Source organism: Sebastes umbrosus, chromosome 4 (genome assembly GCF_015220745.1).
Source record: "Sebastes umbrosus isolate fSebUmb1 chromosome 4, fSebUmb1.pri, whole genome shotgun sequence".
Taxonomy (NCBI): domain Eukaryota; kingdom Metazoa; phylum Chordata; class Actinopteri; order Perciformes; family Sebastidae; genus Sebastes; species Sebastes umbrosus.
The window spans coordinates 33,906,921-33,978,344 of NC_051272.1; the positions used below are offsets into that span (position 1 = coordinate 33,906,921).

General features: G+C 40.3%; 2 protein-coding genes across 2 annotated transcripts; one reads left to right on the top strand and one right to left on the bottom strand.

Moving 5' to 3' along the window:
- The first annotated feature begins 10,894 nt into the window (after positions 1-10,894).
- LOC119486133 (paired box protein Pax-6-like) lies at positions 10,895-21,042 on the top strand. Its single transcript, XM_037766015.1, has 7 exons — positions 10,895-11,260; positions 15,076-15,228; positions 15,581-15,663; positions 15,843-15,993; positions 16,715-16,824; positions 18,441-18,582; positions 19,987-21,042. Exons 1-7 carry the CDS (start codon positions 11,149-11,151, stop codon positions 20,070-20,072), a joined length of 837 nt encoding a protein of 278 aa, XP_037621943.1. The 5' UTR covers positions 10,895-11,148; the 3' UTR covers positions 20,073-21,042.
- Positions 21,043-53,895: 32,853 nt separating this feature from the next.
- dnajc24 (DnaJ (Hsp40) homolog, subfamily C, member 24) lies at positions 53,896-63,638 on the bottom strand. The gene is made up of 5 exons (XM_037767131.1): positions 63,516-63,638; positions 59,313-59,416; positions 58,382-58,511; positions 56,785-56,853; positions 53,896-55,012 (listed from the first exon to the last, which is right to left on the bottom strand). The coding sequence occupies exons 2-5, from the start codon at positions 59,412-59,414 to the stop codon at positions 54,804-54,806; spliced, it is 510 nt and encodes a 169-aa protein (XP_037623059.1). The 5' UTR covers positions 59,415-59,416; positions 63,516-63,638; the 3' UTR covers positions 53,896-54,803.
- Between the last annotated feature and the right edge of the window lie 7,786 nt (positions 63,639-71,424).

The window sequence follows — 71,424 nt, forward strand, 5'->3', positions numbered from 1 at the left end:
CCGGTGTCAATCCCGCACTGCACTGCTTCTACTTACACCTTGTGTTAACAGACAACGTTGCTTGACACAACATTTTAGGCAGGTTTCTGTTCGGTCGGCAGTAGCATCGGGTTAAATGTCCGAGCGAGTGCTAGTATCACATCATCTCCACTTTAATCAATTCTAATTCCAAATAGTGAAAATGGAGCAGCTGGAGGTTGTTGAGGAGTAACTGAAGGTGAACACCAATATTCATTCGCTAAGATCATTAGTGAGCAAAGCACAGGTTACATTAGCAATTGATTGGAATGAAAGTGGGTTCAGTCGGTCTCCAGCGTGCTTCCATGAGTGCTGGCATTCTGCTCAGCGTCTAACTCGCTTTTGATACGTGTGAGGCTGCGCATGTGTGTGTGTGTGTGCAGTTTGCGTGTGTGAGCTTCTAGCTGACACGACCGTGGTCTAGTTGGTGTAACAAGAGCAGCAGAATGTGTTTTCCAAATATTGTGTAGACTTGAATTATAACCCAACCCAGTCACCAAGAAATTGTGATGGCATTGTACGTTTCTGCAAACCACGGATACGTGGAATGTGGACGTTTTTGCATTTGGCCAGAGCAAATGACATATATCTTTACTTTACACTTGTTATACAATGTTATTATGTTTGTTTCATAATGTTATATAAGAAAGTCTGCTAACGGCGCTTGTTATTTATTTACAGTGCTTACGTTGCCACATTATTATTTTAACACATCTTTTAGTCGTAGTTTTGTTGCCTAAACCTAACCGATCATTTCACAATGTTAATCACATGGCGTTGTGTGTTTCTGCAAGCGTGATACGAGGATGATATGAAACGTATTCATGAAACATGTTCTTTTGTACAGAAATATCGACATTGAGCGTATCCCGTTGGTTTGCGGAAAACGTACATTGCCAACATTTTTTTCTGGCGACTGGGTTGATTATATGTGTTGAGGGATTGCTGTAAAATAATTTACAATTGAATTTATGAACCATCACAGAAGCTTAGTGGTTTGAGACACGTGTCATGTGACACCATGTAACCACAACATCCCTGGTTTAAGTCCGGCGCCGTGGGGGACCTTTGTTTCATGTCATCTCTATCTTTCTATATTTCTGTTCTACCTCTGTATTGTATACAAACACATAAAGGCAAAAATGACCCCAATAATCTAAAAAAAACTTGATATGCAAACAGGTATGCCAAGCACCAGTCTTACCTCAAAACTGTCACTTGATAGTGCTTAATTTAACAAGGGTGTGCATGCTTGGGCAGGCTCCTGCAGTGCACGCTGCCATAATCTGCCCCAGCCCTGGGCCACAAGGGCTGTGGAGTCCATCTCTGCTGCACCAAAACTATTCTCAATAAATCATTTTGTCCCTCATACTTGAGCGTTCAGATTTCTCCTAATGGAGGTACTGTTCTCTGAAATGCAGTTTAAATGTAAAAGGCAAAAAATGGCTGCAGTAAGTTGTTTTCAATCTCACGAATGTGTAACACACCATAGAAAGAAACTAATAATGATATATCTATCATCTACACACTAGTATCATATTATATGCATAATAAAATTAAATTTGAGGAAAGACTAGGAATTACATAATAATATGATCAGGAGTTACAGAGAAGAGTATCATGTATCAAATAAAATGATGGAAGTTTAATGAAAGTCCAACAAAACCATTCATTTCTAAGCTAGCAGACTTTCACTGTGGACAGAGTCTTATATAAAACATGACTAATGGAACCAGCTCAGTTATCACATGACCTAACAATGGAACTTCAGTCACATGATAGCGGCTGTTCCCATATGGGGAGAGATGGTAACCCCTGTCTCTGTTCAAAGATGGTCTCTGGTGTCTGAGGGTCAGGATTTTATCCCCCAGGAAAATTTGAGCATCAATATTTCCTGCATTCTGGTGAATTTTCATGCACCAATTTCTGCCTTTTCTGCATCAATTTAAATGTGTAAATGCCTTTAATTATGTAAAGGAAACACAAAATGCAGGTGTCATGCAGGTGACAATTCGAAATATAATGGAATATAAGCATTCTGTATTGCTTTCAAATATTTATTCTCCTGTAGATTAATTTCTCTCATTTAATGTTATCTTTACGGAGTCACCGCACATGTAAGCATGATTTAATCTTCCCTTCTCTTTTGTGTCTTTTGTTTGAGGAAGTAATCTTGTGCATGTGGCACTTAGTCACCTCAATGATGAATTCATTCATTTTAATTCATTTATTTACCTTTAATAGCTCATTTGTGTTTTAGCAAGATTTTGGCTCATGTTCAAAACTTTCTGCACATTCAAAACATATCTGTGTTCTCTGAGATTTCGAGGATGAAGTCCTCAAACACTTTTTTTGGAAGTGTTGTCTGTACAGCTATATCCTCAAATGTATATATTAAATTTGTCTGAAAATATTCTCTACAGATCTGCAACTACTCATTTTCTGCTAACAGTGCATGCGTTCATTTGTTTTAATGCAATGTGCGATTCAGACGAGACATGTTATGACATGTATGATGTAAACCATAATAAATATAGGTTGTAAAATGTGGTGTGACAACAAGACTGTCCTCCCAGCAGCACTCGTTTCAGCAAGAGCCCCAAATGACAAAGCCTGCTCGTTAGCCTAGTTCAGTTGTTATGATGGAGCAAAGGGGAAGTCAAGTGATGTCATTATACAATGACAGATGCTGTATTCAAAACCGACTACATACTATTGACAAACGCAGTATGCAGTATACAGTATATAGTACATACTGCAGTAGTATGCAGTATACAACGGTTAAAGTGATGTATTTTGCAGTATGCTAGATCAGGCTTTAGCCTTTAAACCAGCTCTTAAAGCACTGGACAAAAAAAAGAACCCGTACCACTATTACAATATTAGCGAACAATACAACTTTGATTTAGTTGTTTATATAATGTTTGTTTACTTTATAAGATACTGCAGGCTTAAACTATTCTAACAGCTCATAGTGAAGTGAGACGAACAGCATCATCAACGAGAGGAGACGGGAAATATAAAAAATTGATCCACAACATTTACTCAAACTGGTTTTTCAGTTACGGAAACAAAACAGTGGAATGATATCCCTACAGATATTAGAGTAACATGTTGTCTCAGCAGGTATCTCTCTGCCCTCTCCTGTTCCCTCTCCGCTCTGCTGCTCTGTAGCCGGCCTGTGAGCATCACTGGCCGGCTGGCGAGCGAGCTACTCCCACGACTGTTGAGCTTTTCAACTGCAAAAAGGCAGATAAACACAGGTTCCTGTTAATTTATAATGGACATTTGTGTTGTGATATTTAAACACACTATCCGTCAACAAGGAAATAACAGCACCTCGTCTACGAGACCGGTCTCTTGAGAGAGCTCCAGCCTGACCGGCTGGAGAGGTGGCGACCCCGGCAGGCGCTAGCTAGCTGTCACAGCAGTTTGTGGAGCTTCTAAACTACAAAAACGGTGGAGCATATGTTCGATTCGCCATCTATCGTAAAACTGTAAACATTCAAAATCTACACAGTTGATTTCTTGTCTCAAAAATGTTCAGAAGTGAATTTAGTGATGAAATAGCTACGAAAAATGTAAAAAAAAAAAAAAAAAAACCAGCTGTTCTTAGCTGCTTTATTCTCAACAGTGATTTGTAGCAGTTTTTGAAGTCACAGGCAAAATGATGTCGATCAGAAATCAGACCACATTTGGTCATTCTGCAGCGCACGGGCGAACATTGTATTAATTTAATTTGGAGAAAATAACAGTACATACTTAAAGTGAAAGTTAATTGAAGTCAGGTTCAGTGTGAATGAGCTGATTTAAAGAGAAAGCTGCTGAGCTGCTCCCAGGGGCCCGCCTGCTCTGTGTGGTTGTGTGTACATGTGTGTGAGTGTGTGTGAGAGTGTCACAGAAGGGACCACAGCCAAATTGACTCCATATGTCTGTCTATTAATTGTGTGTCAGCAGAGGAAAGCCCGGGTTTGTTCTTCTGGGAAATGACACCGTGATTAACATTTCTACAGCGAAGCGATCGACCCCTGAACACAAAGTGAACATGATGTGAGGCAGCGTGAGGGAGAGTTACAGGGTGAAATCATCCACCATCACTAAGTCAACAGCAGCTTCTACTGTACAGGGGCCATGACTCTTCTTAGAATTTAATTAACCAGAAGAGAAGTTCAAAGCCATGACAGTGTGAGGTGTATTATAAGGTATAAACCCTCTGTGATCCAGGTTATCCATCTGTTTTTTTTTTTTTTTGCTCTTCTCCAAGGAAGGAGGAGGGTGTGGTTGGTAGTCAGAGAGACTGCAAACTAGAAAAGTGCACTCAGTAGAGCGCAGAACTCCATCAGGTGTGTCTCCCTTTCCCCTACAAAAGAGTTGAATCTCACCCAGTTGAGGAAATACCAAGCACCGCCCACCAGCCGAAGCACAGCCAATAGGAGCGTTCTCTCTGAAATGACCTGTGATTGGTCAAAGTCTCCCGTCACGGGCTAGATTTTCTAAAGCCTGAAAACAGAGCCATGAGGAGGAGCAGAAGTCTAGTTTTCTCTCAGAACACTTGAATTACAATATGCTGAAAGGTTATTATGGAATTTTTGCCCAATGATGCCGAAAAATTGTTGCCTACTGCAGCTTTAAGTTGTTGTTGATCACTACTGGCCGGTTAAGAGGAGTGAGGAGTCAGCAGTCAATGATGGTACAAAACTGTCAATAAAATATGTTTTTTTCAAAAAGCATGAATCACTGCAACCACGAGAGGTCCTTGAGCATACAGTCAGAAATGAGCACATTACTCACGCAGTACTACAACTAACATACTACTGATAGATCCAGTAGTATGCAAGATTAGCTGCGGACAGACAGACAGACATACGTCTGAATGCATGATCTCCCCACAGGCTTACGTCTGGCAGAGATAATAACTAATACATTATGTAACACATTAACACATTCATCAATTTGACAACACATACAGCCTATAACAAAATATTTTGTGTGTCAACACAGGTGAGAATTTTGTCACCCTTGTTTTTCAGTGTCGTTGCAAATAGCTGCGACAAAAATGATTTATATGACTGTTTCCTGCCACCACTGTGATTTACAAACAGCTGTCTCCCATCTTCAAATCCCATGCTCCATACTTCCACCTTTGCTCTTAACCAACCATTATAATTCACATGGTCTTTAGAGTTTGTCGGTCAGGCGAACATAAACAAAGGCCATATTTAGATATTTGAGCAAACACTTGATGCTGTCAATTTTCTTGTGCGGACCAGCCCATTCTCATTCCCTGGGCGTCAAATACCGAGGCTATGTCACGGCCATCTGCATTCTATACCGCTACACAAGGCACCCTTAGCGCTGGTTTGAAGCGCACCGTGCGTTCCATTAACTACAATGTAAACCCATCCGGGGCAACAGTAAATGCTCAGAGAAAGTGTGCAGGGAGTGTGGTGACATAGTTTAAAGAGCAAAAAGATGGGAGGAGGATGTGTACAACAAACACAAGGCTTTCATCCAGGAGACTGCTGTTCATGGTACAATCAGCTGTTCGTTCATGTCTCCTGGGTTCACAACGTTCAGTGTCATTTTCACTGTACAAACGTAGTAGTTTTTTAGCCCAACCATGTATTTTTTTCCTAAACCTAACTAAAGAGGTTTTGTTGCATAATCCTAAAGTGAGGCAAAAGGTACTGTGGTTTTGATGCCGAAATAAAGTGGCGTGACAAAGCTGCAGTATGTGACGAGTTGGGATGAGAAACACGCTCCTTCCCTACAGGTAAAAACTTGTAGTTGTACAGGACAACATCATTTCTGGAGGCAGTAAATCTAGTGAACACGCCCAGACACACAACTTAACAAAGACGGCCACTCATTAATGATGTTGGAAAATTAGATTTCTTGTTGTTGTTTTTTTCAGATATTGTTAGAGATATTGGCCATAGTTTTATGTCCATCAGTAAATTACTGTTATGTTGTAAGTTTTCTGTTATATCTATTTGCAGGGTTTAAATTTTATTTCTGCCTATGTGTTGTCAAAGTGGTGAAAATGTATTCTTCATTTGCTTCATTTTACATGTGTTTTCTTGAGTGGAACTCCCAGCCACCATAGTTTAAGCAACTCCAGTATGACGGTATCAGATGAGGACTGAACGAAGCGTCTAGTGAATCTTCTTCTTGATCTTTTGATTTACAGCAGCCCCACTTCACTGTGTGTGTGTGTGTGTGTGTGTGTGTGTGTGTGTGTGTGTGTGTGTGTGTGTGTGTGTGCGTGTGTGCGTGTGTGTGCGTGTGTGCGTGTGTGCGTGTGTGTGTGTGTGTATGTGTGTGTGTGTGTTGGCTGGCTGTATGATTTATTAATGTCCCGTTGAGAGGTTTATAAATCTGCAATATGCTTTCCCCCCACAGAGCCATTAACAGACAATAGACAATTGATTCAGTGTAAATCCCTACTTAACCTGCACAGTGTCACAGCACAGACTGTGGTCTGCATGCTGCTGAGAGAGACATGTCAGACCTGCAACATGTTGATCAGCAGACAGAGCATTTTAAGCTCCACACGAAAACCTACCGAAGTGCCAGTCTGCAGCTTGATCCTTGTCACTTTCAACAGTGTTTGTCTCCCTCCCTCCCTCTTAAAGCTGGCATTTGGCTGCAGTGCTGCTTAAATTGAACAGTTTGCTCCTCGCTGCCCGGCTGTCAAACGTTTAGATGACAGAATGCTCTGCGTCAATCACTTAAATCCACCCATCCGAGATTTGTCTAGCCTGGGAATATTCGGCCCTAAGTTGAGTCTCTCATGTTACATTTCCTTTTTTTCTCTAACGTGAAAGCAATAAAAAACAGCGCTGTTGGTGTGTGAATTTTTAGGTCTGCAATTCCCTGATAATTCCTTAAAAATACCATTTTATAGGTGGTAAGATAAACTGTTGCTAAATGTTTGTTACAGTAAAGTCCTATTTTTGATTCAGTCCATATCCATGAACTTAAATTTGCGGTTCAGATCGGGTCATGAATTAACATATCATCTGTGTTTTGATGTTATACTGTAGCCTATATATACGTATATATCATATAGCTTTATCTCAGTAAAAGATACTATGTATTTATGAAGCTGTAAATCTCAGTATTGTCAGAAACCTGAACAGATGCAAGAGCAATGATGAGCCCCTTTCCCCCTGGACAAAAAAAAACCCATAAATATCTGGCTTTTGTCTTTAGTGGGAAAAGTTACAATCGTCATTAATTTCTGGGACAAATGACTCTGTAGTAATCACAGGTATTTTTATCAGCTCCAACTCAAACAACATACATTTTTCGTATCTTTTCCAGTGTTTCCTTTGTCATCTTTAGCAACAAATTCCGACTGTCTCTGTCCCCAGCAGCGCTCGAACCTTTCCAAATTTGTCAGTACCGAGTTTGAAAGAGAGACCGAATAAGTAACAGTCAGAAAAAAAGAAGTAACCACCATAAAAATTCATTGGCCTCCATGCTGTTTTCTACTGTTTATTAACCCTGTTTTGCGGTGTTGTGTCAAATACTGTTTCCACGTCAATATGTGTTTCCCCCATACCTAAACCAACCGTTATCCCCAACCCTAACCACAGAAGGGGCCACTTATCATTTTAACAGGAGGGAAACACTATTCGACGGGGGAACAGATTCGACATAACACTGGTGTGTTTGTGACGTCAAAAGTGACATACCAGAAAAGAAAAAAAAACAACAGTATTGACACTGGGAAAGGAGTCTATCGCCAACATTTAACACACATATATGCGCTCTTTTTCGTGGAAAAGGGGTATATGAGGTCACGTATGACATCAGCATGGGTCAGTCCTTCAAAGGGGCTGGGCCAATGGCATCAAAGCACCATTTACCATTGTAATAAATTGTATGTAATAACATGCTGTTCACATCTTCAGAAAAAGGCAGAGAGATCTTCAATAAAATCACACAAGAAACTACACGTTTTTGGCTTAAGATACTTTCTTCTCTTCATCTCCTCTAACCTGTGTTCCTTGCTTCCCCCCCACTTCCCTTCCCTTGTATGTGCCTGATCAGTGTGGAAATTCAGTTCATTGTAGTTAGACTTCTCTTTTCATTACCACTCAGTTTTCTGCTCTAAAATGAATCATTTCTTGAATCACTATACTGTAGCTAAGTAAACAAATTGCTTAAACTTTTTTTTAACTTTCTGTGTGTGTGTGTGCGTGTGTGTGTGTGTGTGTAGGTCACAGTGGAGTAAACCAGCTCGGAGGTGTGTTTGTGAACGGGAGACCTTTACCTGATTCTACCAGACAGAAGATAGTGGAGCTGGCACACAGTGGAGCTCGACCCTGTGACATATCCAGAATACTACAGGTAAGATCATCATGTTTAGAGCTGCTACTCAGCAGTGGTACTAACAGTGGTAGTAGATAATGTACCTATACCTACAGGAATGGTGAGCTGGTTGCAGAACTACATTAATGTGGATCACAGGTCATGCAGAAATGTCACAATGGGTTAGAGGTTAGGGGTTCACCATCCAGGCACACTTCATATGTCACTGTACTTTAGAAAGACAAATGGCAGCATCGGTTATTTGCTGAAATGCCTACATGGTGGCCGTGTGAATTATGACAACAGTCATAACAAACAAGTAACAAAGAAGGAAGTCGTGTGACGTTACATGCCTTGTAGCAAGGTGGCCAGGTTGGATGATCGGTTGACAAAGCATCTGACTTTGACATTGGAGTTCAATGCTAGTTTGGTTCCTACAATCACCAATGGGTTCTTTTAAAAGTGTACTCCACTGATTTAGCGTTGGAATACTATAGGATTGTTGGACTCACAAAGGACAGTCTGGAAAAACTTTTTCAAAACCAGAGATATTGTCTTTTTTATTCTACACATTCCTCATCCTTGTCAAAACCTGGCACCTACATGAAACCAACAGTTTGGTTTGGGGATTCAGGCGTTAAGAATACCACTGCTTTTCTTGGCAAAGCCCGCCATACATATAGCATTCAAGCACTAGGATTGACAAGGCATCCGTGCTCGCCGGGGTGCTGGTAATCCTATTTGTTCAGGTCCAGTGCCCTGTCCAATGGGCTTTCCTGACCCTAACTACTACTACAACTACTACACCTCAAGGTCAATGCCTAACCTTAATCATCTCTGCCTCATCCAGCTACGCAGGGCGGGTCTTGCCAAGAAATGCAGTGGGATTCCTAATTGAGTGGAATTCAAGTGTGTTATGCAAGTAGCGGCTAATATAGCCTGGAGCCTAGTCTGCAGCAGAGATGAGCAGCGGACTATGGTAAACCAAGCCCCCAGGAAGTGCGCCGGTTGTCGATCCCAACTCTCGTAGTGGCCAAATGGCGTTACTGCAACCTCCGTGTCAGTCACGTGATGCGTTGGGCCCAAAAGTACTTTTTCCCATAGACTTACATTGGGAAAGAGACGTCTGTAACTCAGCAAATCATTTTGTTTTAGGTGAATCAACTTCCCAGTACGAACACTCTATTTGCCCTTATTTAAAAAAAATACTTTTTTAAAGTTGGTGTGTTAAATCGGTGGGGTTCCCCTTTAACCATTGCTGTGATCGTTCCTTAGATCATCTACCAAACAGAAAGTTTCTGGATGGCAACTTTTTTTTGCCCCAGTTCTAAATAATGTGTGTGATGTGTGCTGTTTTTGTGTCCAGGTGTCTAATGGCTGTGTGAGTAAGATCTTGGGCAGGTATTACGAGACAGGTTCAATCCGTCCTCGAGCCATAGGAGGGAGTAAACCCAGGGTGGCCACTCCAGAGGTGGTTGGAAAGATTGCTCAGTACAAGAGAGAGTGTCCGTCCATTTTCGCCTGGGAGATCAGAGACCGACTGCTGGCAGAGGGAGTCTGCACCAACGACAATATACCCAGTGTAAGACCCTTCTGTTCTTCAGCCAAGTCATGTCAGTTCGAGGTTTGTGCAAGGCAAGTTAGCCAGAAGTCTAGACTACTCTGTAAAACCTTGTTCATAATAGCTGATTTGTAATTGTATTTGTTGATGTACATCATTACACACAGGCACAGTTTGCATTGGTTCAGGGGGCTCACTGAACCCCCTATAGTGGCCGTAGCCAACATTTTTCTTCTTATTGCCAGGATAAGAAATCAACAAGATAAGAATATAGATTTGTGGTCTTTTTATTTATTTATAACAACATCGGACGCTCTCTGTCCACACTGAATCTGTTAAATACACACTTTCTGTTACACCATGAAAACAAACCACGTACCTATCAGCTATGCGCTCAAGATCAGACTGGAGACGTTAGTGAGGTAACTTCAGGGTTAACCCTGGGTTTTCCGTCCTACGAAGGTGGATCACTTTTTACCGGGGTAGATCGCCATGGTAACTTATGCTGAACAGCTAACCCGCTCCGGAGCAGGTTATGTTCCAGATAAGAGATCAACTTGTATTAAAAGCTCCGCCTACTGACCAATCAGAGCTCGGTGCGGGGATCGTGTGGTAATATTACACATGTGAAGAAGTTACAGTCATAATCCATAATCAATTTTATAACATTACATTCAGTTTCAAGTTTATTGGAATTCAGTTTGAAACTGTTACATTCAATTTCAAATTATGCCATTCAGATTCATTTTTTTCAATGCAAATGAAAATGCAAAATAAATGAACATCATGCTGTATTGAAGAAGACTTGAACCTAGCGATCGAGACCATAAACACATTTTTACCATGTTTACTGAAGTAATAAATCAAGTGAGAATTAGACTCATTTTCTCATAGACTTCTATACAATCTGACTTCTTTTTGCAACCAACACTTTTCAGAACTGGAGGTTGCCACCTGGTTAATAGTGTAATAATGAATTATATGTAAAAATGAAAAGGCTGAGACAGCAACATGACAGGCCTCATTAAATCTCTAGTATTTCCTTAAAACGTACATAAGGCAGGCTGACTTTGGGTCATTAATGCTTTGGTTTGTTTTTTTTTGACAATGTTTGGTTCCTTCGTTTCTGTTCACCAATGTCTTACAAATCCAACAGAATAGTTCTTATTGTGTAATCATGTTGTTGTGTTCATCACCAGGTTTCATCAATAAATCGAGTGCTCAGGAACCTGGCTAGCGATAAGCAGCAAATGGGCACAGTGGGAGCTGAAGGGATGTTTGACAAACTCAAGATGCTCAATGGACAAACCACCTGGGGAGGACGCTCAGGATGGTACGCTGGTACTACACTCCCTACCACTGGTAAGACACTAACTCCATTACTACTCCTAATTTACTACTAGTACTACTACACTCACTGCCACTTCTTTCTAAAATGGAATGCACTAGCACAGTGGATCTCAACCAGGGGTCCTTGAGGGAGTTCCAGGGGGTTCCCAGAAAAATCATGTATCAATTTAGGGGTCCTTGATGTTGTGATCAACTCAGGGTGACCCCAACGCAGAGACAGAGTCAGAATGTGAATGAATAAGAAGAGGTTTATTGTCAGGGTTTCAAGGGAATGAGGATGGATGTCTGGCAGTGAAGGCAGAGGGGAAGCAAGGGAGAAAAAGTTAGAGATGAGCCAAAAATATATAAGAGAGATAACTTGAATACATCAAGTGGCAAGTCGTGAGTTGACCGCTACGGCTGAAACAACAGGCTCGTTAGAGACGAACTGCGCCTCGCTTGGTAAGTAGACGAGATCAGGCGGCAGCAGCCGGTGACAAAAAGCTGCGGTCAAGTCAGACAGTTTCCAGCACTCTTCAAAGAATTTACAGGAAATTGCAGGAAAAGTTTCATCCTGTTAGATCCGATCTGTAGGCCACTTGTAGTTTGGAGACCACGTTCAGATTTATTCATATTTGTTTATAAATATATGTGGAAATGTGCGTGTATCTGGCATTTTCATTACATTCATATTTTTATGTCTCCCTTGTAAAGCTCCTTGTAATGAGCACTAGTATTGATTAGTGCTATATTAATAACCTTCATTATTATTATTATTATTATTATTATTATTATTATTATCAACCACACAAGATATGTTTGTTAACAGATGAAACCTTCATTGCACAACATGAGACAATATTACAATTACACAGAAAGTTGTGACTTTCTACAACACGTGGTGTCTGTTGTCAAAACTGAGAGCCAATCAGCTCTTTGATCAGGCACCAGCCAGGCGTTTTCCATCATGCCCTGGTTCTTGCAGTCGGTGGCGTTGCTAAAAGTTTCTAAAAACTGCGGCCGCTTCAATCTTGGGAGGTTATCGTTTCCCACTTGTGCATGACGTCAGAGCAAGTCGGCATCAAGTCGGACACAAATCTAACCAGCACGCATTATGCGCCGATCGCTGGTGATCGATTCTGCGCGGGCCTGGCTCATCTTGAACGAGCATAATGATCTGGCACAGGATGAGTGAAGAGTTGGGGTTGAAATACTGGAGGGGTGATGAACTGATTACTGGCGGGTGTGTGCAGGGCAGGGAGCTGGGGAGAGGTGATGAGCTGATCGAAGGCAGGTGTGCAGGTGAACAGGGATCCACCTAGACAACAGGACAGGAAGGACAACACACACACACACAAACACACACACACACACACACACGCACACACAAACACAGAGAGACCAACTGGGGACATGGCAGGAAAGGGAAGCACAGAGAAACACAAGGGAACCATAGTGAGGCACGGCTAATTTTTGCGATTTTGGTGACAGTAGTGCAAACAGGCGCAGACCCAGGCAAGAAAGGATACATTCTTAGTAGGAGGAATACAGAATCTGCAGTAGGAATCGGGCAGAGCATCACTGGAACTTGGATGCAATTATGTGAACTCAACTCCCCCCCGTTGAAAATCAGAGTTATGTACAAACTCATTTCAAGACCAACACAGGACAAATCTTTGTTTGTAGGCCATGGCATATTATGATATAGTTTCCCCCTTCCTATTCAGTCGCACCCATTGTATGCATTAGTGTCACTATTCCATGACTTTACATTGAAAAGACATCACAGACAAAAAAAAAAAACTCTTTATTCTCTTTATTAATGAGCAGTTAATTTTCAAAGTTGTGCGAGTAGTCAGAGTGGTCCCATTATGCCATGCATTCAATTATTTTCAAAATTCACATTATACGGGACAGAGGGCACATTGTATAGAGCTCACATGAGCGGCTTCCTTCAATGTGTATGTGGCTGAGGGCCCCATTTGCTGTATGGAGTAGGCTCATATGCTACTGCTCCTCCTCCAGCACCCTGGGATTACAACAGTGAAACAAAGTCATGCTATACTACCACGGCTGCTGCCTCCCCATCAGTCTACAGCATGTTTGTGCCTGTGTGTGTGTGTGTGTGTGTGTGTGTGTGTGTGTGTGTGTGTGTGTGCGTGCGTGTGCGTGTGCGTGTGTGTGTGTGTGTGCGTGTGAGAGAAGGGGCGTCTGCTCTCATTTGTGTCTCTTTCTGCCTGACTGACTGTGACACTGAGCAATGGCTTCATTCTGTTTTGCAGCCTCTGTCTGCTGGGGATAATGAATAATTAGGCTAGCACCACAAATAACATGAGTTCCACAGGGAGGTAGAGTCAAGCTCCCGTCTGCTCAGGGATCACATGTTGGAGATCTTCCCTCTGAAGTGCCCTGTACCTCCTTCGCTCATCTTTAACTCTCATGCATGGTTTCATTTCATTGATTTGTATGTGACACATTGTATTGTCTACTGTGATCAAGGCCTGGGTTTTTCAGTGAAGTACTGCAGCCATTGATTGAGTTGTTATTGCTAATATACCTGCTCAGCTCTTACAGAGACAGTGTCTCGCTATCTTAATAGCACTTGTATAATTCTTATATATTATACAAATTTAACTTTCATTAAATCAAACTTTGTTTCTTTTTATGCAGTTTACATACAGATGAGCACAAACAACAAAATGATAATGTATTTTGGTAAAAATATTATGTATTAAAGAGGAAAAATCGTACAGTGAAACAATAAAGTCTAAGTTTAGAATAGAATTAAGAAAGATAAAAAACAGTAACCTGGAGCGAAACAGTAAAATATGAGTAATATGAGTCATTTTTTAACACATAAATTGATGCGCCTGTAATCAAAGAGTTTTGACCTATTGAAAATACCATATAGGCATTTCTATGTTTCTAAACTGATCAATTTTTGGGTCAAATCCCACAGACCCAACTGAGAGCTAATGAGATCATGCTAATTTAAGCCTTTAAACCAGCGGTTCTCAAACATATTAGTCAAAGGTCCGCATCTGATTTTTTTACAAGGTCAGAGGTCCGAAAGTATTGGTGATAACAAAATGATATCATAATGTCTTGTATTCATAGCATGAGTAGAGATGGGTGGGATTTTATTGATACTAGCCTACTGCTCTAATCGATACTCCTTATTGGTCTGGTTCTTTATTGATACTCTTATTGGTTCTTTTTCGTTACTAAATAATTGCTTTTCAATATATTATTTAAAAAAAAAAAAAAAGAATTCAGAACAAGATTAGAATTTATTTATATTTTAAATGTAACTAAAAGTTGTTTCTAGAGCAGCAACAGCAATGTTTAAAACAGCAAAGTAACTAATTTATATAAATTCAATAATATCTCACTGGAAACAAATCTAAAATGTTAATAAAATCCCATGGCCCGGGTCTCAAATAATATTTTTTATGAATAAAAACTTGAATTTTATCTATGTTTTTTCTTAAAACTTGTATTTTCAATGAGCCAAACTTTGACAATTTGACATTTACCTATCATGCGCATTGTTTACCAACGACATTGTTTCGGAGCCATGGAAAGTGCTGTTTCTTGTGTGTAGAAGGTACATGTGTACTATACCGTACGATAAACAATAAAAAACCTATGCCAAATCAAATATGCGGATCATAAAAATCTGATTTCCATACCGGATCGGTCAGCTTTCATTTTAATTTACTTCATTTTGAATACATGTCTTTTACTTGCAATGGAACGTTTTGTCATGTAGCTTCTTTTTCTTCACTATATGATTTGAAAAGCTGTTTGAGCCGAAACTCAACTTTTTCCTTCCGTCCTTGGTGTAGAGTGTCCACAGGCAGAGGGAGGGGAGAACGCTATATCAGTTAGTTCCAACGGTGACGACTCAGAGGAGACTCAGATGAGGCTTCAGCTGAAGAGGAAACTGCAGAGAAACAGAACGTCTTTTACGCAGGACCAGATAGAAGCACTGGAGAAAGGTAACTGCTAGTTGTTCATCAGCAGCCTACATCATACAGCTACATACATATTAGGACATCATACACCCACATATATGCATTCATATGTATGGGCAAAAAGATAATGAGTAATAATATTTAAGTATAAGGATTAGGGATATAAAAAGATGCATGTTTCACCAACTGCATCGCTTATTCATTTTATTCTAAACTTGATTTTGGTACAGTTACTGAAAGGAACTTTTAACTGTCTCAATTTAACACTAATCAGCCTCTATATGACCTGAATGAATATCGACTGTCTACATGTACATCAATTAAAAATGGCACAACTAATGTTATCATGTAATGACACAATGTGTTTTGGCTCCAGAGTTTGAAAGGACTCACTATCCAGATGTGTTTGCCCGAGAACGCCTTGCCAACAAAATAGACCTTCCAGAGGCAAGAATACAGGTAGGCTCTACATCATTGTTTAAGTGTGTATGAGTGTGTGTTGTGTGATTCATTAAATAACATTAATGCCTCGGGTTTACATATGGACATGTCAGTATTGTTTGACTTGAAAAAATGTGAACTCGTCCTTTAACCTTATAACAACCTGTGTTTTTTGTTTTCTATTCTGGCATGTGCAGGTTTGGTTTTCCAACAGACGAGCGAAATGGAGAAGAGAGGAGAAGCTGAGAAATCAACGTCGTCAGGTGTCCAACTCCTCCAACCATATTCCCATCAGCAGCAGCTTCAACGCCAGTGTTTACCAGCCGATACCACAACCTACTACACCAGGTACTGGCGAGGGCATGCACTACAAGTATATAAACTACACATTTGACTGGAACTTATTAGAAGCATAATAACTAATGTTGTTTTAATTGTTCCTGATAAGAGTCTTTGGGTTACATTCATTCAGCAGATGCTTTTGTCAAAAGTCATTTTCCCCATGTACAATTCTGGGGTTTGGTATTTTGCTCAACTACAACTAGACATGTGGGCAGGAGGAGCCAGGTGTCAAACGACTAATTCCACAATTAATGGTTTACCTACTACTACTTGAGCTCAGGTGGGATCGCCACTGGCTGCAGAATCTAATCCCGATATCTCACTGCATTGAGATGGCCTTCAATGATGACAAGCCTTGTTTTGCCAGTGAGGGAGATGCCGCCCCACACCATGACACTGCCCCCACCAAAAGCTGTTACTCCATCGGTGCAACAATCAGCATAGCAGGAGAATACACTGTTTAGCATTGGCAGAATATTGGCGCTACCCACATAATCAGCTGTGCTGCTCATCCCACTAATACATGATCCTTACAAGTTCCACATTATTGTGAAGGTAAATAAACAGGCTTTCCAACGATGTAAAGTACAATGCCAATTAGCATTGTAACAACAGAGAAATAATCCACCAAACACAAATTTCCAAACTTTTTTTTCCAAGTTTATATTGCCTGGGATACAATACAAATATCTTTCTTTTCTCCATTTCTCCATCCTTGTCTCTCTAGTGTCCTTCTCATCAGGATCCATGTTGGGAAGGTCAGATCCAGTTCTGTCCAACAGCTACAGCCTACCAGCTATGCCCAGCTTCAGTATGGCTGCCAGCCTGCCTATGCAAGTAAGATTATTAAACAAAACAGCACAATACAAAACTAATCGAGCACTTGAACACCTGCCAGTATCTGGCTTCCGCTCAGGCTGGCTGACATGCATGTGAACATTTGTTGTGTTGACTACACTTGCTTAGAACATATGTATTTGTGGGAATGTTTGTCACGGGTGAACATGGCTCATCATGAACCCCCCAACTCAGTCAGTCAGGCAGTCCAGACATAGAGGCTCCGGCAAAAACAAAACATAGGAATGTCCAGCGAAGGAGTAGAGCCTGGCTCGACTTTTGTAATGTGATGTCATGTGGAAATGCAATGCATTGGTCAATCAAATACAAGCAAGCACACATGCCTGGTGTATTACTTTTTGATGTTGCACAAGGTATCTCTTAAAAATAAAGGTGCTAACTAGAACCATATAGGGTTCTTCATCTTGTCCTCATAGGAGAACCCTTTTGGTGGAACCTTAGGTAGAGGATTCTACCTAGAATCCAACACAGGGTTGTACCTTGAACCATCTGTCACAAGTTCCACCCAGTACCCCCTATGAGAGGTTCTACAGAGAACCCCTCTTTGGTGGAATTGTTCCACTCAGAACCCTTTCCATCGTCCAAAGGGTTTTATCTAGAATCCACCCAGGGTTCCTCAAAAGGCTCCGTAAAGGTGCTGATGTGGTGCAGTGCAACCCACAACAATCATGGTTCACAATCACAGTTTTTTGAGGGGGTGTGGGCTGAGAGGATCTTTTAACGACCATACTACAACAATCCTTGAAGAACTCTTTCTTCCGAAAAGTGTTCTTTTAGGTGAAAGTGGTTCTTAATTGAACCCTTAGTCTTACAAAGAACCCTTGAAAAACCCTTTCTTCAAAAAAAGGGTTCTTCAGAAGCAAATGGTTCTGGGTAGAATCTCAGCCCTTCAGGATGAAACTCTTTTAGAACCACTTATTTTTAAGAGTTACCTCAGATTTGCCGTGATGAATGATAAAACGATTGCGGACAACTTTTCAGAGTTGTAAACTCCTTTCTCATACCGTGTAGGTGTCTGATGAGCTATGAAACTCATTGATGTATGTGTACCTCAAACTAGACTCCCTGGATTGTATTTCATCTCATCACCTTTACCCATAGCCGCTGGTCCATACCAAAGCCGCCCCTTGCATGTCTTTAACACTGGGCTATTTTTGGTCTGAGCAACCAATTTATGGAGCCGGACAATCTACATGTAATCTCCTGTGTGTGAGTATTTTGGAAGGATTTGAGACCACCAACATGGCTGAAGACATATTATAGACTGAAAGCTGAAGGTCTTGTGGGAAAAAAAATGATTCACTTTTACCTTGGAGAGTTGGAGAGATATTGGAACATATTGAATATATAAAGGTTTGAAGCTCTTGTGCACTGGCTTCACACATCTGTGGTGGTTGTCAAATGATTAAATTGTGAAGAACAATTGAGTGATTAATTATTAAAGTTAATTGATTGTGACTTAAAAGAAAATGCTTTGATAGTTACGAGACTTTAACAACAATATTAATCTTGCATGACACCAACTCAGTGCTGAATGGCTCATCAGGGTGTTAAATTCTGCTGTTTTAATGGGTCATATTCATTTATGTTTCCAGGCATCCAGCCAGACCTCTTATTCCTGCATGCTGCCCACTAGCCCCACTGTAAATGGAAGAAGTTATGAGACATATACTCCTCCGCACATGCAGCCACACATCAACGGCCAGTCAATGGCGCCCTCTGCAACGTCGTCAACAGGTAGGAAGGATGCATGTTGATACCTAGTTAAATGAGACAGGGCAGAAATGAATACTGATGATGATCAATGATGTATCCAATCAACATCTTGGGTTTTAATATTTGTTTAAGAATGATGCTCCTTTATAGAATTCTTGGAATAATACAAATATTAAAACATATCCAACATGAAGCTATTAAGGCAACATTTGGGAGAAACACTGAGAACATTAAAGATTAATGAGTTAAATTTCTAAAACGCCTTAAGTCTAAACAACTGTCAGATCCATGGCAGATGATTCAATTTTTTAAAAGAATACATCCTCAAAAATGACTATTTGTTTATATAAATTACTCCCCCTGTGTTTCCTTTAAATTCCTGAAGAGAACTTTGTTTTTCTCGCATGCCTCCACAGTGAACAAAGAATCCAAAAACTGTGTAAAGTTTTGATGAGTTGAAGTAAATGGGGGCCGCGTTTAACAACAGCAAAACTATATCAAAACATCCCTTTACAAACTCTCACACAACTTGTGCAGTATAATCCAAGTCTCGTTTATCCAGCCGTATGCTCACTACTTCACAAACACATGCATCTTCGCTAAAATCTTATTTAAAGGGACAGTTTGTAGGATTTGGCGACATCTAGTGGTGTGGTTGCAGATGCAACTCAGTCCTCCCTTTCCAAAACTGCAAATCCGAGTGCAAAACTGTTGTAATGCCATTGGACTCGCTCAGAGGCCATCCTTGCCATAATAACATTACTTTAAGAGCAACGTAAGTCAGACGGCGGTTGACGGTACCACGGTTTTGCACTCGTTGACTCATGTTATTGCTACCGGATTATACTGCACAAGTTGTGTGAGAGTTTGTAAACAGAAGTTTTGCTGTTGTTGTCACGGCCCCCATTTACTTCAATTCAACAAGACTTTTCTCTGATTTTGGATTCTTCATTCACCGTGAAGGCATGCGAGAAAAACAGTATTCTTCACAAATTCAAGGTAAAACCGGGTGTGCAATTGATATACAAATTATCATTTTGTGGGTGATCATCAAATACAAATTACTGACAAAAAGAAGGCTTAGAGGTCAACCCACTTGAGCTGCACAACAACAATGGTATTGTGTTCTACACCATTACATCAAATAGTTTTATACACATTTCCCCGAGATTTGTTTGTCATATTTGGTATTTTTGGAAACTTTGGAATCTCCCCTAGTATTTAAAATAAGGTTATGTGGGTTTGGACAATGCTTAGATGTACCATATTGGTTTGTATAAATCGAAGGTCCAGCAGAGCTTAAAAGTACAAACCCCTCTTGCATCCTCAAGTACCTATACAGGCCTCCTCTTAGTTCTAGTCAAAACAAACCTTTGTGGTGTCATGTCTGTCACTCTAACGACTTCTTTGTTCTCCTTTTACCAGGTCTGATTTCCCCTGGTGTCTCAGTTCCAGTCCAAGTTCCAGGAAATGAAGGGGACATGTCACATTACTGGCCACGCCTGCAGTGATCACCAGCAGTGACTGCTGCAACAGGACTGTATGGGACATCAAAGCATGACCTATCCCTACTTTACAGCTTGAATGTGAAAAAGGACCTGAAACTGACTGCACTGCAGCGAAAGAATATGAAGGAATTACTTATTATTGTTTGCGAGAAAATGTTCAAACCAAAATTCTGGAGACGAGCAGGACAGAAGTTTGAGTGCTCTTCCAAATGAAGGATTTTAATATCACTACAAACCAGTACAATTTCAGCTACAACTGGATCAAAGGTCTTGGGGAGTTCTGTCTCCGTATCATCTCCAGCTCCCATTCAAAGTCTGGTTGGTGAGGACACTTTGGCACTTGTAAGCCCAGAATGAAAAGCTCTAGCCTGAGCTGTACTCAGGAAGCTCAGGACGGTGGCCCATCCTTTGGTAACACTAAACTCCAGACAGGAATAAACTGCTTAGTGTCCATTTGGACATTCTGTGGGAAGACATATTACCTCCACTTTCAGTTCCTAATTTATATCATGTTGGTGTATTTGTAGCAAAAAAAGATGTTGTCTGAAGCATAAAGGGAAGAACTTAATGAAACTTGAAATTAACTGTCTGCTGTGAATTTGCTTCATCAGCCGATTCCAAAAGCTCCGGCCTGGAATGTGTATAGAATTTCAGAATGTGGATTCTGGTGATATGTGTTTGGTATTGTAAAAACCCTGACCTGGATGTGATCTGCTAACTGGCATGGACTGATTTTGAACTGAAAAAAAACAGTGTCTGTTTAGGAGGAAAAATCTCAGTTTGTTTTAATTCCAAAGCTCCAGAAATTCAAGAGTAAAGCAACTATTGATAGAATGGAAGCAGAACAAACTCGTTGTTAGCCTATAACAAGTGATCATTAGATTGTGTCTGGGATGTAAATCTGTTTCTAATTTTAAAGTGTAAAGTATTTGTCTTCTCCAGTGATCTGGGAGGGTTTCCATAATAAAGTTATTTCAATTATATTCCTTGTTACATTCTATAGTATTGTTATGGATTTATTTGTTGAACCTGTGAATCTGTGACAAGAAGCACCGAAGCTGTTCTGGAGGCTCGTGGTGGAACACCTTACTAACACACGGTAGATTTATCTGCTGGATTTTCTTTTTTGTAAATTTTAGTCTTAAAAATGTTATACATCTCATCCAAGAAGATCAGTTCTACACAAGTCATTCAAAGACTGTGAAGGTTGTAGAGATATATAAATATGTTCTCACCAAAAAGTGGTGCTGGATGCTCAGTGCAGTCTGCAGCTTTGTTTCTAGAAGTTAACCCCCATATTGCAAAAACTTGCAAAAACTCTCACAAGACTTGCTGCCTGAAGACCTAACCTTTACCGTTCAAGGTCTATGCCTAACGTTAGCCATTGGAGGTCAATGTCTAAACTTAGTTGTCTTTCTAGAGTGTCGCAATTTGTGCTTTACCTTCTACACAAGACCTACCTGCAGGGCTAGTTGGTGAGCCAAGCTAATCAGCAACATGCTAGCGCAAGTCAGCCACAATAGATAGATAACCAGATAGCTGGCTAACTAGGGGTAAGTTGGCATTATAAATTAACCTTTAAAGAGGACCTATTATGTTTTTGTGCCTTTTCCATTTCCTTCAGTGTGTCATATACGTTTTTTGTGCATGTACAAGGTCTGCAAAGTCACAAAGTTACAAAGCCCAAGTCCAGGCCAGAGGGAGTTACTCTCCCCCACGGAAACACTGCTCCTGAACTGCCTGAAACGCCTTTAATTGAAGTCCCGCCTTTTCTTCCATAACGTGATGTCACCAAGTAAGTAATTTGGGTAATACATGCCTAGCAGCTAGTTTTGCATGCCCTCAAATAAAGCTAGTTAGAGTGGAGCTGGAGCGGAGTCCCAAGAGTTTGGTTCAGTTGACCAATTACAACAGTGGGCCAGCTGATCAATCAGAGCAGACTCCGGGGGGGGGGGGGCAGGAGCTCAAACAGAGCGTTTCAGACAGAGGGTGAAAAGACGTGCTGTCCAGTCGGTATGAGAAAATAAAGTGTTTTTTGAACATTGAAGCATTTAAACATGATCTAGTAGAAACCCGTAATACATATTGAAAATAAGCATAATAAGTCCTCTTTAATGTGGTTGAAGTGGAACGTCAGTAAATCAATATTCATTTATCAATAAAGGAATGTGTATGATTCGCATCAGGACAGCAGATATGGTGATGAATTTGCTGCCTAATTCCTTAATGAAATCACCTGAAACCTACACCATGGCTGCTATAAAATAACCCCTTACATCTCTACACACATCGATGGGTCTGTTATAACTTGATATCCTGCCTGGATTACATAGATTCAGTAATCACAGCCTCCTTTCCAACTTTTTTTGCAGTTTGTTTGCACTATCAAATGTTGAATAAACTAAAATTAAGAGTGAAAAGGCTTTGCATTGATGTGATCAACAACTTCACCAAACTTGTTTATCATTATCATCACTGTACAAATTAAAGGACTGGTATGTGGGATTTAGTTGCACCTAGTGTTGTGGTTGCAGATTGCAACCAACTGAATACCCCTACACTCACCCCTCCCTTTCCAAGCATGTCAGACAACTGCGGTGGCCTTCAGGTGACATAAAAACATGAAAGGGCTACACTGTAGAAACATGGTGGAGCAACATGGCGGGCTCTGAAGAGGACCTGCTCCCTAGGGCTCGTTCTAAGCTAACAAAAACACAACAATTATTAGTTTCTGATGATTATACACTAATGAAAACAAACAAACAAAAAAATCCCCCTAAATCCTACACACTAAGATGTTTGGTGCTGTGTGTTCACGATGTTCCGCTCTGCACCATCCAGACCACAACAGTGTGATTTCCGGGAGAAGCTGATTCTTCATTTGTTGAGCTCTTGTTGTCATACTCTACTGTGAATGGCACAATTGTTTTAGAGCGATGAGACCAGTGATGTAACCAACTGAGAGCATATTTATTAATCATCATACCCTCCCATCTATATACAATTAAACCCAGACCTTTTGTACTCTTCACTGCATGACCAAGAACCAAAATAGCAGGTGCGTTTGGAGACGCCCACACACTTTCAAACAATTGGGATGTTTCCCAAGAATACAAGAAAAAATCTTACAAACAGGTGTGGCACAATCACTGCTGTTCTCTTATAGAAAGAAGGTCCTAATCTGCTGATCAACTGGGGCATGTGTGGAGTTTGCATGTTCTGCCCTTGTCTGCAGGGAACTGATTCACTCCTACAGTCAAAAGTTGTGCAGGTTGGATGACTTAGAGTCTCTGAGGTTGCCTTCACACCTGTGGTTCTATTGGACAGTTTTTGCTAGCAAGCATGCCAAATTACAAATTAATGTTTAAAGAGGTCCTATTATGTTTTTGTGCCTTTTCCCTTTCCTTCAGTGTGTCATATACGTTTTTTGTGCATGTACAAGGTCTGCAAAGTTACAAAGCCCAAAGTCCATTGCACATTGGCCCCAATCTTCTTTTTAGTGAGGAACTGCTAGAATACGCAACCCACTTCTGTTTGAACTGCTTTTCACTCTGTGATGTTCAAAGGAAAATCTTCCCACTTATGCATATGCATTACCATGATTAACAAATCATGAAAGATATCGCTTCCATGACAGTTCCCATGATCAGAATCAGAATCCGGTTTATTGCCAAGTAGGTTTTCTTGTACAAGGAATTTGCATTGGTTCACTGATGTATAACATAAATATAATAAGAGAAAATTAAATACAAATAATTAAAAAAAAGAATAGAAGAAAATTATACAAAAAAAATATTTTAAAATATGTACAATATCTGAATTAAGATGAAAGAGCTGTGCAGTTTTTAGAAATGTTTTGTGCAGAAATGTGCAAAATTGTCCAGGGAATGTGCAAAGGTTCACAGTAAGAAGTATAAAAAAAATATGCAATGTACAGAGATATGGTCCCGAAGATGTGCGTCAACGTAGCGCATATAGACAGATTTGAAGACGTTAATGTAACATGTAGTGTCTATGGGCTCTGTTATCCTTTATATATAATACCAATTCTTGGTCTGCTCCCATACTACCTACTGTATGTGTCCTCATCCCACAGAAAAGTGCCGGACAATACTCTGCGTTCTCAGGACATATTTTTGTCCCTAATGCTCACATGGAAAGATGAATTACATACATTTGTTGTTAGTTTCGCTTTTAAAACCATACTGATGTCACATAGCTTGTAAGCGGACCTGGACCCTTCATTTTAGGCGGACTTGGTGCGGTTGTATGGTCCTCACCAGTGTTTGAATAACAGTGATATGATGTCCATATACTGTCAATAGATCACCTTCACTGTCTGTTGCTGCTGGGACACGCAGCTGAGACGCGAGGGGCTCGCGTGTGAAATAGACGACACTTCTATTCTATAAAATAGACGTGCGTCTGACGCGCGTCTCATGCGGGCAGTGTGTCCACTCTAACCTGTTAACATGGACGCCGAAATAAAAAACAACACGCCACGCGAGACTCACACGAGCCTCAAGCTGGCAGTGTGTCCACCACTCTAGGGTTGTCCTATCACTATTCACATGTATACCAACCACTTATTGACCATAGGAACCTGCTCCAACAGGATAATGTCCTAGTTTAAATTCGCTTTTGGGATTAGCACCTAACCATTGGTTCAGATATGTTGGGTCAAAGACTATGAAATGCAAGCCTTCCCTGCACATTAACTCAGTAGGCAGCAACATAAGACATTCTTGCTATTTTTCATCTTCAAGTTTGAAATTGACAGCACTGTGCCAACACATTAACATAATGGCAAGGTTGTCCCATGCAATAGCTCCACCAAATGCAGCGTTCTTTTTCATGGACCGGTGAATTATTCGTGCCCCTCGGTTTCCCAAAAATCTGTTGTTTAATGGTGCATTAAGGCAGCCTGCATCAACATCAGCAGCCTCGCATGACCATGTTCAGTCATCAGTCACCTTAACTAACGTACCAATCAAGGACACTGGCTCTTTATAATGATGTCCTACTAAATGCTGCACAACATTAACGGTTTTCCACTGAATTAAATGGCCAGGATCATTTATGTCTAATAGTTATTAACAACAATTCCCACCAATTTTAGAAGGTTTTACACTACAACAGACAGGAAATTTGAACACCCATGGCCTTTGCTGTATGTCAAAGAAGCCACAGCAAATGCACATGCTGGAAGACTGCATGCTACTCAAGCATGGAATCTGCTAGGCAAGGAATAGGGCAGGGATAGGGAGCGAGGCAGCAAGTGGCCCGTGACCTTGTTATCATAATCTATAAAAATGCAGTGCAGTGAGAATTCAGATATTTCATACAGGAGACAAGTGTATGAAGCAGATCTCCCCCCCATTACACCCACATTGGACACATTTATATGAGACAGCTAGAGTCAGTTGTCACTGTTAGCAGAGACTCTACTCTCTCTCTCTCTCTCTCTCTCCCTCTCTCTCTCTTCTGGGAAACATTATTCAATTAATACTAAGCTTAACCTTAAAATTTTAAGCAACATCTGGTAAATCTATTTTAAAATCAAGAGCTATAATGATGGCTTCTAAGTGTCACTGTACAACAGTAGTTACAGTCACCCAGCTACCACGATCTTTCCGTAACCTTCACCAAAGTGCTTTTTTTGCTTAAACCATACACGAGATTCTAGATGCAAACCTCAGACAGGAGACTCAATGGCCCTGTCCAGACCTGGCGTTGACAAGCGTCCTCAGTGATCGGATCTCAAGTGGACAGCTCTAAGTACATCTGTTCACACCTGGCATTAGAATGCGTCTCCAGTGACCACTTGTGATCCGATCTCACTTCCCCGCTGGTGTTGCTCAACGTGGCTGCTCCATCATTTATCACGTCCATCGTTGAGTTAAAAAGAGGCTCTTATTGGGTGTAGTCGAGTTCTGAGTCCAACACTCCTTCCCCGGGACAGAAGGACGGTCAGTCTCCTAGCAACCTGTCTAATTAATCGTAAAAAGGGCAGCTTATCCTGTCCCTACCGGACTTCCTGTTTAAGTCCTCCAAGCATTCTTCAGCTGTTTTATTTTTCGTTGGCATTGCTGCCAAGCTTGACTTCTATCTTCACAGAAAGCTCCTCATAAATCGCCCAGTTGCTATATGAATCATCGAGTTTCCTTTTGCACTGACTCTTCGGCCCAAATGGAAATCAGGCAGCGTGTTTCTTGTGTACTCCAGGCACGACAATCCATTTTGTGTGTTATTGTTCTTTTGTTATTGTTCTTCTTCTTCTCTCTTTCTCTTCTTCTTCTCTTCTGTTGTTGTTTGCCTGTTGTCATTTAAAAAGACGCCGTTGGAGTGCGAATGAGTAGCCTACGTACTTCCGTTTACACCGAGGAAATAGGCTGGGTTTAATGTGGCCAGGACGCATTCGTGTACACATTGCAAAAAGAATGTGGTCATATGTGGCCCAGACCATCTCTGAATGTGGTCTGAGTGATCCTATCTCAATGCGTCCTGCATGTGTCTTGAGTGCGTTCACACCTGTACTTAGAGCTGTCCACTTGTGATCCGATCACTGAGGACGCATGTTAATACCAGGTCTGAACAGGGCCACGGTGCAGTAGATAAATGTAGCGCATTCCCTCAAAAAAAAACATTGCCTCTGAACATAATCCAGTCAGCGATTATATTTGACAGCACAGCGAAAATGTGAAATCAATTTGGTCAATTTTTGTCGGGAGACTCGTGGTGGAACAACATCTTACCAACTCAATTTATGTCGGGTTTTCCTTCATCTCTCACCAATGTTAATTGACTTTCAGTAGTAGTCCATCGTGTCTAAAAATGACGGGGAATGTGTGAAGTTAGGTTTGGTCTCTATAGCGATGGAAATTGGCAATGAACTGGTATTCAGAATACAGCAATATTAGCACGCGCGCACACACACGCACACGCACACGCACACGCACACGCACACAAAACCCTCAAAGGTACACCCAAATTTCATACATTGCAAATTCAGAAGTGAGGCACTGTTGAATAGGAAAAAAAACTATTCATTGGCTCTCTCCCTCTGTTTCATTCATTCATTCAGCCTGTCATCTCTTTCTGTCTTCCATCGGCCAGCGGGTGGCTGCAAAATGAGAATGGGGTCAACCTCTCCTCATTTACCTAACAAAAGACTGGAAAAAATAGAGAGAAAGAGGAGCTGACGGCTGTCACGGAGAGAAAGAGAGAGGGGATCCAAGACAGATGACCTGCAGCTTCACTCTGAAAAGTTTCATTCCATTACATCTCACACAATCCACATCATGTCAGCACCTATCAATTACTGTCTGCATCAAACAGCATAAAAGGAAGTCTAATCATCAAAGAGCATTTGGAGAGTGATCAATGATGGCTTCCTACCTTCCACCGCTGAAACAAGAGTGATGACGAGATCATTAGCTTATTCTGGTCATAACGAGGCTATGATTGTGTGTGTGTGTGTGTGTGTGTGTGTGTGTGTGTGTGTGTGTGTGTGTGTGCAAGGTGATGCACCACACCCTGCAGAGAAAAAGGTTTCTAAGGCTTTTTAACACCGCATTCAGCTTCTCTTACTACATCCACACCTCTTCTCTTTCAGCTCACTTCGGAGTTGTATTCAATATCTCATACGAGATGGAAATGTTAATTAAATTGGCCACACCTACAGACAGTAGGATATGAATTGAATTTAAATTGCAAGAGATTTAGCAAATGAACTTCAGTACTTGGATCATGCTGGAGATGAAGAGGGGCTATCGAACTACTGTTCAAAGCTTCCTGCCACAACAGATCTGCACTCACACTCTTCATTGCTCTTTTTATTTTAATGTTGGTTTACTGTATCCCACATATGCACTGTGCGGCTGTAGGCTATTATGTGGAAAATAAATAAACAAGAATATAATAAATGTAAATATCTGACAGATATTCAGTAGTAAAGGACTTCGTTAAGATAATGAGCAAAAAGCACTATCAGAACTTACCTTCTTATGACTGAAACATTGGTCACTCTATACGAGGCCCCTTGAACCTTAGCTCCTCGGGCCTTGGCCCCTTGGGCCTGTGCCCGGTGGACCTGAGCAGCAATAAGGTTTCTGCTGGTGAACTGAGACTGCCCTCCCAAGTAGAAGAAAGCATTAGTCGTTTCATTTAGTGCCCCAAAACGACGATATGTTCAAGTGACAAAGCCCTCCAGTGGCCGTAATAGTTACGATTGGAGGTAGTCAGGTGACGTTGTTACAGAGCAACAAAGTCTGCGTAGTGGTAGGGAGACCCATTCATGGACAATTATTTTGGCAAATATGGCAATAGGACATTTGCTTTTTTTAAATGGAAGTCAACATTTCAGGTTTTTAGCCAAGATGGAGAGATCAGCATCGCTGACACCGCTCTTTTCTCCACCTACATGAACAAAGACTCATATCAGTGCTAATAAAATGTGCTAGCAAAATGCTGGCTCTTTCCGCACCACAGAAAAAGGTGTGAAAACTTCTGAATGCTGGTGCTGAATGGACAGCCCACGTTAACTGCACTTAAGAAGCGTCTCTTCTCATTTGTCATCGTAAACTCATGCTGGGTTCAGACTACACAATACCAGCCTGATTATAGCCAGACCCGGCAGACGTGGGCGTTGGGTTGGGTCAGGAACACTAATGGGCATCGGGCGCAACAATTGATCCCGTATAGTGTGTCATAGTGGACGACAACAGCCGCCGCTCATGATATCAGAGAAAGATTAGCATGTTAGATGTCCTTTTTTTAGGCTTTCCTGAACACAAGACAGTATCAGTATCATATACACCGCTTCGGACGCTATTGCTTGTTTACATTCTTGTTCCTGGCAGTCGTTCCCTAGCAACTCCTTTGATGACATCGTGCACGTCGTTAAAGACAGCAAGCGATTATTGGTCGGGCACCAATGTAAAATCTCTCGTGTCTCTCTGAAATAATTTTTTACTTGATAATCACCTAATCTAACACAGTGACCATTTTAACAGACATCTCTAACTCCTCAGGCAGGAAGAACAACAGAAAGAGAAACAGAGGGAGGAATAAAAGAGGAGGGGAAACAGAATATTGTTAGATGAATGAAAGAGCAGCCATCCATTCATCCATCCATCCATGCATCCAGTCATTCAGTCAGTCAGTCAGTCAGTCAGAGAGACAACAGCTCGCTGTCACAGACCTCTCCCACAGCTGCTGATATCTTCATAGAAATAATGATCATTTACATTTTAATTAAAAATCATCATTATGTTGATCATTTACATCCTAATGAAATACATTTGCATGGTAATCACAGCAGGACGGTATTGTGACAGGGAAGCATTCTGCCTTTTCACAGACAAATAAAGAGACAGACGAACAGAGCGGACAGACAGAAGAGATAAAGGCAAACTGAAATGAAACCACACAGAGCAGATGGGAATCAGCTCATTGTCTGATTCACTTTGACATCTTTATTTCAATAAGGGGGATTTTTTTTTTTTCCACAGAGACCACTGTACCACGCAGGCCTCAATAAATAAACTCTTATTGTGATGAGAGCTGCTGTCCTGCAGCCTCTGATAACACCTACATAAAAGACCTGGAGGGTGTTATCACAATGGAAGCTTGTCCACTGTCAATAGAGAATTATTTCATCAATGGAGGAAACCTATCAAAGCAATTATCCACTCATTCAATCTCCCTCCACTTAGCTCTTCACTGTGAAATAAAGCTGATACCATTCATGGCTGAGGATTCTCACAGCTCCACAAAAGCATTTACTGAGTACAGATAATTGATTTTTGCTCACACATGTGGCACACATTTCACACATATTTTGCACATGTAAAACATGTGAAATATAATATTTTCAGATAATTTTCAGGTCATATGTGGACATCAATTCAACAGGAATCAAATCTGGTGATGCCACCGTCATCCAAAACTAAGAAAAGAATTTTGCTCACTGTGATCCTCTTGGAGGGAACTGCTTTTTGTGAAACTTTACTGTTGTTTTGTTACATAACTTCCGTAGTTATGTAACCCAAACCACAATCTTTTCCTAAGCCTAACCAAGTACTGTTGTTGCCTAAACCTAACCAAGTCATTTTGTTGTAGGTTTAAGTGAACTATACATTGGATGTTTATTTAGAAGAGACTATGCATGTAAACTAGAGGGGTACCTAGAGTGTCATAGTTTGAAGCGTAGCGCCACTGACCGAGGGTCAGTATTTGATGAGATAGGAGTGAGAATGTGTTGGTTTGTATTGAATGTATCCGCAAAATCTTCACTGCCAACTCGGTACATGCATACAGTCTCTTTTCCCACACAACAAAACTACTTGGTTAGGTTTAGGCGACAAAAGTAATTGGTTCGGCTTAGGAAAGGGTTGGGTTTGGGTTCAAATAAGTATGATTCCTGTGTTAGGTAACGGTCGTTAGTAAAGTACGGAAGTTACGTCACAAGACTAAGGTAAGATATGTCGATGTTGGTTGATGGATTGTTTCTTTAGTGGAAGGTATTTCAACCAAAACTGTTGGCAGTGTGACAAAAAAAACTCATTGTCCACTTACTTGTTTTTTATGAAGATTTCAGCTGTATTATATGGTCTTTATGGAGCATAAGGGAATGGGGTTTACTCAGTGGTCATGGAGATGGATCTACTGCATGCAAGTTCTGTGGCTAATGATTTCAACGGTGGGACTTTTACGATACAACTTTATTGTCAGTTTGCACTGAAATTCATTTTGCATCCATAGGCAGCTTAGTTTGAGAAAAAGTACACATACAATAGACATACTGTTACCATTAACAGACAGACAAGTAAGACCCATCAGACAAAAAAAACAAAACACATCACAATTAATGCATACCTTACCCATTACAAAATGACCATCTGTCCTCTGTCTTTAGCAGCACATTCATTATTATTTAGCAACAAGATGGACTGATGGACAAAAGCGTTCTTCAGCCTGATGCGGTTAAATGTCGGGACTCTTTTGGCACTGATGAAGACATATTGTTGAAAAGCTCTGAAAAAAGCTTGTAAGTGCACGTTGGTTTGGAATTGTGTTGTCAAACTACTTTTTCCTAAACTCAAGAGTGAACTTTTAATGCGTTACTGTTGACAGTGTGTTCTGCTGCAGTTGAATTTCTCAAATGGCAGACTGATTGAAATGTTAGACTGCCTAATGGAGTGATAACCAAATGGCCATTCAGTGTGAACATCAGGCAGAGTTTTGGTGTGTCACACTAACTCCTGAGCAGAGCCTTGTAAAGGTCTTTGCTCTCAGTATTAGAGGCTTTTCTTGAGGACAAAAGAAGGGTTAGGCTGCTCTGCACATCAAATGTGGAGGTCAAACTGATCCACGTATTAAATCGAGAGGCTGGCCGGGGCCACACATCACACACAGCGAGGCTGTACCGGGCCACACACTGGACACATTTAATCTGAGCCTGGCTCTCCTATTGGAACAGAGAGCTCAGACAGACAACACATAGCCGAGCAGACTTACATCGCCTCTGGCAGCTCGAGTGCTCCTTCTCTTCGTGGCTTTTCTCCTTTTCTTACCTTCTACTGTGGACAATCTCCTTACACCACAATAGCATGGAGGATCCCTTTAGACCACAATACCGTGCTGCTGCAGCATGGACAATCCCGTCCAGCTACAAAGCACAACATTCTCTGCTGCTCAGCTTCAATTAGCTGTGCTCTGATACATCTCAATACAACTTCAATACGGCTTCAGCGGAAATTTAAATATGGCTCAAAACATCTCAATTCAACCTCAGTGCTTCTCAATGCAGCTTCAATACTCCGTCCCTACATCTTAATACGGCTCAGTACATCTCAATACAGCTGCAGCACATCTAAATACATCCTCAGAGCTGGTCTATGAGACCATTCAGGAGCTCGGATTCTCCACCTGAAGCCCTCAGCGTGCTGGGCTCAGTTTGTTGCTGCTGCGGAAGAATGAGTGACAGAATGGAGAGAATTCCAGTCGGGATGCTCAGTCAAGAGTTCAGCTTGACTCATAACGACGGGAGCTTAACGCTGACTTAACAAACTGAATGGTTGTCAGCACTGCTAACTGAAGTATGTTGGCGGGCTCTGGACGTCCTAAGAATGGCTAACACCGCCTTGGATCAACATTTACCCCAAATAATGTGTGCCAGTGTTTACTGTCCTCTCCTGAGCTCTGAATAGAAGAATAAACACTTTGACTAAGCTTGTAACTATCAGGTGGAACTCATTTAAAGGAAAAGTGCCCACATGCCACACTCATCAATACTCTGAAAAGGGTACTACTCCTCTAAAATGGGCTGTAGGTGTAAGGTAGTTCAAAATTGAGTATCAAAGTCATGGAGCGTGGGAGATTTTTTTAATTTGTTATTTGGAAAACTAATATTAAATATCCAAACCGTTGAATGCAATGGCATACACAGACAGCCTAATTAAGGGCGCAGTCACACCAGCAAAAATACCAGAAATCAACTAGAAAAGTGGACTCAGTTGAGTGCAGATCTCAGCCAGGTGTGTCTGCAGTAACCACTGCTGTAATGTCACAGAAACTAAGATTTTCAGATTGTTGTCAACAGTTGTCTCATTTTTTCTCATACACCTCAAAGAGATTTTATTTTCATCTCGACCTCCTCCCATTGCATGCACAACTTTCTTTGAAAAAAAGGATGGAATGTGGTCAATTGAGCGATTATGGCCCCTTTTTTATCTATAGTTTTCTAACTTTTTTTATTACAGGTATTTCAGACCACCTTTACATTCACCCGAACATCCTGCTTTTACTCAGCCAACAGCTATTAAAGAAAATCATGCAATATGGCCCAATCCAATTCTCACTTTCCCACTGTTAAACCTCCTATTATTCATTTCCACCATGTCCATTTACAGCTGCACACCTTTTATTTTGTTGAATTTTCTTTTTTTGAAGGTTCAAATGCAAATCTGATTTTTTATTTGATTTAGGCGCAATATTATATTATATTATATTATATTATATTATGTTATATTATATTATATTATATTATATCATATTATATTATATTATATTATATTATATTATATTATATTATATTATATTATATTATATTATATATTTGTGAGCAGATAAAGTTATATGGGGAGTTTAAATGAAAACTACTGAACACAGAAAATAAAGCAGTCTAGTAGATTTCTAGCAAGGATTGGTGTAGGCCTTGCCCACTTTCAGAATAAACCACACTACAGATATTTGTGTGAAATAAACTGATAATAGTGTTTCATTGCATCCCTATTAAGCATAATATTAAAGTATCTATTATAATAACTATTTTTGACAGGATCCCTCTACAAACACAGCTTCAAAGGTTAAAATGTTTTATCCACCATCACTGAACATAATCTGGGGTTTTGTTTAATTGTCCAGGCTAGTGGTTACCACGGAGGAGTTGTGGCCTGTAAATGATGAATGCTCACATCTGTGCAAAAATTGAATGATACAGTAAATGGCATGCAATGTGTAATGAAGAGGCGTAGCCAATGAATCAACGCTTTCTTGTTCATGTATTTTTTTTTAAGTTCTGCTCAAATAAAAGTCGTGTGGCCTGTGTGTGAAAATGCTCTGCTGTACCTCACAACCAAACAGCACGTACAATTATAACTCAACCCTTCCGGGGTTAAATAAAGAGGCAAATAAGCAAGCAGTGACTTATTCACTTTGTCACTAACTCTCACCCGCATAGACACACAGACCTGCATTAAGTACGCAATCACACACACCCACGCGCACACACATTCATCCTTGTACTTCTATCTCTGTGAGAACCGTCATTGACATAATATATTCATCACAACTACATGCCTAACCCTAACCTTAACCTGAACCTAATTCTAACCTGAACCTTAAAACCAAGTCTTAACCATCAAACAGGCCTTTGAAGAAGTGAGAACACGCCAAATGTCCACACTTTCCAAAAATGTCCTCACTCTATGGGTTGGAAATTTGTTTCAGTCCTCACTATGTTGCAAGTACAAGAACACACACACACACACACACACGCACACACACACACACACACACACACACACACAATTACACTTAAGGCTTCATTAATGTGATGGAGACTTCATTAACAAAATGGAGGGGATTTATAGAGGAGAGGAGGTGCCATAAAGATTAAAAATCACCAAATCCTTCCAAATTTTTAGAACTACATGCTACACACGCAGGAGTAGAGAAAAAGACAGGCAGAGAAAGATTAACAAAACGCTTCCTGGTGCTTCCCAGGGGACCTCTGGCGAGGTTGATGTAAAACTGTTACACAATAAAGACGTTAACTCAGGAAAATGATGGACTTACATGAAATAACCCATTCGGTTATGAATTGCTGTACTTAACTACGTGCTAGGGCATTAGTGTGCAGTAGGAGTTTGACTTTAGCAACACCATGCAGGTTCACTTCCCATCTCACAATGCTGTACATTTAGACATTTTTTATTTAGCCATGACCATCGTCCTTTCTTAATATTGACAAAGGGGTTTGATTCCCTAAACTTAAACATACCATAACTATAATTAAATCGGAAAAGACAGCATGAGTGTGAGAACAATCCTGGAGAAGACACTGGATAATATCTGAGAGGTGGACCTCCAGAATGATGATGAAATACAATGACAGTTTTTCATTATTGATTCTTGTGTATTCAATGGCATGAATACTGTGTAACTTCAACTTTTTCTTCAATGCGTCTATATTTCTATCTCTTCTATTTCTATATTTTTCTTATTGTCAACACACCCCATGCGCAGATCCAAACCAACAGTGAATGTATCTACTAACAGGTATTGTGTGTGTATCAAAGCCTGATAAATCTTCATCCTCTGTGCCACGGAGCTCCATTGTTGTTAAAAAAAACACACATCAGTGAGCCTCACTGTGTCACTGTGTGACATCTTCCTTCATCACCATGAACACACACACTGTAGTTTATTTTGACTCAATCCCACATACACCGTCCTGCTGCCCCAAATACTCACTATAGAGCACCAAATGTGGATTAATCCGCCTCTGAAAATAGTCCCAATAAATGCACTATTTCCTCCAATTTGAGTAACATTTGATTAAAAACTACAGTGACCAGCTGCTTTAGGAAACTACTGAGCTTTTTAAATATATTTGTGAGGTCTTTTTTTAAAGATATTCAGCAGGAACCAATGGGCTTGGCACTGAGAAAAAAACTCCACTTTGAATTTCTTCTGTGTTTGAACAATGTATCCTCATACACCAGTTCATATGGTATCTAATGAAAGGTTATTTTGTTATTTTTCTTGTGTTTTCCTGTGAATGTCCAACAACACAAATGATCAGTGGTTTGGGTTAAAATATTTGGAAATATTTGGTTAAATTTAGGTTTGAGTTTGGGTTAAAATATGTACAAAAGTGGTGTAACTTGTGTTCCTTATTTACATGACAAATAAATCAACATTAACTTCTGGTTTCGGAGAGTGCATGAACAGCGGTCTCCTGGATGACAGTCCCCCCCCCCATTCACTCTGACCTACTCCCTACACAGACTTTGTCGCCCTTTATACTACATCACCTGTCCTGGCTCACGATTATATGGCTATACATACGAATTGATTACATAGGTTATATACAAATTATAGTGCATTACTTTTCGTTGGTATAGCTATGAACAGTGTATGAGAACAGGTTTTTATGCTGTACAAATAAGCCTGCCTGCATTGCAACAGTTGACCACAATAACAGATTCCAAATTAAGTGCAAATAACATTGAATAAAAATACGAAACAAAAATTTGTAATAATTTGAACATTTCCTAAAGAATACACAATTCATAATAAATCTATTGTTTAAAATGAGAAAGCTTTATTCCCACCATAACCTTGCACCACATTACAAAAACAAAACATTATCATCACTTTTTAACATGTATTGATGTCAAATAAGCAGCTTTTTTTCGAGTTGAAGTATCAGTTACTGCCCTCATCTTGACTTGAAGCTGAAGAGGAGCTCTAATAAGAGGCTTTACTGATGTGAGAGCCATGTGAAAAGAGGGCAGTCACCCATTAGGTACTTGTACTCACAGGTTCCTTTAGAGGCTTTGGCTGCTCGCTGGCAGTTTGAAGCCAAACAATAAACAACTGTAGAGAGCATGGAGAGTCCAATACAACTGGTGTGCTGGCTGTGGTTAACCTTAAAGGGGAAATACGCCCGATGCGAACGAGCGAACATCAGATTGATTCAGTTTTTCCCAATGAAGATGTCCTAACCTGCTCCGTGCGTCAGCGAACAGGCAAAGCGACGCGTCGATTGTTTGAAAAACTTCTCGCACCTCCAACCCATTTCCATTTGTCAAAATCAACGCTGACAGTAACAGACAGTTAATCAATATCACTCTCTCTATGTAAAGAGAGTAACATTGCTCGTAGTATATATGGACTATTATTCGCGTTCCTTTCACCAGAGTTCGCTTGGTCACTGTATCTTAGGAAGAGGTATATGAGACAGTCCAAAAAATATTATTACACGATAGTGTTTGTGTTCTTCTTATTACCCAAATGAGCTTTATTTTATTCTCAGTTGTGAAACAGAAAATGTCCCCATATACTCAGAACATTCCTCTGGGTGCTCTCAGTGACATCCAGACCATCTCTCCCAATTCATTGTCTATGGAGCAGCTCCACAGTTTATACCCTATGACATCACAAGATTGAGTTTTAGCACTTTAGTTTTTGGATTTGGGAAAAAGTTGTTCATGTTTACTTATATTTTTTGGACTGTCTTAAACCACAGGAATAACATGTATGAATTTTGAAAATGGGCTTAGTTCCCCTTTAAGTGGCTAAAATGAGGTAGGTCGGGTGGGAGGGAGGGAGGGGGGGTCCTGTAAGAGGCTTTCACTGAATACAAGACCTCATCACAATAGACAGCTAGATACAGAGAGGTGATGAAGACGTCCAGCCCACCCTGGATACTTAAAAGACTGACCTTCAACAAAAGGCTGCAAGCAAGTGTCTCAATAAAGCCTTCTCACACAGGACCAGTATAACCTGAAGACCTCACGTGATTGGAGATAATTACTGAGGTTGTCCCTGGTCTTAATGCCCTGGGAATCTGACAAGTCTGTGAGGGACAAATCTGACCACATGTTGTTTTTTTTAAGTGGAGAATTAACTACAGACACTGCAGTGGAAAATATTAAAAGGTAAAAGTCTACCTAACTACAATAACACTTTTCTATTTATGCAGATAGTGTATTTGTCCAGATTTCGAGGTATCAGTCTCTGAGATTTCTGCCTCAACTCAAATACTATGGAGATGAATGGAATTTGTTCTGTGCTGCCCACTCCACTGATGTTTTTTAGGTGGTGGTTTAGAAACTTTACTTAAGGAAAAGTAGAAATGCGGCGCTATTAAAATAAAAATAAAAATAATAAATCCATTCAAAACATGTACTAATGTATAAAAGGATGACAGTATTAGCAGCAAAATGTACTTTTGTTGTCATAATGCAGACATAAGGGCCTCTTTCAGAGTGTTATATCAGTATACTGTATATGACATTATTTTATTATTGTAACTAATGCATTAACATATTTTAATGCTGTAACGTGAATAGTTCATTTTAAACTGTGAACTTAAATTTGAGCTAGCTCCTGTTGAAGTGTGAGCTTTGCACAACACTGGTGGCGGTGTTGTTCCTGTGTTTCATAAATGAGCTGATAAATGATATAATAATGTGATATAGGATCGGTGCATAGACTGGTGTACTTGCCGATACCCGATCCAGCATTTTGGCCGTATCGGAGGCATTTCCGATACTGGGATTGGTATCAGAACAACTCTAATTAGAATATGATATTTAGATCAGTTGTTCTCTTGTTTTACACAGTAGCTTCATCAAATTAGATTAGAGTTTTCGGAACTTTTGAAAATTGGCTCTCCAGGGATAAACAGTGATAACTAATGGGGAGGACAGGCAGGAGTCCAGCTGCGGAAATATTTTCACACCTATTAGCAAACACCCACACCCACACGCACACACACACACACACACACACACACACACAGAAAACCAGTCTCCCAGACAGTGTTTGTCATCATTTAGCTGGTGAGTACAGTTGTTTTCCTGCGGGCCACTGGGGACCAAACTGACACACAAAGAGAACCCAAGAGGCTCCGCCATGTTTCAGCCTGCCAAACACACACACACACACACTGGAAATCAACTCTGTGTGTGTGTGTGTGTGTGTGTGTGTGTATTCCCCTCAGGGAGTAGAAATGGTTCTTGTCAGACACCCACACCCTGGGGTTTCTATAGCAACAGGCATGTCATAACAGTTCTCTCCGATGGCGTCACCAAGCTACGCACACACACACGATCATCATCATTATCTTGTCAATGGTAATGGCTTGACTATGTCTTATTGAAGAGGAGGAAAAAAATAATAAAAAATCTTCACCTGAGTTTTATCATGAGGACAACACCAAAGTGATGATTCCCAATGGTCATATTTGGTTCTCTTCAGCAGAAGACTTTCTGAAATTTGAAACATTTTTAGCAGCTCACAGGTGTCCCTCTAAATATCACGCTCTGAGTCAACAGACTGGACCCGGACATATTTCACCCGTCAGCTGCTACATACAAAACTGACTAAACTCAACTGTACAATAATTTATGCAATAATTCAACTGTGCAATACTCTGTCATTAATACTGCATTTATACTGTTTATATATTTAAAAAATATACACTTATTTAACCCTTATTTATACCATTCTTGCATTTAATTTTAACACACTCTTCTCAGCATTTTGTCTTTACTTATTTGCACTGTGGTTATATGTTGCATGTCTTAATGCAAATATTTCTACATATTTCTTATATTCTCATTTCTTATTTCATTTACTTATATTTCTCTCTATATATTGTGTTATATATATTGCAGCATTATGTACATACTTTACATGTTACATACTCTTTTATTTCTATGTTCTTAGCGCAACTGTAACACCCCCAATTTCCCCCCAAGGAATATAATATTTCTGATCTGATATAGTCAGCGTGTTGGCTGGTCGGGGCAAATACACACGAACTGCAAAACAGTGGGGAGCAACATTCTGTATGAACGCACTATAAAAGGGTTTGTATTTCATTTAAAATGTTTTTTTATATAATTTAACTTTGTTGGGTGTGATGGTGCAACCCTGTCTCCTACAAGATTACTAAACTGCATGTTTCGAGGGAAACATATTTTCTCCCAGATTATAAACACGTGGTAAACTGTGAACTGAAACAACACAAAACAAAAACACAACAAAACTACTAGGTTTGGTTTAGTAAAACATAATTTTTTGGCTTAAAATAAGTATTTTGTTACGTTGTTTAAGTTATGGACGTAAATTAAAATAAGTCAGTATTGACTTTTGGTTTCACACAAGACACAAACATTTAACATTCAATGAACTGCAGTTTTTAACACTACCTCATTGGCTTCACTGCTTAACACCGGAGTTTGTTGCACTCCTCCCAATGTACATTTTAATGGCAGAATTGGTTTCGTTTTGATTCTCATCATCAGTTCTTAATGTCTTACTGGTTGGAGTCAGAAACCACATCAGGGCCTTTAACCCAAAATTCAATAAACAGCTCAAATGGTCAGGACGAGTACTACATCTTGTTGTTGTTGTTTCTCCTCTGTGAGCTCAACCAGGCCGGTTGTATATTAAGCGTCTCACCACTTAGTGCCCCACAGGTCAGATAAACAGTCTCTGAAAGAAGTTTCAAGAATTAAGGAATAATTTTATCATCATGTTCATTATTCTTTATCTTTTGATCATCATCGTCCCTACACAAAGTTTTTATATATATTTATTATAATTTATCCTTTATATTTTTTCTAATTCCTGTTTTTGACAATAATCTTTGAGCACAGCTTTAAGAACACACCTCCCTGCATTTCACATATTATATGGCAAATAACCCTTTAATAATTAATCCTAAATATTTGGTACTTATATTGTAATATGAACCCCAGGAGTAGAGACTTCAAACTAATTATTTTCCCATGTGGTGTTTACTATTCTGCATTGTATTGTTTATTTGGGAATCCAAACAGACAATCCAACAGGGGATTTCACATTTTCAGTTAGTTTGGGGGCCCTCCAGTGGATGAGAGGCCCTATAAGGAGCCACTCATGCCTTCGGCCTTCCCTGCGCTTTACAATAGTCTGCTTCTTTTCATCGTGTGTATGTATAGTGGTTTACACAGAAACAAGGCAAATGTGAAAAAGCACAGTGTGCAGTCAGCGAAGCAGCAGTTATCTCTGAATTCAGTCTACGTAGTAAATCAGTGTAGAAACACACACACACACACACACACACTCAGTCTACATGAAAGTGGAGTGTTAAGTGATTTCCACAACAAGTGATTATACTGAGCCACTGAGCAGAGAGTTACAAAATAAAGCGAGTGTAAACAGTGTCTTTGTGTCAACCACATTTACACAGCCCGGTGGAGTCAGCACAATAGAGCCTGAACTCCGATTCTGGTTGTATTTGTAGAGTGATTTATCCAACAAATCATGACAAGAGACACACGTGTGGAGGGACTGAAACTGGAGGAGTAGTGAAACAATTGTAATGTATTCAGGGAAGCCACACATTTACCTCAAAGTCTTGAGCAGAGACCCACTGGATTATTAGATCTCCATCCTTAGAGCTATCCCCTCATCTTCCATACTCTGGTCAGCACTTTGATCCATGGCAAGATATTTCGAATACAGGCGACCAGATTTATATGAACTTTGCACTGATGCTCCTCAGCGGTGCTTGAGTTGGATTAAATGGGGCCTGCAGTCTAAACCAACAGTTTGCATTGCATGCAGCATTTGGGGGCAGAAATCCTTTACAATAATTATTCATCTTAGGGTACTAATTCTTGTATTAATAATTCTTCTGCATTTGTTTAATTTTTTCTATTGATATTTTTTCATACTATTATCATATAAACTGTTATTATTAAGAAATTACAAAAAAGAAAATTCTTAACATTTCTACATTTCTTCTATACATATATTTTTTTTACTAGATAAGAATTTGAACAAAGGTTAATAATATAAAAAGTGTATTAAAATTTTTCGCACAGTTCTCAGTCGTCTAAAAATACATTATTTGTGACGAAGTTAACCAAATAATTCTTTACAATACACATTTAATTCATTATAAGACACATAGATCTATGTGACAACAAACTGAGTGAAGGAGTACAAAAACAGAAAGATGAAGAAAAAGGTTAAAAAGACCTTATGAACATTATGGAAGACAGATGAAGACGTCTCTTTTCTCTGACAGATCTTTCTCTGCTCTTTTCATCTCATCTGTGAGGCCTCTAGAGATGGAGGAGCAGCAGCTGACAGGTCCTGTCCTCGTGTGCTTCTCTTCATTATTCCGGCATGTAGAAGAAGAGCAACTAATGACAGAACATGCGCTGTCTGTCACCAGGTCACATCTGACAAGCTGCTCCTGTCAAAGCTTTTATACTGTTTGAATGTCTCTGCCCTGACTGAAGTGAGGCCTCTGGCTGCTCAGAATGTCATGATGGACTCGTCTCCTGGTGAATACCCTAATACATGTTCTTACCAGTTTTATCATTGATAGAATAGAGAATAATTCTGCTGCCTATTTCACACAGTAAAAAATGACAATCAACAATAAATCCACGATGGAACCTGCCGTGATGTTTATGGCTTTGTCATTTTCAAAATACTTTGATTATAACACAAATTTAATTTCATCTCTATCCACAGATGTTTATCTGATAATAAGAGAATTATCTATTAATTTGTCCTAAAAACACTTTATAAATGAGAGTGAAAGTGTTCTCTGAGCCTGTTGGCCTCTGTGGTTCTCACTCATAATACAGAGACAATAGAGTGGTGAGAGGTGATGGTAGAGAGAGCCGGGTAGGGCATGGGGGGCAGGTAGTGAGGGGTAGATTAAGCAGAGGGGACAGGGCAGGGAGTGGGGGCCCGGGGCCCGTCGGGGGCCTGTGAGCCAACACAGATTACTCACGCTTAACCTGGACTGAAGCAGCTTAGCTCCGGCTAGGACACACTGCTCTCTATTCTATTCTACTATTCAGTGGGCAGCCCTCCCTCTGGACACCCCCAATCCACCACCCCCAATGTGTTGGGGGGGGTTCTCTTTTTTCTGATAAGGTAGCAGAGTCTAAGGATGTCAATTTTTACTTGCTCAGTCTTTCTATTCAATACTTTGGTCCACAGTGCCGTATTCTGAAACCTAATATGTGGATAATAATTCAATTTTCTGTTTAATCCTGGATGAGTTTGTGCTACCAAAAATTTCAATACACATGTAGGCAGTAGAAGGGCATCATGTATGGGGAGGCAACAAAGTAGGGCAGCATGCTGCTTGCCTTCTCTGGCTTCAAACAAATGTATGATCATTTAAAACTACGGTAGGGTTGGATAAAGCCACAAGGTACAATACTGGTGAAACTGTATTATCATATATGGGACGAATACTTCATATTAAAGGGACATTATAACTTCACATTTGAGAAGGTAATGTATGCTTAACCCTTGTACCGCACTGGTGTCGTTAGGGGACAAAACTGTCTGTGTCATAAAACTGACATAAAAATACTGTATTGATCTATCCATCCATTTTCTTCCACTTATACGGGGCAGGTTCGCGGCGGCAGCAGGCTAAGCAGGGAATGCAACGTTTTCCAGCTCTTCCTGGGGGACCCCGTGGCGTTCCCAGGCCAGACGAGATATATAATCTCTCCAGCATGTTCTGGGCCTTATCCAAGTCCACAAAACAAATGTAAACTGGATGGGCAAACTCCCATGACCTCTCCAACAGCCCCGCGAAAGTAAAGAGCTGGTCCACTGTTCCACGGCCAGGACGGAATCCACATTGTCGGGGCCTCCTTTCCAGCACCCTAGAATAAACTCTTCCGGGTTGGCTGAGCAGTGTGATACCCCGATAATTGGAGCACACCCTCTAATCCCCTTTTTTAAAAATGGGAACCACCACCCCGGTCTGCCATTCCACAGGCACTGTTCCCGACCTCCACGCGACCCTGAAAAGACGTGTCAGCCAAGACAGTCCCACAATGTCCAAATCCTCTAGCATCTCAGGGTGAATCTGATCCACACCCGGCGCCTTGCTACTGAGAAGCTCTTTGACTAACTCAGCGACCTCTGCCAGGGATATGGACAAGTCTGCCCCCAAGTCTTCAAACTCCTCTATGGAGGACATGTTGATCGGAATCAGGAGTTCCTCAAAGTGCTCTTTCCACCGCTCGACAATATCCCCAGTCCAGGTCAGCAGTTCTCCTCCCCTGCTGAACACAGCCTGAGCCAAGCACTGCTTTCCCTTTCTGAGTCGTCGTAAAAATATGATATATTAATATAATTTCCCACTTTCACTGAGTTAAATCTTTTAGGTAGCATCAGTCCTTATCATAACTACCAAATATTCAGTAATTATCTGAACTTTAACCCTTTAAATGCCAGTCTGTTTACAAAATGCCACTGTTGTTTTTATGAAAACAATTTTTTAATTATTTTCTGTATATTAAATGATAGGGGGACATTTTTTGGAGGGGATTATCAGTGCCTTTAATTGCCAGTTTTTGAGATAATGCCTTAGAGGACAAAAATGTCCTCTACTAAAATTGACATAAAAATACTATATGTTAATATTATTTTCCACCTTCCCTGAATTAAATGTCTAAGATCAGTCATAATCATAACCACCAAGTATTCATTCATTAATTTTTTTAATTTTAACCCTTTAAATGTCAATATTTGAGATGATGCCTCTATGTTTTACATAAAAAAAAAAAATACAAAAATTCTGTATTTTTGTTGTATACTAAATGGTAGGCAAAAATGTAAATTTTTTCACAGTCTGGAATATGTCAGTGATTAGCATTATATTCTATTCTATTCTATTTGAATGAGGGTGAAGGCCTGCCTGTGCATGTGTGTGAGTGGGTGGGTGAATGTAGGTGTATGTGTGTGTGAGAGACAGAGACAGAGGGGAGAATTGTGACCTGCAGTACAATATAATTTCTTTATAATTTATTTCTCTGTAGCTGCACACGTACATACATGCGCACACACACACACACACACGCACACACACACACAACTCTCCGACACCCATAACAACACACACACACGTCATTTGACTCGCATACATTTACATTGGTCTGCAGTGCTCCGTATTACAGCCGCAACGCCCCTACTGGAAGCCAGGAAAATAGCATGTATTTGTCCCAGAGGACAAACATGAGAAAATGGTTCAATCTGATGGAAAATAGTTATCAAAATCAAAATCATCATCAAAAGTGCATGAGCACCAGCAGTCCCAGCCCCAGCAGCCAGCTCCGAGGACCCGGACGATAACCCCATCATGTCAGCTTTATCCAGCATCCACTTAATATGAACTCCAGAATCCGACCTCAAGGTTTTTGAATGACACCAAAATCCCTCTAGTGGCTAATTAATTCCAACACCACTACTGACCTCAAATATTAGTTATTTAAATACTTTTTTTTTTGTCCAAAATAGGGAAACTTAATTTGATTTCATGACCCATCCTACTAGAGCTCATTGTAAAATTCCTTCACATTTCCCTGGTAGACAGCTTCACAGCTCCTCTCACTTTATTTCTGCATTTAATGCACTGGACCGCACACACAAACAGAAAAAAAAGGATTGCTTTAATCCGTATGGTTAAAAACTATAGAGAGAGAGAGAAGGGGGGTTGGGACGTGAGCTGTGAATCACTGACAGAGAAGTGATAACAAAGACAAAGAGCTCTTAAGAGAAAAAGGACGATGGTCTTGAGAAAGTTGGACACTCTTGCTGAAACAGTCAGGCCTCACGTGTGATTAAACTATACAGCATGTGGCTGTTGGGTGGGGGTCATCTGGGGCTTCATCTCATAACACACCGACACTGATACACCTTTCTGTAGCTTTCAGATTTTCATAATAATATTGTCATACTGCAACATAGATGCATCTTCCTGTACAGTGTTTTGCTTTTTCAATGTTTATGATTTATAACATAGTAACTGATACCCTGCAATACTATGTTTATTGAGAATCTCTAGCACAAACAAAATATATTGTATCTTAAAGCTTCAGTAGGCAGTATATTTTTGGAATTATTGCGCAAAAATTCCATAATAACCTTTCATCATATTGTAATTCAAGTGTTCTGAGAGAAAACTAGACTTCTGCTCCTCCTCATGGCTCTGTTTTCAGGCTTTTGAAAATCTGACGGGAGACTTTGACCAATCACAGGTCATTTCATTGAGAGAGCATTCCTATTGGCTGTGCTCCGGTCATGTGACCGGAACTTGGCGTTCCTTCCCCAGATTTCACAATGGTGGCGGCATCACAAACTTTCTCATTTTACAGCTAAACCGTGCACTACAAGATGATTCTGAAAACATTTGAGGCGAGATGTAGGCATTACAGTAACAGAATATTGATTCATAGTTGATCAGCGGGGCCTAGTTTGACTGCGAGTGATTAACAGCCGGCTCTCATAGACGGCAGCTGGACAGCAGACCTCAGATCAGCTCTTAGTGCTTGTTTTCTTCCGGTCTGTGAAATCTTGCAGATGCCGTTAGGAGCAACGGAGGACACAGAGGAACATGATTTTTTTTCAGGTTAGATGTTTCATGTACTACTGTGAGGATATAGCGACCGTTTTGTAAAAATAACTTTTTTTATAATGTTTGCTCCAATCTCGCCTACTTCAGCTTTAAGGTATGACACTGAGGTAGACGGAAATGTATAACAGCATAGGAAAGCATTTTTCAGCCCAATCGCCGGTAAATAATGTTGGCATTGTACATTTCTGCAAACCACAGATACGTTGAATGTCAACGTTTTTGCATTCGGTCAGAGCAAGTGACATTGCTCAAGGAGCGACGAGCAGAGTAGGAGACGTAGTATATCAAGTGACCGTTATTGAAATATACATGGTATAATGATGAGTATATAACGAGAAAGCGAGAAAGTCCACTAAGGGTGGGTGGGACAAACAAACACAGGACTTTTATCCAGGAGGCCGCAATGTGAAACCAAAACTAAACAATGACTTTACGCTTGATATGAAACGTTGTTACACTTGTTACGCTTGTTACGTAACGTTATAAGAAAGTCCGCTAAGGGTGTTTATTAGTTATTGATGCAAATTATTTTGTTACGGTTTTTACACAAATATATACAACAGATGACATTATTTGCCATGTAACTCTCTCTCTCTCTCTCTCTCTCTCTCTCTCTCTCTCTCTCTCTCTCTCTCTCTCACACACACACACACACACACACACACACACAGTCACAGTGGTCCACTGATTGTTCTCTTGGTCATTCATCAAGCTGAGGAGCTAAACAAGCTTTACGCTAATAACAAGCTAACAACATGCTAATGAGTTGACAAGGTCTGAGTGTCCCTGAGGCCCTCTCTGCTACAGCCAGTTAGCACCCAATGGGACATCACTTCTTAATAACGAGGTGGCTGCTGGAGGGTACATCGCTGTCCGCTCATTTGGTGCAATCAAAAAAGTAACAAAACAAGGATTCAAGGATTCAAGGACTGGAGAAAACAGAAATATTTGTATGTAATTGGTTTGCAATTTTTGCAGTATAGAGTGTTCATTCATTTGTCAGTTTCCTATATATTTATGCTCAGAATTAAATGAATATAACTATGAACAAGGAATCTCTGTCCATCCCTCTGTGTGTTATTGAGTGTATTTCACGGTGTTCCCCAGTGTCAGACTTGATACTAACTTATAACACTATAATTATAATAATAATAATAATAATACATTTTATATATAGCGCTTTTCAAGAAACACAAAGACTCTTTACACAGATAAAATTATCATAAAACAAGGACGTCATAAAAATATAAAACAGTATATTTTTAAAGTGATGTTGGGGGCGTTTTATAAGTAATTTTGGGGTACAATGAATTAAAATAGTATCATGATTCAATATTTTTCATATCTATCTAAACATCATAATAAATCTATAGCTGTTTGGGACCCTTTTAGTTGGGCCCCCAGGCAGTTACCTACCTTGCCTAACGGTAAAGTCTGCCCCTGGTGTTTTTTCCTGTGAACCAGAGTGTATTTCACCGGTGATTCTGACCACAGGTAACCGCAACTTGCACTTGCACTGCACTAGTTATAGAAAAGGAAGAAATTGAATTTGCCAAAGATAGAATAAGAAGAAAACAATAAATGAGTGCTGCCTGGTTTCCCACAGACATGGTGCTTAGAATTTAGGCCAATCTTGGTTTCAACAGAGCAGAGAATCTGGTTTCTCACAGTCTGAGAGTCCTTTAGGTGCTTTCATGTGTCTTTCACTAAAGAGAGGTTTTCCGTCCGGCCACTCTGCCATAAAGACCAGATCGGTGGAGTGATACAGTGATGGTTGTCCTCCTGAAAGTCTCTCCCATCTCCACACACTATTATTGGAGCTCAGCCCAAGTGACCATCAAGTTCTTGGTCACCTCTCTTATCAAGGCCCTTTTTGGAAGACCCCTGCAAACCCTTCATCATCATCCCCGATGGAGGAAACAATGATGTTCCTTAAACTGGAAAACATAATAATTAGCTATTCACAGATCAGTCCAGAAATTTGACTCTACCTGGCAGCCCTGCTTATCTTACTTTGACCGACTGACAGCTTCCCTATGATTAAGAGCACTTGTACTATACTGTATGTTTTCATTTTAATTGGATGCTGTGTATTTGTGTAGACTATTAGACTTATGGCATATGGGATGTACAACAAAATAAACTGGAAAAACAAAGTTCGGAAACTTGTGTTTGGTGGATTATTTCTCTGTTGTATCAATGCTAATTGGCATTGTATTTTACATCGTCGGAAAGCCTGTTTATTTACCTTCGCAATGATGTCCAACTTGTAAGGATCATGCATTTGTGGGATGAGCAGCACAGCTGATTATGTGGGTAGCGCCCAAGAAAAATTTGCCAAAATGCTCTGTCAATGGTAAACAGTGTATTCTCCTGTTGGTACTGACTCTTGTTTTGAGTTGTTTGGTGGATTGGATGATTGAACTCTCTATCAGTAACAAGGAACAAACAAGACATATTGGCAATTTTACACTTTATTCATTTAATACAATGTGTCAGGAGCCTCAGTAGCGGTGGAAAATCCATACGCAAGCACAACAGCCTGGCACCTCCTCCTCATGCTGGTCACCAACCTGGTCACACGTTGCTGTGGGATGGCATTCCATTCCTCAACCAGGATTTGTTGCAGGTCAGCCAGCGTGGTTGTGTTGGTCACTCTAACACGTACAGCACGCCCAAGCTGATCCCACAAGTGTTGAATTGGGTTGAGGTCTGGACTCTTGGCAGGCCGTTCCATTCTCTCTACTCCCACATTGTGGAGGTAGTCTGTGATAACCCTGGCTCTGTGGGGGCGAGCGTTGTCATCTTAGAGGATGAAGTTAGGTCCCAGATTGTGGAGATATGGGATCGCCACTGGCTGCAGAATCTCATCCCGATATCTCACTGCATTGAGATGGCCTTCAATGATGACAAGCCTTGTTTTGCCAGTGAGGGAGATGCCGCCCCCCACCATGACACTGCCCCCACCAAAAGCTCTTACTCGATCGGTGCAACAATCAGCATAGCGTTCTCCACATCGTCTCCATACTTTGACCCTTCCACCCAACTTTGGCAGACAGAACCTGGACTCATCACTGAACATGACATTCCCCCACATGTTCAGGTTCCATTGTCTGTGTTGTCGACACCAGCGCAAACGGGCCTGACGGTGAATGGCAGTCATTGCAGGCTTCCTGTTTACCATTGGCAGAGCATTTTGGCAAATTTTTCTTGGGCGCTCCCCACATAATCAGCTCTGCTGTTCATCCCACAAATGCATGATCCTTACAAGTTGGACATCATTGCGAAGGTAAATAAACAGGCTTTCAAACAATGTAAAATACAATGCCAATTAGCATTGATACAACAGAGAAATAATACACCAAACACAAGTTTCCAAACTTTGTTTTTCCAGTATATATATAAAAAAACATATACCAAAATATGGAGGGACAATCATTTATTTGCATGTTTCTATACACCTGATGTTCCTTCCAATAAATTATTATGGAAAAAAAAAGAATAATGGAGGCCACTGTGCTCTTTGGAACCTTCAATGCAGCAGAACTGTTTCTGCAGCCTTCCCCAGATCTGCGCCTGGACTCAATCCTGTCTTTGAGCTCTTGCCCTGATGTGCACTGACAGCTGCGAGACCTTTATATAGACGAGTGTGTGTCTTTCCAAATCATGTCCAATCAACTGAATTTACCACACGTGGACTCCAATCAAGGTGTGGAAACATCTCAAAGGTGATCAAGAGAAATGGGAGGTACCTGAGCTAAATGTCAAGTGTCATAGCATAGAGTCTGAATACTTATGTCAAAGTGATATTTCAGTGTTTTTTATATCGAATAAATTAGCAACTCTTTGTCTTTACGGGGTATTGAGTGTAGATTGATGAGGGGGAAATTAATTTAAATGATTTGAGCAGAAGGCTGCAACGTAGCAAAATGTGAAAAAAAGGGGTCTGAATACTTTCTGAATCCACAGTATAATCCACATTCACTACAGCCTTCCAGAGACTCCAATTATTAAAGGGCAATGCCACCATTTTACAGTTATTATCCTGACAGTAATTCAGCACATCCATCAACACCTCCACCCCCCCTCTATCAACCTTACACCACCGCAGCCACCCAAACAGAAACACAGAACGAGACAGAGAGACGTAGACTGAGGTGGCATCAGCAAAGAGAGAGAGAGAGAGAGAGAGAGAGAGAGAGAGAGACGACTAAATAGGTCTATTTGCAGGCGGTCAAAGAGTGAGAAAGGATAAGAGGTAGAGAAAAGGAGAGGAGAGGTGGTTAGAGAGAGAAAGTGATCTAAGGGCTTTAATCGCAGGATAGAGAGGGATGGGGCTTTGAAAGAGAGGGACAGGATACACTGTAAAAAACATGGTGTAAGCAGGATGCCCACACATATACTGAATGGTTTGTTTATTAATTTTCATTCATTCATATTAATTTATATTCATTCATTAGTTTTTCTAATTTAGTTTAATCAAAACTAAACTAAAAATAAATTGGATGTTGAATAACGTGTGTTTGTGAACAGTGAAAGATTGTCCAAACCACTTTATTTGGAGGTAAAAGTGACAGGTAAGCACATCTAAAATGGTAGTAATTCCACATTGTGAAGGTAAGTGTGAACTTCATGCCCAACTGCAGTAAATCCTGCGCACGTTTCTATTCCATCTCTACACAAAGATGCTTGGATCTGTCATACACTTACATTGCTTCTCCTACAACTACTGTATGCTGATGACACCCAACTATTTTTGTCATTCCCCCCATCTGAAGGCCTCAGTGCGCTTCAAACAAAGTGCTTGTCGGATTGTCTATCAAGGTCTGATCCCCCGTTCCAAAAAAAACATACAAGTTTCCAAAACACTCACACCCACTTCGATGATTGGCCAGGTGTGTGTGAGGTGAAAAAGAAGGTGGTTATTCATTCTTTACACAACTATTATTGTCACTTTTCATATTTGCAATGATTCCAGTGGATTCTCGTGGTTGAGTGGACTGGTTATAGTGGGACAGAAGGACTGAGTGGACTGGTTATAGTGGGACAGAGGGACTGAATGGACTGGTTATAGTGCGACAGAAGGACTGAGTGGACTGGTTATAGTGGGAGAGAAGGACTGAGTGGACTGGTTATAGAAGGACAGAGGGACTGAGTGGACTGGTTATAGTGCGACAGAGGGACTGAGTGGACTGGTTATAGTGGGACAGAGACACTGGGTGGACAGATTATATTACACATTGAGAATGAATGGGCCGAGAGGTTGAACCTAAAGCAGATTGTGAAGGACTTTGCGGTTTACGGGGCAGATGCCCGTTTACAGAAAAGGAATGTATTGTTGGTTTGGCTCGGTGGTGTGATGTTCTGCTAGAGTAAACATTGATGTTAAAGCACTTTATTTTGTTTCCTCACCGGGTAAGAAAGTAACGTACATTTTAACTGAGCTGCCTTTTAGTTACACAGAATCCTTTCATAGCTGCCTTTGAGGCCAAGAATGATCCCCAAACCCCAGCCTCCAAGCCAACACTGACAAGAAGTCTCCAAAGCGCTGAGACAAGCAAAATGGATAACTGGGGTAATGATTTCACCATCCACCTTAATTTTTTTACCAAATAAGTTTGGCTAACCGAGAGAGTTTCCAACCTGTCTGATCATCTATAGCTTCAATCTCAGAACTTAACTTGCATTATTGTTATTACTAACAGGAATAATGACCAACCGTACAAAAGTAACTCCCAAGTTGTAACAAACAGGAGTTATCCGATAACTAATTACCATGAGTTACTGATAAAAGAGGAGTTGATATAATTAAATTGATTATAAGATTTTACAGTGTATGAACGGGGTCGGGGTGGGAGGGGGTGGTTGGTAGAAAGTGATCTAAAGCGCTCTAATTGTAGGTGGTGTGTTGGTGAAAGTGATTTTGTGTCCCAGCACATCCCAGCACGTCTCTGTGTCTGTCACATCAATATTCGACCAACCCCTCATTTAAACATCAGCTGTCTACCCCCACCTCCAACACACACAGACAGCCTCCACCCCCTCTCCTCTCTCAGTGTGCCGGTAGAAACTCTCCTTCACCGCTGACCACTTTTGCTGATTCTGACGACGCTGTAGAGAGAAAAATAATTAGTGCAGAATTCAGACAATACACCCCCCCACCCCCTACTTCTTTTCTGTCAAGCCCTAACTTTCTCTGCCCTCCACCCTTCTTCTTCACCTCCTCTCTCTGTGAGGAGGACAGATATGGATGGATGGATGGATGGATTAGGGGGGATAATAGATGAGAGATGATCATCACTTGGAGCGTCTGTCAGCTGTGACCTTTGCAGGCTGAGTGACCAGAGAGAGAGCAGAGTCATTACCAGCCTTTATCCCTTTGTGTGTCTGTCGCAGCCCCGCTGAGAGGAGAATAGCTCTGTCATTTAGGGCACCAGTTCTCAACCTGGGGATCAGGACCCCTTAGGCATCACAGGATAATTTTTCAGGGTCATGTGATATAGTTTTACTCTAGAAATAGTGAGCTTTTTTTTCCAGATTTCCCTCTATTTTTGCTTTTTTGTTGCTATAATTATGCTAATAATTGGGGCTGTCAAACCCAAAAATAACATGTTAACGTAAATTTGTTTTAACACAACGTATTTCTTTAACGCATTAACACAAATTGTGATTTTTAGATTGTAGCGGGCTCAGATTTAAAGCTAGAGGATACTGATATCAAACTAGAAAACCTAAGGAATCCATTGGTAGCAACCATGTCATACTAGCTTGTCGGGAAGTAGGTTATATAAAACTTTCGCTATATTTTGGCGAGGAAAAACTGGCATTTACCTCTGACCTCCAGATATGTGAATGTAAATGGGTTCTATGGGTACCCACGAGTCTCCCCTTTACAGACATGCCCACTTTATGATCATCACATGCAGTTTGGGGCAAGTCACTGACAGCTGTTGTTGTCTGTAAGGCTGCAGTTTGCCATGTTATGATTTGAGCATATTTTTTATGCTAAATGTAGTACCTGTGAGGGTTTCTGGACAATATTTGTCATTGTTTTGTGTTGTTAATTGATTTCCAATAATACATGTATCTTGACAAATGACAGTTTTGGATGTTCTGTGATAAAATTCTTCATATTAATTTTTGGTTAGTGAAAATGTTTCATTTTAGGGCGGCCAGAGAGGATTATTTACACATCAATCACTTTAAAAATGTTATTTTAGGAGGATATATCACAATTAAGAACAACAAACAATTACTTTAAAATATATGAGAACTTTATAGATGAGGGCTGCTAAGTGGTATATTAAATTATGAATCATGTTAGGGGTGTTGGTATGGAATCAATCTAGTGTTTTTTCCTCTGGGAGACAGTTCACTTTCCCACAATCAGCACCTTTTGTAGGTATAAGGGGAGGTGATGCCACAAGGAGGAAGAGATCACAGCTTTAACTGCATGATACACCTGATGCTGATGATGATGCTGAGATACAAGGGGACACTGCTGTGCACCTGCACTCATATCTGCCATGTGTGCAGGTGTGTCCTTAGCTCGTCACATACAGATTACTTAAACAAGAGATATAATGACATCGAGTAGTGATCTCACACTCTGAAAATAAAATGAAATCTTTCATTTTGATTTGTTATCAAGAAAAGAAATGCAGTGCAAGAAATGAGCCCAGTATCAACATGTATATTATTCATGTGTTTTCTCTGCTCCTGGTTTTGAACAGAGGCGGATAGCTGCTGGTTATCTGTGTGTGATGTGGTTGATGAGCATCAGGTATGCTAAGCAGCATCATGCCCATCAGGCAGGTTCAGACATGTAGTGAGGACCCCAGAGTGTACAGAGACGCCCCTCATCCTGCCTGAGTAAAACCTCTCCAGGTAGACTCTCCAGGGGAATATAGACCATCACCCTGCTTCAGCATCACATTACCTCAGAACAATCCCCACGACGGTATCACTGGTCTTCTTGACAACCTCCGTGCACAACACTACGAAGGGAAGTGTTATCACTGCTGAGAGCCTGAGGTTGTGCAGGATTGGCATTGACGGGTAAAGAAAAGAGAAATCTGTTGCACAGAACAAATTTAATTTGGGTCTTACAGCTAAGCGGTCACATTTTAACTTGGAGCTCTGTACACACTATACAGTCAGCTGCAGGATCGTTGGAAAACATTTCCCATATCCACAAGTCCCTGTATTTACGAGAGAATAAGAGGGCTTCACCTCACTCTTGATTGGATGAACCTAAAATAAAACCTACACCTGTTATGGCTGCACTGTGGGGAATGTGCGTGCCTGTTATTACTGCCATGAATTTCACAGGTATTTAGAGAAAATGCACAGATTCATTGTCAATGGTAGAAGTGTTTAGATCCTCGTTTTGTGTATAATTGAGATAACTGAGTTAGCTTGTCAATGATCTGGCACAAGTCTGTATTCTTTTATCTTGAACTGTTGTCATAACAAGTACTTGAACACATTTTTCAGATATTATGAATCACTCTTTTCTTTAGAGGCACCAATAGAAAAACAATTATTTTTTATTGTATAGTATTTATCACAATCTAATTTGTATGATTTAAATGCCTATACATTGCACACTATACAATTAAATTATACAATAAAATTAAACAGTACACTTCAAAGAAAGACCAATTCAAATTCAGTTTATCCACCACTGCTGATCAGCAACATTCACCTTCACACACTTCACAATTCACAAACTGTCCCATGCATACAGAATGTGTTTTCAGGGAGTCAGCCAGTGAGCTGCTTTACAGGTGCTTCGGTGCCTTTCTTCATGGTCGCCTACACAGAAGTGATGTTGAGCACAAAGTCTGAGATGTTGAGAGAACTCTTCCACCGACCAACAGTACGCTTATATAATTTGGTGTCCCGTTCCAAGTAGGGCGATGTTGACACAGTTATTTAGTAGTCAGGCGTGTCAAAGGTGAGAGGTTTCCAAACAAGCATCATTATTGGCATTTTAACATTTGAGTCTTTCCATGTAACGACCATGTGACGCACACACTGAGGGAACATGTGTCACAGCAAACGACCACTCCTCTGTGCTGCTCCTCTTCCTCATCATCCTGCTGCCTCCTCTGTGTCTCCTCCTCCACCTCCTCCTCCGAGACATTGAATCCTCCTCCACAGCGACAGCTGTACGTATACACACACTCATCTGAAACAACACACACTCACATTTTAGATGGGAAACTAAAGATTTACCTGCCTTAATCAGACAGGACCATGACCATTTATGGATATTGTGACCATAATGTTTAACGCTAATTGAGAAATGAAATACAGTAACTCAAGAGCTATAATGACTAGATTAATTTGTTATTTATAGCATTACAATAAAAACTAGGGCTGTCAAAGTTAACGCTATAATGACGCACAAATTTGTTTTAATGCCATTCATTTCTTAAATGCATTAATGCAACTTGAAATTTGTAGGTTGTAGCGGGCTCAGTTTTAAAGCTAGACTGAAGATACTGGCATTAAATGAAACTAGAACACCTAAGGATTCCATTGGTACCACCCACGTCATACTAGCTTATCGTGAAGGAGGCTAAATAACGCTCAAATTTTGGCGAGGAAAAACTGACATGGCCATTTTCAAAGGGGTCCCTTGACCTCTGACCTCCAGATATTTTAATGTAAATGGTTTCTATGGGTACCCACGAGTCTCCCCTTTACAGACATGCCCACTTTATGATAATCACATGCAGTGCATATTTGCATATTTGCATATTTGCATATTTGTGATGCTAAATGCAGTACCTGTGAGGGTTTCTGGACAATATCTGTCATTGTTTTGTGTTGTTAATTGATTTACAATAATAAATATATACATACATTTGCATAAAGCAGCATATTTGCCCACTCCCATGTTGATAAGACTATTAAATAATTGACAAATCTCCCTTTAAGGTACATTTTGAACAGATAAAAAATGTGCGATTAATTTGTGATTAATCGTAATTAACTATGGACAATCGTGTGATTAATTGCAATTAAATGTTTTTAATTGATTTACAGCCCTAATAAACAAATGTGTATATATGAAAACGATATAAATATAAATACATTCAGCCGTTTGTCCTGAGGGGGGTTCTAGAGTTAAGGATTCATCCAAATTACACATTTCCTGTGACAGACAACATCACATTGACACCGAGCATGGTCAGTCTTATGGCTTGCCATTTCATTCAAAATTAATTAGATACATTTTTATATTTTGTTTTTTATTTTATCATTTTTATTTAAATAAATATGCCTATGAAGTTTACAAATATGGCTTTGAAATAAATCCTGAAATAAATTAATGAGGAAATAAATATATAAATAAATGTAAATATAAACATATAAATGAGTCGATATAGTTAAATAAATAAATAGATTTTTATTTTAAAAAAGACAGTTTTTCAAATGACATATACATTTATGTATATATTTATTGCCTCATTTATTTATTTATTTCATAGCCATATTTATGTATGTATTTATTTAATATTGAATAAAATAGCATATTGTGTATGTATAGTTACTATACATACTACTTGGAATAAATGAGGACATGATTTTATGCTGCCTTCACCTAGTGATGTACGATGTGACAATATGTACTGTGAGACGATATATATATATATATATATATATATATATATATATATATATATATATATCTGTCTACCATCACAGATCTTGCCAGAGTTTATACCATTTACATATATTTCTTTAATATTTCTGGTTTTATGTGAACATTGCTGAAAATGTTGCAAATCAATGTGCAGGACTACCCAGGAGGGACCTTATTGGATTTTCATGTGATTCTTTTGCATTGATGCCATGAAGTACCTTTACGTGTCAGGTATTTAATTCATTGTATTATCCAAAAGAGACTTTTGTTGAGGTGTGTGTGTTTTAGTGTGCATGGTGTGTAGTTACCCTGGTCCCAGGTCATGTCCTCCAGATAGACTGTAGAATCCACTGGCCAATCCTGTTTCAGTTCCCGCGCTGGAGAAGTATTAATGCATGATTATTATAGTAGTTGTAGAAGAAGACGAGCAGCATTATGTAACATTTGCTTTGAACAATATTATGTCTGTATTGAGAGTCTGGATGAGGCAGGACTAGAACAGAGAGTTACATTGCAGTGTTTTTTCCCCCAAATATTATTTTCTGATTTGTGCAGATAATAAGATCTACAGTTATATATAAGCCTATGATTATCATATTTTGCTCTGTGACATTAACAGAAGCCTCTGTGAGACATGGCCATAATTTGGAGGTCAGTCATTATTTAAATTTTGTCGTTTACTGATATTTGAGAATTTATGATAGATATAGAGTTTCATCAATTTAAAGACTTAGATAAGACAGCTGTCTAAGTCCTACGTTTCACTGCTATTTTAATCTTTTGCATTTCATTATTCTGATGTTAATGAATGTTGTATGTTTCTGTAAATGGATAATCTATATATTTTAGATTGTTAGGAATGTGTGTCAGTTAACTCTGCTTTACATGGTTCATAAAAAATGGATTTCTCGATCACCTTAGCCTTAAGATGCTTTTGGGAGACGAGGCCCTGATCGCTATAATGCCCACATTCTCAAAGACGTAGAGGACAGAACCTCAAATCAATGGAGGGATGGATGAAAAGTGATGGAAGGATGATAAAAGGATGGACTGACAGATAGACTGATGATGGAAATGTGAATAGGCAGGTGAACAGATGGATTTCACAGTTCACTCTTGAGGAAACAGTCATTATCAAGTTGTACAGTTTGACAGTGATAATGACTTTGAACTATGAATAATTAGTGCTAAACTTTGCTTGGGTTTTAATTAGTGTGAGGAATAATTAAAAAAAAAATTATTAGACAGGGACAATACATATATGGCCAGGCCCAGGCATTGTGACATTTAAATAAAATGCAACCAATGCAACACCTTCTAACATCACTGTAATCAATTTATATCTCAATCGTCATCTTCATCACACTGTGAAAGAGCTGGTTTGAAGTTGTTGAGGAGGTTCTTCTCAGCTCAGTCTATAAAAAAGGTTTCGTGCAGCTCCCCAACACCAACACTGATGTGTCAAGTTCCCCTTTCCATTTAACAAATGGTTCATAGAACATAGGGATTGACTGATGTGCTTTTTTCAGGACCGATACCGATACAGATTATTAGTAATCGAGAAGACCGATGACCGATAACCGATATTTTGAACCAATACACATTTGCAGTAAAAATTAAAATCTTGTTGTAAAAAATGGGAACAACACAAACTCCAACACAAAACTTCATTCTTCGGACGAATTTGGAGATTTCACTTGCATTGTTTTACTGAGTCTGAAATATAAACAGATTTCTCAAACCATCACGGTTGTGGATTTGTGATGCAAATCTTGACCGATGCCATAAAATAAAGAACGAATCATATCAACACAAATAATAACAACTTTTTCACATCTTAGAAACTAAACAAAGAACATGTCATGTCATTGACAGAAGTAGATAAAGTGAGATGTGAAGTCCTACCTCTCCTTTGCAGGTCATACTCTCTCCTGGTGATCTGGTCACTGAGGATCCTCCAGGCTGCATCGACTTCTAGAAACTTCTTCACTCCAGACTCTGCTTCTGAAGAACCTCCGAGACGGTCTGGGTGGTACTGTGCATTTCACACACACCACGCACAGACACATTGATTTGTTAAACTCAGACTAGGAAGACATCATCTTCAGCTGTACATTAGAATCTATTTAATCACAGGTTTTGTCTCCCATCTTCTAGCATGTAGTTGTGCTTGGAAATAATCACCTTATAGTTAATGTGTTTTGGGGGTGACGAGACGAGACGGGTTTCCGCCAGCCAGTGGATTGCAAGCCCGGCGGCCCTTAACGAAGGTTATGATATCGTAACCCCAGTTCTATAAACACAGGCGGAGCTCTCTACTGGACTCAATGGGTACTACTCTCCTCCAATCACACAAACACGTTCGCCCAATAAGATTTGCATAAACGTAGCCGGCCAATCAGGACAGGCCTACCGAATATGTGCGTCCTGCATTATACAAGGCGTCGTCAAGCGCTGCCTGGCATCCCGCGCCCTCTTCAGCGAGAGGCGCAGGAGCGGCAGTGGCCCCCTCGGTAGAGGGCTCCGCCTGTGCTTATAGAACTATGGTTACAATATCAACAACGTGTTACAACAAGGGCTCAGACTCACTTAAGGTGGGCTGTTAAGGTGGACCAGCTATTCTGCAACATGGGTTGACTCCTATACAAGACTCAAATATATCAGTACTTTTTAAACATTTCAGCACATTCTAACAATACAGGTCACTATAATCATGATATGAAATTTTCATACCGTTTCGTCTCTAACATAAACACAGAAACATACAGTAGTAGTAGTGGTAGTAGTAGTGGTTGTGTGTTGCTTCAATGCTGACGACAGAGAGCAGTGTGTTTACCTGTAAGGCCAGCTGCTGGTACCGGTGTCTGAGCTGTTGGACTGAGTCTGAGGGGCTGGCTCCCAGGACAGCATACAGGTCCTTCTCTGCTGCTTCACACATCCCTGCTCCAACACAACACCAACATCAGACTGACGCATCAATAAAACAAACCTCTACTGGTAGAACTAATGCTTCTTCCCACTGGCCTTTATATAGAAGCATCAGAGGATTCACGGTTGCATCGATGCATATCTAAAACTTAAAACAAATAATTTTAAACCTGCCAGATCAGTTGCTGTTTTGCAAGATCACTCAGTATCAGGTAGGCAGCTGAAAGGCCACTCAACATGCCTAATTGCACTCCTTGAAAACACTGACATGTGGATTTGTAAAGATCAGAACTGCAAATCTAACAAATCAAATCTATCTATCTGTTGATGTATTAAATCTACACGTCTCATTAACAAATCTAGCATCACATGGTCATTTCCTGCCTCTTCAGTCACATGTCTCATAAAACATCTACTGCTGCTAGTAGCTGACCACTACATTCGCTATTTTGAGAGAAGCTGTCGATATCTTGTCCAAACCCACTTCCACTGTTCATACAGATGTTATTCAAAACACTGGGACTTTATGCATCGATCCGATACCGACATTAAATATGGGTCAATATTGACTCAAATAGCTGCATCTGTATCGGTGACTATGAGTTCCATCTGTTCAATTCAATTCTATGTATACGCCTGATTACACAAGCGCATACTACGTCATGCGTCAGCAGCACGCCAGTAGAACGCATAGCTCAGGGAACTAACAACAAACATGTCAGCTGTTTAGAAGTATTTCACGCTTGCTATGCCAACAAGTTCAACGGCTACTTGCAACACTGCAAAATATAACACAACCAACTTACTGACCAATTTCTTGCTGCATTTAAAAGGCTTACACTTGAATTGTAATTCCTGTTCATTTTTAAGATTTTTTACCATGTTGCTAGTGCACAATTTATTACTTTAATAATATATAAGCATAACCAATAGCAAGTAAAGCTGAAACGATTATTATTTTAACAAAATACAGAAATTCTCTGGTTATAGCTTCTTAAATGTGAATATTCACATATTATATTTTATACAATATTAAATATTTTAGGGGTTTGGACTGTTGATAAGAGAATAAAAAAGACATATTTATTTGTTTAAATTTACAGGGACAGTGCACATTAATAAACATTTATGTAAATGTGCCAGTTTTAGCCTCTTGGCTAATTTTCAACTGCAATCCCTGGGCAGGTGTGATGACAAAAGACACATGAAATACATTAAAACAAGAACAGCAATAATGTGCATATTTAAACACATTTCATAAAATGAAATGAATGAAATACTTTAAAACAAGAACAATGCATAAAACATTAAACAAAGCACGCTTCTTTAGAGAGTATGGCCACACACTTGATTGTCTTTTAACCATGATTTTAAATGAATTTAAAATCAACGATATGTATCACAGTCTCTGATAAGTGTTGGCAGACTGGTCCATGTGTGAGCTGTTCTCACTGAAAACCAATGAGGAGGACTGTCCAAAGGCAGTCCTCATTGGTATTATACAATCCCCTCTTGCCACAGACCTAGTGTGTCTATCATCAGTTGTTTTCTGTTTTATAAAAGCACTAAGGGAGGGAGGAGCCAAGCCATGCAGAATCTTATAGACAAGACAAGCGTCTCTAAATTTGAGGAGATTGTCCGAGCTCAATAAATTATGATTTCTTAGGCAGTAACAGTGGTGATGGGTGTTTGGCTTCCTGTCAATTACCTTAAGAACCTGGTGGTATACTGACTGTACAGGTATGAGTGTCGTGCAGGAGGCTTGTGCCCAGCTAGTCATGACAGATGTGACATGATCATGGCATTAAAATATAGTGTTGCTGCCTTAGTACTTATAGACAGTTTCTGATTTGGCGGAAATTTGACAAGTTGAACATTTGGTACCATCATAATTAGTTTTTTAAATATAAGATTATAATCAATTGTTACACTACTAGGATATTTAAAATCACCACTGTCAGCTTTTGACCTGTAACATAGGCATCAGGTGTAAGACACCACCTTGTGCTTTGGGGTGTTGTGACGGGCATGTTGCAACATTTTGTAGACCAAACAAATAATCAATTATTCAGGAAATTAATCAGAAGGTTAACCGATAATGAGAATGATCGTTTGTTGTTAGCAGCCCTATATATAAACTGGAAAAACAAAATTCGGAAACTTGTGTTTGGTCGATTATTTCTCTGTTGTTACAATGCTAATAGTCATTGTATTTTACATGGTTGGAAAGCCTGTTTATTTACCTTCACAATGATGTCCAACTTGTAAGGATCATGCATTTGTGGGATGAGCAGCACAGCTGATTATGTGGGGAGCGCCCAAGAAAAAATTGCCAAAATGCTCTGCCAATGGTAAACAATGTATTCTCCTGTTGGTGTTGACTCTTGTTTTGAGTTGTTTGGTGGAATGGATGATTGAACTCTCTATCAGTAACAAGGAACAAACAAGACATATTGGTTCATTTAATACACCGTCAGGAGCCTCAGTAGCGGTGGAAGATCCATACGCAGCCACAACAGCCTGGCACCTCCTCCTCATGCTGGTCACCAACCTGGTCACACGTTGCTGTGGGATGGCGTTCCATTCCTCAACCAGGATGCGTTGCAGGTCAGCCAGCGTGGTTGTGTTGGTCACTCTAACAAGGTGATCCCACAAGTGTTGAATTGGGTTGAGGTGTGGATTCTTGGCAGGCCGTTCCATTCTCTCTACTCCCACATTGTGGAGGTAGTCTGTGATAACCCTGGCTCTGTGGGGGTGAGCGTTGTCATCTTGGAGGATGAAGTTAGGTCCCAGATTGTGGAGATATGGGATCGCCACTGGCTGCAGAATCTCATCCCGATATCTCCCTGCATTGAGATGGCCTTCAATGATGACAAGCCTTGTTTTGCCAGAGAGGGAGATGCCGCCCCACACCATGACACTGCCCCCATCAAAAGCTGTTACTCCATCGGTGCAACAATCAGCATAGCGTTCTCCACGTCGTCTCCATACTTTGACCCTGCCATCCAACTTTGGCAGACAGAACCTGGACTCATCACTGAACATGACATTCCCCCACATGTTCAGGTTCCATTGTCTGTGTTGTCGACACCAGCGCCAACGGGCCTGACGGTGAAGAGCAGTCATTGCAGGCTTCCTGGTAGCCTTATGAGAATACACTGTTTACCATTGGCAGAGCATTTTGGCAAATTTTTCTTGGGCGCTCCCCACATAATCAGCTGTGCTGCTCATCCCACAAATGCATGATCCTTACAAGTTGGACATCATTGTGAAGGTAAATAAACAGGCTTTCCAACGATGTAAAATACAATGACCATTAGCATTGTAACAACAGAGAAATAATACACCAAACACAAGTTTCCGAACTTTGTTTTTCCAGTATATATATATATATATATGTATATATATATAGTATATTAAAAACAAATTAACACAGGGAAAATGTTCTCGTCCAAAAGTATTTTCAAGTGCAGGGCAGGTAACACACACCAATAACACAAAGTGACACATGTCTGGGTTAAAGATACTTAAATAAGGAGTTGTTGTTTTTTCATAAATTAAAAATAATTGAATTAAACAATTAACGTTACACATAAACATGATTATCCTGACTTGGACGTTTTTCAGCAAAGCTAGGTTAAATTTTGAGCATTTCTTTTATTATGATTAGCATTACTCTATATTCTCCAGTTGTTTTGGCAAGCAGCTCAGTAATCTGCTAATTTAACAAGCTCTGATGAAAGCTGGAGACAATGTGGTGTTATCACATGCTGATAAACGTTAGTGAGCAGCTTCCTAACTGAACTACTGAACTACTATCTATGTCTCTTCACATACTTCAGGACTACTGTCACATTATCTGCAGTGAGTTATGGAGCACGACAAAGTGTAAAGAAGTGCTGTTTGGTTGAGTACACCCTCGTGGAGGTGTCCAGTGTTATAAGTGAAGTATGAATAGTTGTGGTCGCAGCTAAACACGTTATATGAAGCCGGAAGTGAGGTCATTCAGCTCATAACGACAGAAAGCGCATTAAACACATTACAGACATTTGGTTCTGTCAGGTCTGTCTTGTATGTGTTTGTGTTTTGAGGTGTAAAGTATTGAGCATACCTTAAAAACAAGGCTGTCTCCCGACAGATGACATATTAGTGTGCAGCGATGTAATGAGTCCCCCCTGAAAGAAAGGCTGTTTGTTTCTGTTCCGCCTGCTGCCTGACTTCCGCTGGAGAGAACGAAGACTTCCGGTCTCTTTTTTTATTTATTTTTTATTTCAAAATGACAGTATACATAGTAACAGCAGAAAACATTCAAATCATTCACATACAGAAGAAGCATAGCGAACACGTAAAGAAAGAGCTGTGCCAAATATAAAAGGACAACAGAAATGAAACAAAACCAACATAAAATTACAAAAAGAAGACCACGCGAGGGTATGACAATAATTTCACTTAAAAACATTAAAGGTATTGCATTCATTCACTGTTTTCATTGCTTTTTTGTTTTGTGAGGAGGAAATTGTTGACAGATAAAGATCCATTTCTTTCATAAATACAAAGAAATTAGGCTTTTTTTTTGGTAAATTTACACTTGTGAATGTGGAACTTCGCGATAATTAAAATTAGATTGATAAGAAAGAATGCATTACTGTCTTTGTCACTGTAATCACAGCAACCAAATATAATATTTCTATAGTACAGTGCAAAATCTGAGAAAATGTTAACAAGTATAAAATTGTTGACATCTTTCCAAATTCACATGTAAATTTACAGGACCATAATAATAATAATAATAATACTTCCGGTCTTTTTTCGTTTTCTTTTTTAGAATAAAAGCGTCACGGAGAAAAAAACTGCAAAACGCTAATATACGTTATGTACAATGCATATTCTTAACAGCTGATTGTTGAGTCACAAAACCAAAGTCGTGTAGAAGTAGGAGTAGGTAGAATATTTTTTACATCATTAGGGAAAAAATTCCATAATAACCTTTCAGCGTATTGTAACTCTTTAGAGCGATAACTAGACTTCTGCACCTTCTTATGGCTCTGTTTTCAGGCTTTAACAAATCTAGCTAGTGACAGGAGACTTTGGCCAATCACAGGTCATTTGAGAGAGAGAGCGTTCCTATTGGCTGTTCATTCAACGGAGGCAGCTGTCAATCATTCGCAAACTCCGATCAAACAGTCAAATTAGGCAGCGCTGATGAAATATGAATCAATATTATGTTTTGTTAATGCCTATTTCTCTCCTCAAATGTTTTCAGAACCATCTTGTAGTGTACTGTTTAGCTGTAAAATGAGAAAGTGTGCTCCGGCTGGTGGGCGGTGCTTGGTATTTCCTCAACTTATCTCAACATGGCTGCCGGGTCACAAACTTTCTAATTTTACAGCTAAACAGTACACTACAAGATGTTAATGTACACATTTCAGGCAAGAAATAGGCATTACAGGAACAGAATATTGATTCATATTCGATCCGTGCTGCCTAGTTTGACTGTTTGGTCGGAGTCCGCGAGTGATTGACAGCTGCTCATAAACGGCAAGGCTCCAGATCGGCTCTGACTGGTTGTTTTCCTCCGGTCTGTGAAATCTTGCAGATGCCGCTAGGAGCACCGGAGGACACCGGAGGCACATGATTTTTTTTCAGATTTCCAGTCTCATGTACTCCTTTCAGGATAGAGTGACCATTTTATAAAAAATAACTTTTTTCAATCATATTTGCTCCAATTCTACCCACTGCAGCATTAAATTGCTTTCAGTGATGCATACAATGATCTTATGTTAGAAATATTTTTGGCATAGGCTGAACACGAACTGGCACGCGCAAACTCCGATCAAACGGTCAAACTAGGCAGCGCTGATCAAATATGAATCAATATTCTGTTACTGTAATGCCTATTTCTCTCCTCAAATGTTTTCTGAATCATCTTGTAGTGCACGATTCAGCTGTAAAATGAGAAAGTTTGTGACCTGGCAGCCATGTTGAGATCTGTTGAGGAAATAACAAGCACCGCCCACCAGCCGGAGCACAGCCAATAGGAATGCTCTCTCTCTGAAATTACCTGTGATTGGTCAAAGTCTCCCGTCACGGGCTAGATTTTTTAAAGCCTGAAAACAGAGCCATGAGGAGGAGCAGAAGTCTAGTTTTCTCTCTAAAGAATTACAATATGCTGAAAGGTTATTATGGATTTTTTGCCCAATGATGCCAAAAACATTCTGCCTACTGCAGGTTATATTCCTGATTTCGTTCATAGTGATGCTTTTTTGGTTTCAGATTTTATCAGCATTGTTCACAGTTGTAAACAGTGATGTACCAACCTGACTTGGCAGGTAAAAAGCATCCTATTGATCCGTTCATGCTATAGTGGTTAGGCAGTGACCACCATTGTTGTTGGGGAAATGTAGTCCAGAATGTAGAACAATAGATGGATAATGCTATAATGTAATTTAAATATGTGAATTTATCAGTAGGAAAGACAAGGTAAGATTGTTGAATTTCACTGCCAAACCTCTGAAACAGCAGCCAGGAAAGAGCAGCGCAAGACCACATGCTGAGAAATCTGTCCTGAAGATACAGACCAGGAGCGATCTGTTAATTGAAATGGGAACAGAAGAGATAAGGTGACACAATGACACCTTTACGATCTGACTTCCTGTCTGTCACTCACTTATGGCTCTTTAACGAGACCACGGGGGGTTTGGGGGGTGAGGGGGACATGAAGTGACTGACATTGGTGTGCAGTTAATTATTATATTATTAATTGTGAATTAAGGATCAATTAGCCAAGTGACAAAATATTCACCGTCAAAGTGAATCTGTACAGTCTCGTGCAGTTCAATACAACTGCACTGAAATAAACCTTTGTCTTTGTGAAGCTTTTTGCTGGCAGTTTTGTATTACACTGTGTTATAATGAAAGATGTTTCTCATGTTTTGTCCTCCCACATTTACTTATGAGAAGAACATACTATTAGTTTGGTAAAGCAGTCTAGACTTCACAAAATGATCTGCGCTTACAACTGCATTAATACTCAATTAGAATGTAAGTTGACGACCAGGCAGTAAAGCTGTGGTAGTGAAGAGTCTTCCTGCCACTGCTTGGATGAACTGAGCAGAGTTAATGTTGCCAAAACGTAACTGCTCTCCTTTGAATTCCATCACTTCCTCTGCCTGGCTGGCTTCAACTGCATGTTGTCCTGGGTACCTAGTGAGGCTTTCTATGCATTTGACATACATTGTCATGATGTCATGTGCTTTTTAGGAGTGTGGTCTTCCTGTTCTGAAGAATATCTGAGAGGTTCTTGAGTTCGGTCAGAACATCTGTCATTAGTCAAAGAGTTTTCAGGAAGTTGATGGAGCACAGCTTAGAAAGCAGACCTTTGGATTTGGCCCTCTCTCTGTTGTCCCTTGTATTATCCTCTAATGCATCACGTAAATGTTGCGCCAAGGCTGAATGAGAGTGCCATACTGCAGAGACTGCCCTGCATGAAGACGCTACCCAGCAAACAATGAACACTCTTCCAATCCTCCTGAGGGTGATGTGTAGGTCTGTCAGCACATTCACTCAGCTCCAGCATGTTTTTTTGTTGACTAGCTATATAATGGATATAGGCTGTCAAGGAAGGCCTGGAAGTCTTTTGTTCCCCCTGTCACATCCAGTGCCTGGTCCACAGCAAGCTCCAGTCTGTCATTAAGGCAGTGCCTGGGTAGTCATCCTGAAGCAACTTCCCAACACCTGACTGACTTCACTCCCAGCATTACACTGACCCCATCACTGCAAAACCCAATGACGACTTCCCACAGCAACTCAATGGTGAAGCCATTCTTAAACAAGCAACTCACAAGTTGTTACTTGATATAAGCAGCACACATCCATCTCAATCAGGTCCAATGGAAAGGCAATGCCCTCCATGTCTCCATCAACGCCAGCCTTCAGAAACACAATTGGTTTTGACTTGTGCCCAACACTGGTTGACTGTTTTACAGCTGGCATTAAAATGCGTTTTGGGCGATCGGATTGCAGTCAGATAGTGCTTGACGACATGAAGGTACAGGTGTAAATGCAATTCATCCGATAGGCCAACCACCTCAGGAGGTGGTCAGGGACGCATTATGACCACATTGAACTCAGGTGTAAATGCAATTCTGTTTTCAATCCATGTGCAACAACTACATGGGCAGAAATGTGTAATGCTAAGGCTGCCGCGAATACCATTACTTTTTGGCTCGGTAGTAAACAACAGCGAATATTCGAAGTTGGGGGGGGGGTTGGCACAGCTCAACCTGCATTGCGCTCTCAGTGCTTCTCTGGTCACTGGCGGAACCGGCGTGACCAGATAGATCTTTGTCTGCGCTCAGCATCTCCTATCCTCATCCCTCTGTGTGTGCGAGTGTAAACGTACTTCAGCGTCACATTTGCGGGCCCTCTCAACCTAAACTACATTTGAAGGCTGATGTTACCGCTGAGACACATATTAATACCAGGTGTAAATATAATCAGGTTAAATCATATCTAGATACAATCTGGATACAAGACACACTTTAATGCCAGGTGTAAAGGGGGTCTTTGTCCCATTCCAGCTATCAGCATTTAATTCTAAACTGTGTGGGGCCTTTACCCGCCTCAAAATCTGGCTGCACTTGCTTGTTAATTATGTGCCAAACCACAAGGCACCCAGCTGTGCATCTTTTGCACTCTGTCTCTTCGAGGTCAGTAGTTGAGGCTTTGACACAGTTCATTTTGTTTTTGTATTCCACATGTGATTCAGAGTGACCAACTTTACATTCTATATGCTTTCACATATAATACAACTAAAGGTGAAGCATAATCGTGCATAAATATATCAAGCACAGAGCCAAGGAGCACCAGAAATCTTTCATCAAACTTTGAAGTTGGTGTTATTGCACAGAGATAGGGGGAGACTGGGAGGAAGAACTGTCGTGGTTGATGTTATCAGCCAGGGAGGTTGTGAGAGAGAACAGATCTTGGTTTCGGTCACATGGTGCACTACTCTTTAGTGATTCTTCGGCATTAGTTGGCAAAGGCTGATCCACCTAAAATCCGATCAACCATGTGAATGGCTTTCACTGTCAGCAGTACACAGCTGTTGAGATGGTACGTGAAAAATTTTAAATCATCAATCAATGATCAAAATTCAAATGTCAGTCCTGCGCTCATTGTTAATTCTTTGTCTTCAGGTCTGGTGGCTCCTGCTGTAGGGTTGGACCGGCAAGGTGGATGAGTCCCAACGCATTGATTGGTAAATGAAGTTGTGTATTCAGTCTCCATGTGTGAGAGTGGATCTATAACAGAAAGAGGGCCCACTCAAACTGCAAATGTATAGATTTTTAAATTAATAGGATTAATGGAGGTATAACATTCAAACATCTAAAACAACATGGTATGGTTTGAAAAATAGTTAGCACCTTGCCAATTATGTGTTTTGTAGTAAATAACACACAAAACACTGGAATTGTACTTTAAGTCCAAAAAGACCCCCATCACTGCCCCAGGGCACACAAAGCCTAGTCAAACTTATATGGTGTGTGTGTGTGTGTGTGTGTGTGTGTGTGTGAGCTGGCTAGCACTCTCAGACGTAGAGCAGCTGTTCATTAGAAATGTGTGAGCTGAAGAAACAACACAGACGATAAAAACAGCAATCTCTGGCTCATTAAAGACAGAAAAGAACAACCAGCCAGAGACGATGCACACCGCGCGCACACACACACACACACACACACACACACACACAAGCCCGTCTACCTGCTCGTGATCATAAAGCTGTTGTTAATTACAAAAGACAATAAAAACATGATAAACAAGCAGAATAATACAAGCAGCTACAACATGTCAGTCAGACAGAATCAGTGACCCACACATCAGATGCCTCCATCTGACTCCATACAGACAGACTGAAGGATATACACACAAAGCAAATGGAGAACAGCTGTTCATTAGAAAGGTAATAACTAAAATAATAATCATCAACAATGAAAAAAAAAAAAACAACTACATAAGGAGCTCTCCCATTAACTGAATCCACTGTTGCTGTTATTGTCTCTAATAGACAAACCACACATTAAACGCCCCCGCCCCTCCAAAAAAACAAAACGTCTCGGTCCTTCATTTGAAATGTTAATGTTGGATGAAAAGGCTCAGATACAGAAAGTCTGAAAATAGTCCCAGTTATTTAAATGATCAAGTTAAAAAGGTTTTATGGATGTCGATATGAATTATTAGCAACACAAGCAGCATGGCTCTGGGGATGACAATGTCGGTCAGTTGGCCCGTCCACCACTTCAATGATGATGGCCATTTTTCATGTGGAAGATAACAGAGAAAATAAGTGAACCTAAGTGATGTGTTCTCTGTCTGAAGCAAAGTAAGACCAGCACACTGCACATGTAGTATGTGCAATGACGGTCATTTTAGACAGAATAAAGCTCATTTAAAATTAATGTCAAACTGTAAGTTTGTCTCTCTACATGCTTCCACTTTTGGAGGATATATTAACCAGAAAGTTGCAGAAAATGTGGCAGCATTTGTACAGACAAAATCCAGTCCCTTGAGCTTGCTTTGTCCAAATGCAGTGATTGATCTTTGTTGGGTGATGTTACAGTAGGCAATCACTGCACTGACCAATATGACAAGACTGTTGATTTTGCAACTACTAAGTGGGTTAAGGCAAAGTAACTGTGTAACGCCAAAAACACACCAGAGCAGCGGTGAAGTGCAGCCATGCGGTGTCTATGGAAAGCTGCGATGGCCGATTCAAGCTGAGTGAGCTAGGCTAGGTTTTGATTCTGCTGTAAAGTGCAAACAAACTAAAAGTTGGGGATAGTTTGACTGTTAGCTGCGAATTGTGGCCAGAGAATACCCCGCAGTCAATCAGCAAACAGAGTTCTGTGACTAGTTGACCGATGTTACAGAGAGTTTTTCCCACCTGAAACACATGAACACACCTCCCAGCCGCAGAAAAATATCGTGCAATATAAGCGCGAGCCTTACTTTGTCATTGTTTGGTGTGTTTTCGGTGTGAAGTAACTCTAGAATGACACTTCTGATCTGACGCCCCTATCAGCAGGACCACATCATTTGTCTGTGTCTTCTAAAACGGTTACAAATCACTGTTGAAAAGGTGTAACAACACTGTGGTTAAGTTTGGTTAGGTTTAGGCACAAGCAACTTGGTTAGGTTTAGGGAAAGATCATGGTTTGGGTTAAAATAAGTCTTTGTCTAAGGTATGTTGTCTTTTGGAAACGGGAAACAAACAGTAGTCTTCTGTGTTAAATTCTGACGTTTTGTTGACCCATTCATTCACCCCAACCACCTCTCTACGAGTACTTTGTCGCTCTTTGTTTGCTCCTGTCATAATTGCTACACCAGCAGGGTTTTGTCACTTGAACATGAACATAAGTCATTTTGGGGCACTTTGCATCTCACAAATTTCTATTTTAACCAATTTCTCTGTTCATGACTACGTCTAATTCAAAGGCTTTTTTCTTGCTCTACTGAAAATTCATGTTCTTCCATTGTTTTGTTTCAAAGAATATGATGGAAAGTGAAAAAATGATCGGATAAGTTCTTCATGAGTAAGAGCTGTCTTGTGTCTCCTTTTGTCTCATTTCCTTCGGTGCACCGGATCCAGGTTGACTTGAAAAGGCCCGGGGTTCAAGGTGGCTCACGGCTCCAACCGGGAGTTCTCTTGCTCGGACTTGGCCACTTCTTGGGGGCGCTCGTTGCGGGGCTGTGGAGTGCTCTCCCTGCAGGGAGAGAGGGGGCTACCAGCGAGACATTCGGGGCGGACTGTCTGGGGGTCTGCAGGAATGTCGGCAACCCACCCGTCTTGAAACACGGACCGTCTTATTTACCATTCTTTGTGGGTGGAACTTTTTTGCCATCACCATTCATATACAACTAAATTAAATTGTTTACTAGAGTATAAAAGTTTTTCATAGATAGAACCTCTTAATTTTAGCTCTCTATCACCTGATTGATGCATTTAACTTTAAAATGTGGAA

Coding starts and splice junctions, on each gene's coding strand:
- LOC119486133 (XM_037766015.1), top strand. CDS start 11,149: ATGGGCACAGTGGGAGCTGAAGGGATGTTTGACAAACTCAAGATGCTC. Junction 15,664..15,842: donor TTCCAGAGGCAAGAATACAG/GTAGGCTCTACA, acceptor TGGCATGTGCAG/GTTTGGTTTTCCAACAGACG. Junction 16,825..18,440: donor CTGCCAGCCTGCCTATGCAA/GTAAGATTATTA, acceptor TTATGTTTCCAG/GCATCCAGCCAGACCTCTTA.
- dnajc24 (XM_037767131.1), bottom strand. CDS start 59,414: ATGTGTGAAGCAGCAGAGAAGGACCTGTATGCTGTCCTGGGAGCCAGC. Junction 56,854..58,381: donor GTATGACCTGCAAAGGAGAG/GTAGGACTTCAC, acceptor ATACTTCTCCAG/CGCGGGAACTGAAACAGGAT. Junction 55,013..56,784: donor GGACATGACCTGGGACCAGG/GTAACTACACAC, acceptor GTGTTGTTTCAG/ATGAGTGTGTGTATACGTAC.